This window comes from Lutjanus erythropterus, chromosome 1, assembly GCF_056507025.1.
Source record: "Lutjanus erythropterus isolate fLutEry1 chromosome 1, fLutEry1.hap2, whole genome shotgun sequence".
Lineage (NCBI taxonomy): Eukaryota > Metazoa > Chordata > Actinopteri > Lutjaniformes > Lutjanidae > Lutjanus > Lutjanus erythropterus.
The window spans coordinates 2232602-2292328 of record NC_139317.1 but is presented as its reverse complement, the minus strand read 5'-3'; the positions used below and the strand labels follow the sequence as shown (position 1 = coordinate 2292328).

At 37.2% G+C, this 59727-nt stretch overlaps 5 protein-coding genes across 5 annotated transcripts; all 5 read right to left on the bottom strand.

Moving 5' to 3' along the window:
- Window positions 1-2367: 2367 nt before the first annotated feature.
- Window positions 2368-32077, bottom strand: LOC146332458 (up-regulator of cell proliferation-like). The gene is made up of 4 exons (XM_084716243.1): window positions 31950-32077; window positions 19577-19638; window positions 10202-10264; window positions 2368-8273 (listed from the first exon to the last, which is right to left on the bottom strand). The coding sequence occupies exons 3-4, from the start codon at window positions 10224-10226 to the stop codon at window positions 3583-3585; spliced, it is 4716 nt and encodes a 1571-aa protein (XP_084572369.1). The 5' UTR covers window positions 10227-10264; window positions 19577-19638; window positions 31950-32077; the 3' UTR covers window positions 2368-3582.
- A 4588-nt stretch (window positions 32078-36665) lies between these two features.
- LOC146332456 (interferon-induced very large GTPase 1-like) lies at window positions 36666-41696 on the bottom strand. The gene has a single exon (XM_084716033.1). It carries the CDS (start codon window positions 38943-38945, stop codon window positions 37341-37343), a length of 1605 nt encoding a protein of 534 aa, XP_084572159.1. The 5' UTR covers window positions 38946-41696; the 3' UTR covers window positions 36666-37340.
- Window positions 38991-41675, bottom strand: LOC146332457 (up-regulator of cell proliferation-like). Its single transcript, XM_084716160.1, has one exon. It carries the CDS (start codon window positions 41673-41675, stop codon window positions 38994-38996), a length of 2682 nt encoding a protein of 893 aa, XP_084572286.1. The 3' UTR covers window positions 38991-38993.
- A 4930-nt stretch (window positions 41697-46626) lies between the features above and the next one.
- LOC146332455 (uncharacterized) lies at window positions 46627-50807 on the bottom strand. The gene is made up of 6 exons (XM_084724037.1): window positions 50686-50807; window positions 49421-49572; window positions 48136-48335; window positions 47696-47772; window positions 47358-47423; window positions 46627-46811 (listed from the first exon to the last, which is right to left on the bottom strand). Exons 3-6 carry the CDS (start codon window positions 48207-48209, stop codon window positions 46627-46629), a joined length of 402 nt encoding a protein of 133 aa, XP_084580163.1. The 5' UTR covers window positions 48210-48335; window positions 49421-49572; window positions 50686-50807.
- Window positions 50808-52318: 1511 nt separating this feature from the next.
- LOC146332454 (interferon-induced very large GTPase 1-like) lies at window positions 52319-58513 on the bottom strand. The gene has a single exon (XM_084715912.1). The coding sequence runs from the start codon at window positions 58401-58403 to the stop codon at window positions 53913-53915; it is 4491 nt and encodes a 1496-aa protein (XP_084572038.1). The 5' UTR covers window positions 58404-58513; the 3' UTR covers window positions 52319-53912.
- Window positions 58514-59727: the final 1214 nt, after the last annotated feature.

Below are 59727 nucleotides of genomic sequence, written 5' to 3'. Positions count from 1 at the left end.
ACTTATGATTTTAAAAGTAATTAGATTACATAGATAGATGCATATTTAAGAGGAGTAAAAGTACAGACTTGAAAATATATCAATATATAGTAACCAAAAAAACCCTGACTTGTTGCAGTAATTTGAGAATTGGTAAGTCATAACTTCTACCCCTACTGCGACTGCTCTTGTAAACAATTTGAGTCTCTGCCACTACCCTGTCTCTCTAAACAGTGATGTCACTGTGACGCTGAAACAGGCCCCGCCCACTGTGAGTAACAGATAAAAACCCAGAGGATTAGCTCTCATCGCCGCTCTGTTCTTTCTCCAAATATCCAGCATTTCACTCTGCAAGTTATGTGTATGTTTGTAGCTTTGTGTGTGTGTGTGTGTGTGTGTGTGTGTGTGTGTGTGTGTGTGTGTGTGTGTGCTCAGCTGTTTTTCCTCAGACCCGTTTAATTACAAAAGCAACCAAAGACAAGCAGAGACACACAAACACACAGACAGACAATACTGTGTTGAGATGTTGGCAAGCTGCAGATGTCAGTGTATAAGGATGCTGTTGCACTGGATGATGGCAGAATCTCACCTGCAAGAATTAAATTAACTGCACATCAAAGTTTCCTCCCAAAATTACTGCCATTAATTTATTTCACTCATGTTGAAACTGCAGTTGAGAACTGAATAAAATCCACTGGATGTAGAAGTTGGGAGTCAATCTAGTCATTAATTAAGAAAAAGTAACCAGAGCTACAACCAATGGACACTTTTATTATCTGCACATTATTTTCTCAGTTAATCAATTAATCCCTTGATTCACTGTGGTGCATGTACCACTGGTGGTATGAAATTGAAATGTAATTTAAAATAAGTTTGTCTTGCCTGTATTTTAAGTATCAGCCCCTAGTCATGATCATGCATGTGGCGTACATCATCCATGAATATTGGTAGTTATGAGCTAAACTGTGAGTGGAAAGATAGGAAGCAGAGGTAAAATATAGAGACTGAAATCAAACGGTTTAAAAACTGGAATCATTATAAGGAGACGTGCAGATCAGGAAGAGAATATCAGGAGCAGCCATGTTGAAAATGAAGTGAACGACTGTGAACCGAGTAAAATGGTTGTGGTTATTCAAGAAGAGCCAATGAAATGTCCACAGCACCAAATGGAAAACAGTGAGGACGTATGACTCGAGTTAACTCATATTTGGATTCATTTGGAGGTGGGACTTAAACCTGCCTCCTGATTGAACTGTCACAGCAGAATACACTAATGTATCTTGATTTTGGTCATAATGGTGGTACTTTGACAGCTCAAAATTTTCTTAGTTGGTACATGGTGTAAAAACTGAATCAGATTATTTAGATTCATTTAAAGTTCTTGACAGTGAAACTATTCAGATGCTACGTGACACGGCAACAACTAATTACTGAACCTTCAAGTAAATGTAAAGAAGATCCTCTTAGGAAATAAACACATTATCACTCTGCAGTCATGAATGATGTTGTTTCATCAGGTTATGGTACTTTGCCACTCAAATCAAACTTTATAAGAATATTTTTAAGAAGTCAGCTGTTTGTGTGAAGACACACAGTCAGTTAAAATCAGAACATATAGTATTGTTAAATCATGGTTAGTTTATGCAAATCTGTTGTATGTAACTTTTTGTTGAGTCATTGTGCTCATTTATTTCTGTATTTCAGTGTCCTTTGTCTGGAGAGCAATTTGTTCTTTGGCCTCAGTTCATTGTGGACTTCATGTGCTTTGAGTGCCTCCTTGTGTCTGTTTCCTCAAGTGGTAAGTGAGTGGTGTGTTTTGTGTCGTGTTTTCAACTTACAGCTGAAATACACATAATAGATGAATCACATCAAATTAAAGTAAATTATACTGAGTGGAAAGATGTAGAACAAATATGTGTTTTTCTGTATCTATTTTATACATAACCAGATGTCCCAAACAGAATTTCATTTACATTAGTGTACCTCTGTTTTAAATAGGCTAGTTTTTTTAAAAATCTTTTTAGTGTATTTTAATACATACTGGTTTTGCATTTGTTCATACTGACTCATTCTAAGTTGAAACAACATCTACAGATTTTTTTTTATTACTTTATGCATTAATTGTGCAGTTCAAATGATACATTTGAGAGCTTCAGAGTTTATTAGTAACATGTTAGTTTATGATAATCAGCTGTTTAGTTCTTGTAGCTCTTTGCTGTTATGATTATTAGATTTATTATTGTCTATACACATCATCTAATCATCTATCATTTTGTGAGATAACTTTTCAGCTTCAGTGTAACTTGTTTGACTCATCATCTGTGTGTTAAAACTCAGTGAGAAGTTCAACATGATCAACAGATGAAAGGATGTCACTCTGTTGTCGACTTGTTTTCACCAAATTTAATCATAAACAACAAAGTCAGTTACATCAACAGATACATTTCTTATTCACTGACTTTTATCTGATACACATGAAAAGATAAACATGTTTGACATGAACATGTTAGAAATAAAACTGTAAAAATATCAAAGAATATTGATGACTTGTTAGAAAAATCTGTTTCACATGGAGTCTGTGCTTCATCATCATCATCATCATCATCATCATCATCATCATTATCTTAATCACTAGTCATTATGAACAGAGCTGTGTGATTAATACTCAGAAAACAAAACAATAAGAAAATGGTCAAAAGTCAGTGGTAATAAAACTATTTCCAGCCTTTAACTTCTGTTACTTTGTTAAAACATCATCATCTGACTCAAAGAATAAAAACAAGGACGCCACAGTATTTGTGCATAAAACAACAAGTCATTGGAATCATCAATACATTTCAGATATTGCTGAATTATTTACCCTCAAAGTGCATATCAATAACTTTTTCAGGTTACATAGCAAGAAACATTGAGAAACAAAAATATAAAAATGTAAAAAGGGACCTGCGTTATAAAACATAATCTCATCACATGGTCTTTGTAGCACATGGCTTCACATCATCATCATTTTGTGTTCACTTGTCATCATGTTAGTTTTCTAAACTTATTAAAAAGTATAAAACAAGAAAAAATGTAAGTATTTAAAAGTAAAAAACAAAGAAAGTCATCATTGTATCAATATTTGTTCTCTGTCTGGTATCAAACACATAGATGTTTGTCTCTTACTTCTCTTTGTAAAACCTGGTTTTGAAAGCGAACGCCAGCTGTGAACTGATGAATGAACGATGCTGACATCCAAACCAAATCAAAACATGCCACAGTTTTCACTCTCAGTCTTTGGTTTAGTCCTTATTTGAGTTTAAACAACAAAGTCAGTTACATTCACAAAAAACATTTAAAAATGAAACATAAAACCTTGTATTCTATCATACAAAAATTATTTCATGTACACTTTCCAAAACTTTCCTTAAACTACAATGATTCCAGACCAGTTTTTGAAACCTTATTAATCTGTCTTTAATTTAACTGATTGTTCTGCTGAATACTCAAACATGTTTTGTCTATGTATCTTTTTATTTCTCTCCAAACTACACCTGAATATGAAAAACTCTTGCATTTTTAAACTTTGTTTTGCTTAAGAGTGCTGTCAGGATTGTACTTTGTTCACTTCATGTTGAAAGCATCTTTTAATCCTTTCAGTGCTTGTTCCTTTGTGATTCTCTTCCAGGCGTCTGGAACATCAGCTGGTTTGGCTTCGTATTGTTGAGCAAATCTGTCATTGTACTGAACCAGGACATACTTCCAGTAGTCAGATGCCTCTGTGGTGGGGTCAGGAGGAATCAGCCAGTCTGGATAGTACTTGGTGTACTCTTTGAAAGGATGGAACTGCCCTTCAGTGTCTGTGTTTCTGAATCTATGTTCACTCTGCACATCTGTTGTACACAGTGTTTCCACCAGCTTCTTAGTGTCATGATTCCTGTATCTACCAAGACCTTGTGGCCGATGAACAGCTGCATGATGTTTCTTGTGTTCTTTACCTCCAGCCTCACAAGGAACTTTACAAAATGGACACTGTTGTCCACAACCAAACACCCGCTTGAAAAGCACATCTTGTGGTTTGATTGAAAGTTTGTTCAGAGTCTCAGTGATGTTCTCAGAGTTTGAGAATTCCTCGTGAAGTTGTTTTTCAAAATCTTCTATTGAGGTCTTGAGGCTGTTAATGAATGGATGACATGTGCTTTGGATTTGAAACAGGGAGGTCTTTTCATCCTCCACTGAAATTGAGATGTCTTTGATCAAATATTTCCGCATGTTGCTGATGAGTTCTGTGATGCTTTCCTTGTTATCTGGCAGAGGGACACCATCTTTTCCCTTCGAGGCTCGTTCTGTTGCATCTGTTATTTTTTTCACAATGACCTGCAGATTCTTCTTCTTCAGTTTGCACAAAGATTTGTCCTCTGACATTTTTTGCTGGATTTGCTGAAAAATCCAATCCTTTACATATATTTCATACTTACAGATGTACTTGACAAAACTCTCAAAGTCTCCCTTTTCTAGCAACTCTTTCTGAATGTTGTACTGGAAAAAGGAGCGAGAACTGTACTCTGCTGAATGACTGCTTGTCAAAATTTCATCCACAATGTCTACTCCCAGAGATCTACTGATGTACTCTTCAACAGCAGGTTTGATACAACATCTGACAAAGTCATTTGCTTTGCGTTGGCAATCATCTCTCTTTTTATACAAATCAAGAAAGTCTTTCAGGTACTGAGTCTTGTACTTCTCCAGTTGATCTCGAGGATCATTGTCTGACATGAATTTTTGGTGCATTTTTAAGAATTCCCTTGAGGCAATGCCACAAATGTGAAGTTTCAGGTCAATCTCAAACTGTGTATTTGTTTTGTAGCGTTCGTAGCTCTGTTTTAGGGATTCATCTATTTTTCCCAGAACATCCCTTGTGAAGGAGTCATGGTAATCTCCATTTGTCTTTGTTTTATCAAGAATAAACTGTGTGGCACCGTCAACAACACTGTCTGCAAAGCTCTGTAAATCACTACTCAACCAATGTTGAAGCTTCTTCATTTTGGAGTCTGTATGGTGTCTGTTGGTCTTAAACTGACCCTGCCCCATTTCCTTCAACTTATCAATGTCCTGGAATTTCTCATTTACATTTCGGTTTGAAAAATCTTTTCTTAGTTGTTTGAGAATGCATGCAGGTATATCTCGTTGTTTTAGTCCAGGCAAATTTTCTGTGGCTTTGGCCCACATCTTTTCGAACTCTTGTGTCAGCTGTTCATCTGACAGTGTGGAGCCTTTGCAGTCATTCAGGAGCTTCATGACCCGCTTTTCAATCTCTTCTCTGGATTCTGCCTGTATGTCCTGAGCCTTTTTCAAACCTTTTTTTCTTTCAAGTTGACAATCCAGTGTAGTCCACACAGAATGTTTGATTTCGTTTGCAAGACTGTTGATATTGTTGAGAAAATCTGTTTTGTGTTTCTCTATCAGATTTACATGTCTGTCTTTCCTTTTGTAGTACTCCTGAACTTTTTTTTTCATTGTTCTTTGTTGGTCTTCTATTTTCTTGGCCACATCTGATTTTTTTGATTCAACCAAAGTGTCCCAGGTTTCCACCTCAGATTCATTGCCAGTATTTTGGATTTCCACCTCTGCTGCTGTCTGCCAGGAGTAAATCTCTTTTCTGAACTCCCATTCCCATTCACTGAACTCTTTACAAAGGTTGTCATAAGCATGAGCCACAAGAGTGTTTCTGAAACTGAAGATGAAGTTCTCATATTTTACTGTTTTCCACAGACTTTTGATCCATTCTAGAAACTCTGGGATCTGTGAAACACTTCTGTCAGTTTTCAGTGTCTCCAGAAGATTTTTCTTGAAATCTGCTACAGCTTCACTGTAACCTGTGTTCACTGGTGCCATTGGTGGGGTCCCATGCCAGAGTCCTGGGATGTTCCAGTTGTTTTTTTCTATATCATAGTCCAGTACATCTGTGAATGCCTTTATAGAGGGCTGCTTTTCCATTTCAGCTGCAATTTGAGTCATTTCATTGAGTTGGTCCAAAAGATGTTTTCTATCATTCATGGTCTTTGCATGAGCTGAGACTCCACCAACATTCTGATGCACAAAATGACAAACTGGCTTTTTACCGATTTCCTTCATCCTCAAGAATGCATGAACTGCAATTTGCAGGACGTCTTTCATTTCTGTTGAGTTTTCCCCTGAAATGTTGATAATAGTGACATCACTTAAACCAATGACAAAGGTTGCCAGCTGGTTGTCATGCTCATAACTGTCGTCTAGTTTTGCCAAAACAGGAGATTTTAGACCTTCTGTGTCAATGAGAAGTATAAAGTCAAAATTGAAGTCACTCTTTAAATCTTCTCCAACTTTGAGGAAGAGCATGAAAGCTCCTCTCGTGCATCTTCCACTGCTGACAGGAAACTGCACACCAAACATGGTGTTGAGGAGTGTTGACTTCCCGCTGCTTTGAACACCCAACACAGTCAGAACCAACAGTCTGCTCTTCTCTCCAACCTTCCTGTGAAGCTCCATTAGCACATCTGTCACCCATCTCTCTGGGATGTTGGAAGCATCTCCATCCAAGAGCTCTAAAGGATATCCATCCAACAGCATTTCAGCAGCCAAACCAGGGAGATGAGACATTTTATCAGTGGTTTTCTGTGACTGCGAGGAAAACTCATAGATCAGTCCCATCTCTCTCATGTAATGCTCTATTCCTAAAGAATTATCCAGCAAAGCCTGATCCAACTCTGCAATCTCTTTCACATCTTTCTCTTTTTTCTTGCTCTGCTCTGTCAGATTGTGACGCAGTGATGATAGTTTAGACCGCAAGTGTGCATTCAGTTTAAGTTTCATCCAGTGAAAGAAAAAATCTCTTTTCTCTTTGTCACTTTCATTTAAGTGTTCAATGAAACTCTTCATAGCTTTGGATTGTTTGTATTTGCTAAACTTCTTCTTAATATCTTGTTTTTCTGCCTGGAGCTGAGACTTATATTCTTCTGCTCCTTGATCACCAGTGTTTTTTAACCTACATTCTTCCATTTCTAACTGTGATAACCTTTTCCAGTCATCTCCTTGCAAAGGAAGTTGTTTTTTCTTGTAGTCTGGTATACTTTGTACTCCAATTCCTTTCACAATCTCCTCAACTGTCTTTTTTTGGGCATCACTTGTGTGTTCATCCACAGACAGACCAAGTTCAACAGCTTTGTAAAGCATATTATCCATGTCTGTTGACGTTTTTACTTCTGCCAGTGATTTTCTGATGGCTGCACAAAGTTTATCTGAAAACCCTGCAACATTTATCTTTGCTTCTTTGCTTTTCACATTGGTCTTTGGTAGATCTAATTCTTTCAGTGTTTTCTTGACAGAAATCATGTCCTCTGCAGCAGTTTCTGTCTTGCGGTTCACCACCAAGAAGAGTTTGGATTTCACATCTTGAAGAGAAGTCAGAATCTTGTGCTCATTTTCCTCAACTTTGTCCAGGAATACAAAGGTAGCAGTTGACACTTGATAAAGAAAAGTGAACTGTGTCAGTGACTCACAAATGTCTCCTCTCAGATTGGTGAAGGCCACTGGTTTTGGAAATATGTCAAGATTTTCTCTGCCACTGGGAAGGAACCAGCAAATCTCTACCAAACCATTGGACATTTCCCTTCTGTGTTCTCCTCCTCTCATGTCTCTGTGTATGAACATATTGTGGTTTTGCTGGCCAAGGCTGAGAATGTGATTCAAAATCTGGGACTTGGACAAACTACAGTTTTTCAGCCTCACAAAGGAAAAGAAAGGTGTATCTGCTTGGACAATGCTGTCCTCAACAAACCCTCTTGACTCAGACAAATCATGTGGACGCCATTCTTTGACGATGTCTCTCAGAGCCCACAGCATCAGGGTAGACTGACTGTTATGTCCATGGGGCAACAGTAGAGGGACAGAAAACTGGCACATTGACATCTTGAGGGCCATTTCCTGTTGCAAGAAGCTGTCAGCACAGAGGAAGAGTGCTACAATGAGGTCAAGAGGGTTAATCTTATCATCTACAGAGTCTGCAGAGTCTGTGGACTCTGGAGAGTCATTGTTCTGGTCAAACAGATCATTATTCTCCTCCTCATCATCAACATCAGTGTTTGATATTTGCATACAGTTCCTGCATTCTGTATTGATTTTAAATAGTTTTCTGAGAAAGCACCAGGGTATTTCCTTCACTGTTTGAACAGTTTCATCATATATGTTGTTTTTGTTGATCTCTCGGAGAGACTGAAGAGTGAGCTTGTTTGGATAAAATTCCTCCAGTCCAACTTTGGAGAGAAAGTTCAAAAGACCTAAAGGAGACAAAGGAGAAAAGAATATAAAAAAAACTTAAGTCCATTTAAAGATATCAAACTCCCTTTTTACGATGTATGTTGATGCCATATGTATTTAGTATTTAGGTGAACATTTCAAAAAAGTTAAGTATCAAGTAAGTATCAATATTATCATTAATTTTGAGTTTTATTTGGGTAACAGCTCAAAGATAAGCTTGAGAACTAGTCTGAGTTAGTCTCACTAGCTCAGACGTGTTATGTGTTCCATCACATAATGGAATCCTGACACGAGTTTAATCATGACACCGATTAAAGCCTAATGTAATACAAAAACTTCGTTTATTTTAATGAGCGAGTTAAAATTTACCTTGAATTGCAAAATTAAAAAAAAAATCTTCCTTTCCCTAGCTTCTCCTATTTCAGTTCCATCTCCTGACTGAAGGGCCAGTCTTTCAGTGATACTGTATCACCATTATCACATATGTATAGAAATATGGAAGATCATTGTGTGATGAACTTTGAGGATAAGAGTAAACATGAGAAGATGATCAGTGGAGCTGCACAGTTTGGAGGTACAGAGAGAACTATACAAAGGTACAAAGGTACTATTCAAAGGACAGGTCTGCTTAGACTTGTTGACCTCAGTGTTTTAGATCGTACCTTAAAGAAATACTACCATCTCCTAAGAGAACATTTTGCTTAATTTTGCACTTTGAAATAGAGTACTCACCTTCATGAATCATGTTCATATGCATTTTTCTGCATTAGCTGTTTGGTTTTGCTGACAGTATTTAGCACATATGCAGGAGATAGTGTGATATTTAAAGATTCACAGTTCTCATGTCTGAGATTTTGATTTACTATAAACAACTTTTTTCCTAACCTAATATGTGGTTTTAGATTTAGAAGAAAAAATCAAGTCAAAGAAAATCTTTTGCAGAATTGTTGATGAGAAAGAAAAGATGGATGAACCACCACGTTATCGTGGTGGAGGGGTTTGAGAACCTGAATGATCTTAGGAGCTATGTTGTCGGGGGCTTATTGCCCCTGGTAGGGTCTCCCAAGGCAAACAGGTCCTATGGGTCAGACTAAGAGCGGTTCCAATGCCCCCAATGAATGGTAAAAGATCAGGGTTGTTTACGTCGGATTGGCATTACCGGGGCCCCACCCTGGAGCCAGGCCTGGGGTTGGGGCTCGCAGGCGAGCGCCTGGCGGCCGGGTCTTTGTCCACAGGACCTGGTCGGGCCCAGCCCGGACGAGCAACGTGGGCCCGCCTTCCCGTAGGCCCATCACCCGCGGGAGAGTTCAGAAGGGGCTGATGCAGTGTGGATAATCATTTATTTCCCTGAAAAACTATTTTATGTATTTTATTTACGGTTACATGTACTTACTGTACATGTAACATGTATCACCATACATTTATTGTCAATATACACTGAAATTCATTCAGACTACACCAAACTGTCATGACAAATATACAGAACATATGACATTATCTGGATGTAGATCTCAGTTAGCAGCACACTGATTTTAGTTTAACAACAGGACAGTTGATATAAAATAATTCTTCAGCTGTTGTGTTTAAGTGGAGGGACTCTAACAACTACTGGAGGGCAGAAGGTGGCTTTCACTGTTTAAAACATATCAGAAGAGATACTGTTAGTAAGTCTGTACTTGTGCTTGTTGTGAGTAGTATGCCAGAGTATGCCAGAGGTTGGCCAATAATCTGCATAAAGTTGGATTTGATTATAGTTTAATTTTAAGTTTCACAGATAGGCTGCTGATCCAGGCTACACTGCAGTACAGCATGAGACTCTGAGTCTATGAAGAAGGTAAACGTGTTCTTCTATATGAAGAGTCAGTTATAAGCAGAGATCTATCATAACCTCCATGTAGTATTTGAAATACATTTTGACTGTAACAGTGTTATCTGTCAGGGTGTGTACCTGAGGCCTTTTCTTCTGGATCCATTATTTGTGGTCTGATGTTCCTCTCCACTCCTCATGGACCTAAAGGCAAAAATATCTGTTTTTATATGGCACCAATGAAAATAAAATCCATTCAAATGAACAGAAACTGTGTACTTCATTACTCTTCCATAAAGTGGATACAAAGATTACTAACAGATTACTAACGTTACCACACTCGCCCACAACACAGATTTAGCTATACAGTCATTACTGTGATAAATGTTTCAGCATGTTAAAGTAAATATATTTTACTGTGACATGCAGGTAGAAAATGACGCACTAGGGATCAATATTCTTCATGAACAGAAACACACCTTCAGATAAAACCTCAGCTACAGTCAAAACACACTGCTCATATTTCAAGCAGCACTAAATGCAACAAGGAGAAATGTGGGTCCAACCTGACCTTTGGGATTTTATTTGGTGGTTTTAAAGATTGTTGAGACAGAAGTACGACATTTATGTTAATCAGCTTTAGACTGAACATAACCTGCCCGGCAGCTGCAACTCTGCTGCAGCTGCTGAGTTTATTTCCTGTGATCTGTCACTGTCTGACTGAACAGCCTCATGGAAGACAGAGTCGGTTCACATTCAGAGCTGACTGGTGCGTGAGTTCAGCAGAAGGCTGCACTGCTCACATGTGATAGAGTTTTTTTTTTTTTTGCATTTTCTTATTATTTTCTTTTTTGCTTAATTGGCTCTGTTCATAATGACTAGTGCTAAAGATGATGATGATGATGATGAAGAAGAAGAAGAAGAAGAAGAAGAAGAAGAAGAAGAAGATGATGATGATGATGATGATGAAGTACAAACTCCATGTGAAACAGATTTTTCTAACAAGTCATCAATATTCTTTGATATTTTTACTGTTTTATTTCTAACATGTTCATGTCAAACATGTTTATCTTTTCATGTGTATCAGATAAAAGTCAGTGAATAAGAAATGTATCTGTTGATGTAACTGACTTTGTTGTTTTTTGATTAAATTTGGTGAAAACAGGTCGACAGCAGAGTGACATCCTTTCATCTGTTGATCATGTTGAACTTCTCACTGAGTTTTTACACACAGATGATGAGTCAAACAAGTTACAGTGAAGCTGAAAAGTTATCTCATAAACTGATAAAATGACTTCACTAGATGATTTGTGCAGGCTGTGTAATTACACATCTAATGTTCATATAACAAAAAAAAGAGATATGAAAATTGTAAACTGAGCTGGTTATCATGAACAAACCACTCATAAACCCACAAGCTCTGAAAGTTAGAGATTTGAATGTAAAAAGTAAAATATCAGATGCCTCCAGATGTATCCAGATGTTGTTTCAAATTGAGTATAAGTCAGTACGAACTATAAAGTTCCATGTTCCATGTTACAGGAGTCAATTTTAGGAATAGTTTTAAAAAGGAAATGAAAATAATTGATAGACTAAACAGATTTTAAAAATATTTATGAATTATCACCCACACCTTTCCAGTCAGTATAACTTGCTTTTGTTTAATTTAATTTAATTTAATTTAATTTAATTTAATTTAATTTAATTTAATTTAATATATCTACATGTATATGTGAGTTGTAAGTTGAAAATGGGTGACAAGGTTGATTGCCATGATAGAGGGGGACAAGTACATCTACAACAACCCTGCTGATGCAATGAAGGACTTGAGGACCAGGCTCCCTTCAGTTTTTGGTTTATGTGGACCAAATGAGGTATGGCTGCACAGTTACTGCCAAGCAGGGTGAACAGTACTGATATAATTTATTTTTGTATTTATTTCTGTATTTCTTAGTTTTTTATTTTATATTTTGTGATAAATTCATAAATTAATTCTGGATGCGGGTTACATGCAGGATCTTGTGTGTTCTATGGTATTTAAGTTATGGAAGTTAAATATTTAAGAAGATTGTTTCGCTTATTTGTTTATATTTCCTTGTCTCCCTCTTTTACAATTTTGGATGCACTGATCCAGCATTAAGTTTAAATATATAGTCTGTACATTGTGGATGGCTGTGCCTTTCAGTTTGCTCACGGACAGGGGATGGACATAGTTTCTATCTCTTTTTTGTTAATTATGTATCTGCCTTTTGGGATATTTTGTGTTTATCGGTATGTGTTTTATGTGTACGTTTATGTGTGGACTACACATTTTATTCTCATGCTCATAACTCATATTCTAGGATTGATTATTTACTTTTATCACAATCCATGGTGGAGAATGTGATTGATAGTAAAATTCATAATATTATTATTTCAGATCATGTCCCCATTTCAGTCCTCCTCCCTCTTTTAGTTAATAAACATAAATGTAAGCAATGGAGATTTAACAACTCTTTGCTTAAGGATGAACAGTTCATGTCTTTGATAAGAGAGAGAATAACAGAGTATATAAATGTTAATTTAAGATCTATGCCCTCAATACAAACAGTATGGTGATAAAGCAGGTAAAATGCTCTCATTTCTGTTAAAAAAAACTTGAAAATCGTCAGACGATACCATTTATATGTGACAGTACTGGATCAGCTATTTATGAGCAAACACAAATCAATAAGGCCTTTAGAGAAATTTATTCTAAACTCTATAAGTCTGAAGGCTCTAAAAGTGAGGAGGACATGGAAGCTTTCTTTAAAGACAAACCTTTACCAACTTTTAAATGGGAGGAGAGAGAACATTTGGAGGTGCCTGTTTGTGAGTCTGAGATAATTTCTGCTTTGAAAACTCTCCCAACAGAGAAGGCTCCAGGCAATGATGGCTACCCTATAGAATTTTATTAGTGTTTCCAATGTGATTTATCCTTTCTTATTTAATGACATAATAAGTAATCAGTCCATGCCACCAACTATGCACCAGAGCCACGATCTCTTTGTTGCATAAACCTGGTAAGGACCATTCTAAAATTTAATAATTTTCATCCTTTAAGCTTGTTAAATAATGATTACAACTTGTTTGCTAAAATCTTCACAATGCATTGATACATCTGGACCACGGTGGGTTCATTAAAGGCCGGCTGGTCTTTAATAATATGAGGAGACTCTTCCATGTCATGGCAAAAGTAGGCTGTCTTCAGCATCCAGTGATATCTGTATCGCTGGATACTGAGAAAGCTTTTGACAGAATGGAGTGGTATTATTTGTTTTATGTCTATCTAAATTTGGTTTTGGACTTCTTGTAATTCAGTGGGTGATGGCACTCTATAACAAACCAACTGCACCAATCGAAACTAATCGTATCATTTCTGAACCTTTTCACCTCTCGAGGTCTACTTGACAGGGCTGTCCCATCTCACCATCCCTCTTTATCCTCGCCCTCAAACCTTTGGCTCACACCATACCAGCACAGAAGAAAATTACTGGTGTCGACATTGGAGGCTGTGATTTTAAAGCTAATCTGTTTGCTGATGATGTTTTATTAACGTTATCCAAACCATCTCAGTCAATCCCACAGGTGATGAAGCTGACTGATGCATTTAGGAGTTTTTCTGTTTATAAGGTGAATTTTAATAAGAGTGAGGCCATTCCCCTAAAACACCTAACCTATCCTTCACATCTCGGTACTGCCCCTTTTAAATGGAAACCACAAGGCATGAAATATCTTGGGATAAACATCCAAACTTCTATAGATAATATTTTTTAACTTAAATGGACCACACCTCCTAAAGTCGATCAGGGAAGTTATTAAGGAATGGACAGTCCTTCCCATGTCATTATGGGGAAGAGCAGAAGTGATTCAAATTAATATTTTGCAGAGATTATTATTTCTGTTTTCAGCTATACCACTTAAATTCCTCTTTCATTGGTTTAAAGAAATATATATGATACTTGCAGGTTTCTTGTGGAGGGATAAGAAACCAAGAATCAGTCACACAAGATTGATTAGACCAAGAAAAAGTGGTGGATTAGCAATACTGGATGGCTTCTAATGTTAGATTTCCTTTGTCATGGACCTGCACTTACAAGAGTGATTTTGGCAGTTGGAAATGAATTGAAGAGAAGATTTTATTTGACTATGATAAATTCGTCTCTTTATCAGCGTTATGGTGTCACCCTAAAATTACCATGAAAATGGGTAATTCTTTAATACAATTTTCCTGTGAGATAGTTAAATCTGTTCAAAAACATTTAGACTTTGACAGGGTGTCTTTGCTATCATGCCCCATATGGAACAACCCCCTTCTAATTGCTGGAGGCAGACCACTGACAAACAATACATGGCAGCACTGTGCTATAAATGAATTGGGGCAGATTGTGAAGGATGGGGATATGGTACTCTTTAATGACTTGAAAAATATGTATAATTTAAGAGACACTGAATTATTTGTCATATTTACAGTTAAGATCAATCATAAGGTCATTCATCTCAAAGAATTCATCCACTCAGTAGAAAGCTTGATAATGAATTGGGATGGATTGCCTTAGGAAGGAGGGTAGTTTCAGCAGTGTGTTAGTTATTATGCCTTGCTTCTTCAGACAGCCTAGCTTCCATCAAACATCAGTGGGAGAGGGACTTGGGTGTATCCCTGACCACAGCTCAGTGGGAGTCTATCCTGAGAAATACAACAATGATATCCAAATGTGCACAATATAAAATCTTACAAACAAAAGTGGTGCATAGGGTGTATATTACACCATGCAGATTACAAAAAATGAATCACTCCCTCTCACATTTATGTTGGCATGGTTGTGGTGGGGCGGGATCACTTATACATCTGTTGTGGCACTGCTCCCCAGTGAGATGTTTTTGGGACAAGGTGATATTAAGTTTGTCATCTATTCTGGATGTGAAAATACCTCGGTGTCCATCAGTCTGCCTCTTAGGGACAAGGATCAACAATATACAGTCGAAGCATACACATTGCGTTATTGATCTAGCTTTTATGTCAGTTAAAAGGATCATTATGACAAATTGGAAATCACACAAATTAAATTGTTTTAATATAGATAATTGGTTAAAAGACTTCATGGACCAACATCTGTTATGTTCTGTTTGATTTTGTGTTTCTGTATATTGTCATTGTTGTGTTATTGTTTTACAGTGTGTATGTTATATATAGTATCTCAGTGTACTGTCTTCTGTTATGTCAGTTCAAAATTATAAATTAAAAAAATATATATATTTTCTTTTGAAATCAAAATATGAGTTTAGGCCTGCTAGCAAACAGACCAATACTACCAAATACTGCCGATACTGCTGATATTGCCAGTAGTCCCCCATCCCTAGTTAGAAAGTACAGGGAAGATTTGTTTATCTTCAGGGCCAAATTTGGCCTAGAGAAGCTGCAGCTTTTATTAACTGACACCTCTAACTTACACTGCACATTTACTGCTAAAACTGACCACTTTCTGTTAGCTGCAGACCCTAATTAAGACCCTAAGTAATCAGATGTCAGATGTTACTTTCCCCTGGTGTCATGAGTCTCCACCTCACAAACTCACTTTTTAAAGTAGTCACTGATCCTACAAGCCATATCTGCGAAGCATAATCCATCTATTGATGAATTTATCAATTAATCTAACTATTATATTTTTTTATTATTCACTTGTATAGCAATTAATTTACTGAAAATAAAAATCAAAAACTTGTCTCATTAATATTTCAATATTTTATTCAATCATAATCTTGAGACATAAACCACATAACAATAATAATAACAGTGGTATATTTCAAAGTTATTCTAATTTTTTACCCTATTTAATAGACTCCATGTCAGGTGCCTGATCAGAAAATACTGGACCTCAAATCAGAAGGAGCTGTGATGCATATTAATTTAATCACTAATCACTGCCAACCCTTTACTCAACTGAAAAACCAGTATTTTGACTTAAAACTTCAACTGGTTATGACATTAAGTTATTTTATCACTGGAGTCATATGCAGGTAAGATGATCACTGGCAGTGTATTTTTGCATCACTGTGGAGCAAAGAAAATAATTTGAGTCATTTTTTTCTGGCAACTGAAATGCATTACAGGCGGTCTGAAATGTTATTTTTATCAATTTCTGTGTCCTTCATGGCTGATAAAATGAACAGAAAGCACATAACAGCCAAATAACTCCGGCAGCAGTGCAGACATCATTTTTAACATGGGGGTGGTGAAAAAACTTCTAGAAAGTCTAATCCTCATCTGAAATCCTTATATAGTTTATTTGGGTGCTGACACAAAGTAAACAGGACGATGCTGCAGCTGTAGGAGGAGGACAGGTCGCTCTGTGCTTCACTTCCAGCTCTCATGTTGAGCAGTTTGTCCTGCTGTGATAAATCATGTTCAGTTTGTGGCACTAAAAAGCCAAACTGTTGCATTTCTATCAAAACTACTCTCACATTTTAGATGATCGCGGTGAGTCTTGTTCTCTGCAGCTTGTTTTCTGGATGAATCCATGCTTTGTTGCTTGTTTCTTGCTTAAAACACCACTTGGAACATGCATTTCAGCATGTCTGTATACAAGTCAATGACGTATAAGGATTTTCAACAAGCCAAATTTAAAATACAAAATTAAATTAAGGTGCATGCAGCGCTGTACGGGCCCTCACACCTGTGACCACATCACTAGACGTGGACGGGTAGATGAGGTGCTGAACTGTCACGCGTCTTGGACACAGGAGGAAGGAATTCAGTGACACTTCCTGCCAAGCCATTTGGCCATGGCCACTGATAAAACTCATATCATATTCAGGCCAGGACTATTTATGAACATGTTTCAGGCTGATTTGAACATATACAGTGAAGTTAAAGCAGCTTCCTGTGTTTTAATGTAACATCAACCTTCGCTGTGCTATCAGGGCAATACAATTTAATGATACATCACAACTTCACAGTATAGTATTACCAAGGTCTTAAGGCCTTTCAGACCAGATTTGAGTTAGATACAGTCAATGTGCTTGGAGCAGCACTTTAAAGTCTAAAACGTCATTTCCTGTCTCCAGTAGGTGGTGCTGTGACTATCATGGAATATTGTCATGTTGTAATGTGTGTCAAAATGTAATGAGCTGTTTGTTGATATTTCATATAATGGACGTTTGTTTATATATTATGATGGAAATGTAATTACAAATACTTTGATATTTTGTACAGAACTACAAAACACTTTGGAAATGATGTCCAATGTGCAGAAAATAAATTTGGATAGCCTTAGAGAAATAATAAACACGGTTTCTAAACAGCATTCATGGCCAGACAGTCGCATCACGTGATATTTTGACACCTTAAATAATTTACAAACAACTTATAGATGTACTATATATATATGGTGTCTTTGTATGCACCTCAAGTGTTTTTTAATTGTGAAGAAAACTAGAAAGACTCAAAGACACAAGCACGAAAAAACAAAACAAAAAAATACAATATTTTGTCTTTTAAAAGTATATTCACTGATGTTCCCTTTAAGCCCACCTGCTCCTATTAAGCCCCTTTACTGTCTCTCAGTGGGGTTTTGTCCCTTTTGACATTTGAACCATTTTCCTCCCCAGTTTTAAACCTCACCTGATGATTCAGCTCTACTATTCAAATAATTAACACCCATATCTAAGTATCAGTGATACTTCATTCATGGTCTATTCATTAATGTTACTCCATAATGACCTGAATGGTTTAAGTGTTTGTTTTTACAGTGTTTTCAGACTACTACCCTGAATCTGATTATCATTTAAATTAGTTTTTGTTTAACTGTAAATTCTGAAATCTGCACACTACATAATGCTACAATGAAATTTTTATTACTGTACCATCATGCGGCATTTCAGCTGCAAACCCTTCATCAGACATGGCCAGCACCTAGTATTCATAAGGTTTGGATGATCATGCGTTTGCAAACTTGTTGTTGCTTTTGTTAACTGCAAATTCTGAACTTGGTTAATTTACTCTCCTTAGAACATCAGTTTATTGGTCTTCAGTAAAGTTCATAAAAACATATCATTGCTAAGAACGTAACTGCATAATTTCTTTGATTCACCAGCTTCCTGTCTACCTTGATCATCCCCAGGTGTGCACTCTTTCTCTCTGCCTCTTAGTTTTCCTTTAACAAATTGTGAAACAAGTCATGATCTGCATGAGGAAAAGGGATAAATTATGCATGTTTACCTTGGGTAGTGTCTGGACTTCTGTGTAGTTAAGGCAATTAAATATTATTTTCATATTATTTTTAGACTTCATAAGAACTACATTTTATCCTTCAAAATGTGATTTGCTCTTGTCTTTCTGTGTTCATTGTGGACATGGTCTGGATTCTGCCATTGCCAGAAATGCTGGTGCTGTTGTAACCACCCATGTCTGTCAGAGCCTGCCTACTGTTTCATTCACCTCACTTTCTTCTCCGTTTCCTTAAAGCTGACAGGAAACCTTCTCTAACAGCACGAATGATTTGTTTTTCACATGCTCTTCAAATGCAGCGCACTGTTAAAGGAGATAACAACATTGTTTGTGCATTGCTGTCTGTGTCAGCTGTGGTTTTTATACTGCACATGGAAACTTAAAGCATTTGATATAATGGAACAACAGGTTTCTATGATTATTCACCTTTGAGTTCGTACAAGTGCAAATATGTCAAGTTAATATGTTATCAGTAATCTAGTCTGGCTTGTATGCCGTCATTGTCATCTAGACTAGTGCTTCCCAACCTTTTCTCCTTGGAGTGCCCCCTGATTGTGTCTAAGGAAAGTTAGTTTGTGTTATTGTTTGACTTTGGTGTGACTTCGGTGTTTTAAGTTGCTGCAGATCAAGGTAGCAGTAGATCAGTGACTTCAGTGCCCTGCAAGGCAAAATGACTGTTTTTTGCAATGGAGTTTTGTGGCTGTGAAGAGAGCTTAGACAGTGGCTTCAGTTCACCATCAGTACAGACTGTCTAACAACAAAGAAAAGTAGGGGGGGTCTAAATATAGCATACACAAATTTGGGCCATGTTAAATCACTGTTTGTGTAGTAAGGAGTGATATAACATTGCTGAGTTGGCTCAGACTCAGAGAGCAGCTGCAGCAAGAGAACAGAAATTCTGTTGCACCCACGCGGCAACTGTCATGGATTTTCTATGAGTGGTTTGTGGAATTAATTGTGTAATTTTCATTATAAATCTCAGAGTACAACCACATCAAACCCAAGAAAGGAAACTGTAGAAAACGTAGATGATGATAGTTCAAATTTGGATTAAATCTGATTTCTAATACTTTTTATATGCTTACTATTATGTATATAAGACCCTAAGTTACAAGGTTAGAAGGCTGTAATGGATTTGGGTTTACAGAGGCTTTAAGATCAGGAAGGAAGCTGATCATATTTATAATGAGTGACAGATACAGTGTCCTGTATCCTGTACAGTGCGATTAATTCTTTTTTCTAGTATAGTAGTCATCTATGTATGAGTTTACCTGCAAGATCTTGTGCTCCTATATTCACTGTAGACATGGTCCAGACTTTTCCCTCAACTGCTCTGTGATTTAAAACATGAAGGAGAAAAAAATCTTTAGTTTCACAGAATCAAACATTGCATTCTTGGACATCCACTGCAGATCATTCGTAAACAATCAAATCGGTTCACCCAAAACACTGCACAGTATCCTTCATCTGTAATTGATGGGTTAAAAAGTCAGTCATGAAAGCCATCATCAAAGAAGCTCTGATACTATGATTCTCCATGGCAATGGGAAAATAAAAGGCAGAGCCTCCATTTTGAACAAGAGGAGCAGAAATATGAACATGTCTCAGTTTGAACCATGACATTTAAGATAAAACTTACATCCTTCATTTTTTTATTCATTGTTTACCTGACATGATTAAAGTGCTGGAATCAGTGTTACACTTGAAAGAGAAAAATATAGATAAAGAGATGAGACATATTTTACTGATGGACCTCTAGTTGTAAAATGTAATAATGATCAGGTCTACATTTAATTGCTCAACAACGTTCTATATTTCAAATTACATTCAGTCCAGTTTTAGTTTGGTTTTATAGTCCTAAAGTAGTTTCAACTGCATCACAATCATCTTCAATCAATAAGTCAATCAAACTTTATTTATATAGCACTTTTCATACAGACCACAACACAAAGTGCTTCACACAATAAAAATAAAAACAAAAAAACACACAGAGAGAAAGCAAAGAGATTGTAATGGTAAAGACTAAAATAAGAACAGCACTCAAAAAAAAAAAAAAAAGAGAACTGATCTTCACTCAAAAATATTTACATCATCTCCAAAATGATAGGATAACTATGATAGGAGTGTTTCATCAGTGCGACTGATCATAATATGAAAAATTATAGTTGATCAGTGTCTTATACAGATTAGTTTGATTTGAACAGTGATTTCTACTTAAATGCACAGTAAATGTTTCAGTGCAGGGAACTGAAGACTCTACTGAGCACACAGAGACAGAAAGACTTATTTAGAAACCAGTTGAAATGGCAAATAACAGAGTTAGATGAAGCATGGTGTAACATTAACAGCAGCAGCGCTGACATTACTTTTAATATAGGAGCAATGAAGAAACATTAATAAGATCAGTTAAAGACACTATTATGAACAGAAACACATTCCAAATGTTGATAATCCTGATATATACCAGAAATCCTCATTGTATGATTTTCAATACAGACACTCCTCTTTCTATTAAACTGATGCTGAGACGCTGTATTGTAGTGTGCAGTTTATGCCACCAGGGGTCAGTCTTTCACAGTGGCAGACAAACAGCTTTCATAAAAAGAAATGTGGTCTTGGGGATAAAGTTTCAGGACTAATTAGTTAAAAAGAAGAAAAATGCCTCTTTGCCTGTTTTGGATTATTTTGGATTTAGTCTGGATGGTATAAACTGACTGGTCAGAGTAGTATTTCTTCATGAGTGTGTAACTTTAGCTACCGTCACAGAGGGTGAGGGGCAGATTAATTACTGTCTACAGTAACAGAGTTACAGTGAATGCATATTGAGCAGAGGGAAAGGTGAACTGTGACGTTGTTCTTCTGGCAGAATATGAACACTGACTGTAAATTTATGGTTAATTTTGACTTTGTCCATGAATAAAGACTGAAGTGTAGCTCCTACTTGTGTGTGTGTGTTGTTTCCCAGCTGTGTGAACAGAGCCACTATGATGATCAGCTCCACCTACATTGTGGGAGTATTAAGTACAATCCAGTACAGTGTAGTTTAGCCATTTTACACAAGTTTTACACAAATACCATCATAATACCACATACTCCAGTAAAATGTCCGGAGGGTATGAAGGTATGAAAAAACGGATACCACCTAAGCAAGCGCCTGACTATATCTGTGTGTGTGTGTGTGTGTGTGTGTGTGTGTGTGTGTGTGTGTGTGTGTGTGTCATCTCTCTGATTCATGTCTATAGGTTCTGTTTGTACATGTGTGTGCATTTCAGGCCTGCATATGTATGTATGTACAAAAGTACAATAGGGTGTGAACGGCAATGTCCCCTAGAAGATTTATTCTAGGGGACATTGTTTGCTGCCCTCTTCTTCCCCTTTCTTCTTATGACATACAAGTTAAAAAAAAAAAAAAAAACGGTAATACCCCACGTATCAACCTGACCCTCAAAATCTGAAAAGTTCCATAGTGATACAAAGTTCAATATGGTTTGGTTCATCAATAATAAAAAAGGATATGTTGTTGTTGTTGTTGTTTTTGTTTTCACTGAGCAATTACATCATACACACATTCCATTTGTGCAGTCAAGACTTTTTTTTGATGACCATTACAGTTTTGCTTGTGACAGTGAAGTCATTATGAAATTAAATGATATAGAAGGCACAAAGGTAATGTTAATTAAGGTAATAAGAAACAAAGTGCAGATCATCGATACAAAAAAAAGAGGACAAATAAACAAAACATATTAAATAAACAACAACATTGATAACCATAATAACAAAACAGTGAGTTGACCAGGATCCCCTCACTCTTAAGTCTACCTATCCACACTCATATGGGGTGCCAAATGTAAAAATTTGATTACAGTTTTCAAACTGATATATTTTCAATATTTAGTTCATTTTCTTCACATTTAGCTCACTTTGCACACATTTGAGACATACTTTATTTAAAAATTTGGATTTATAGATATAGATTTAGCATTTAGATTTAGATTTAACATTTAGATATAGATTTAACATTTAGATATAGATTTATGTCTCAAATGTGTCTAAAGTGAGCTAAATGTGAAGAAAATGAACTAAATATTGAAAATATATCAGTTTGAAAACTGTAATCAAGTTTTTACATTTGGCACCCCATACACTCATGCCACTAATCTTTGCTTACTTCTTCCAAGTCCTTTCACCTCTCTCTGCCCACAGAGATCCTTAACTCTTCAACCACCTCAGTTGTTGTGTAGTGTGTACTGGAATATGAACTACTGCACTGGATTTGCAGCTGCAACATATAATATGAGGGGTTTCCAGGTTTTGTTGAATTATGCATGTTTCAGGACATCCTGTCCTTTTCAAATGAAGTATTAGTTAAGTCTCCTAGCCACATCTTAGAGGTAGGAACAGTTGCGCTCTTCCATAAAATTTATCACAAATAGGTGACACTTCTGATTATGAAGTTTCTCCTTCAAGTAGTAGAGCCTGTGTATTATTTGAACAAGTATGTATGTTCTCAAGGCTCTTTTCCCACAAGTCATCTAGAATTGTTTCGCCAAAGTCCTCTTCCCATTTGCACCTATAATTGTCAGAGGAGGAGCTTATTAATAGGAGATTATTATTACGGATGTGAGATATCAATTTACTTTCATTTGGTGACAGTTTCAAACAGTCATCTATTATCGATTTTGTTTTGGGTTCGTTAACTCTTAGTGTTTCTGTATGTAATCCCAAACTTGTAGATGGCGAAAAAAAAGTTATTGTTCTCCAGTCCATATTTCTTCTGAAGTTGTGTGAATGAAGCAAAAACACCTCCTACATATAATAGGGATGCGCGCAATTAGTCAACTATACGATTAAATGCCCCCACCCACTCTAGTCGGCACCAGAAATACTAGTCGTTTAAAATATTTAGCAATATTTCATTCATGCATGATGCCAGTAATCTGTTGCCTCTAAGTTTATGCAGCCGCACGCCACTAGTCGGGGCTGCGTCACTCCCAGACGGCAGCTCTTCTCGCCCAGTGCGTATGTCCCGATCGCCCTGGCAACCCTGGATGTTTATATCAGCAAAGTCGGACAGATGAATGTAGACTGTGACAGAATAAGGTAATATATATTCACTCGACTGGAGAAACATGACCACATTAAGAACATCCACAGACATCAACCTGCAAGCAGAGCTGCTGCTGCTGCTAGCACTGCTAACGTTAGCCACACTGTGTGTTAGGCTGGCAGCAACGTTAGCTCTGTGTCCTCTACCTGCAGACACTGTGACCCTCTTCGGTCTGAGAAGGTGAAGCATTTATTGAGTTGTTGTCATGTTTTGTACATTAATATGTAAGGCTTATATTGTATAGTGCGACATAGCACGTATTTCAGCGGCATTTAAAGTACAATTTGATTAACGTCTTCAAATGACTCTTATTACACAAGTATGTTTTTTTTGGACCGTGTTTAACATATGATTAAAATTTTACGTGCTTTTTGAGTGTTTTCTTAGTGTTAGAATTGTTGACTAGTCTAAATTGGGGTAAAGGTGGGGTTCTTGTTTATGAGCAGTGCAGGGGATAAAGAGTTAAGGTTGAAATTGGACTTGATTTGTTTCCAGATACGAATCATGTTGTGTATAACAGGGTTATTATTATATAACAACTTATTGGTCTTAGTTGGGGCTAGTACAATTGCGCCTATGGAGAAAGGGTAGCAGTCTATCTGCCCCATCTTTAGCCAATTAGATGGTGCTGATGTGTCCAACCAAAAAAAAAGCAAAAAGTTTGGAAGTGCTAATCCTCCCTCAAGCTTTGGTCTACAGAAATAACTTTTGCCTATTCCAGTGGCTTTTTTTCCCCACAGAAAGGGGACTATTAGAGAGTCCAAGAATTTGAAGAATGATATTTTGAATTAAATAAATTAGCTATGGGAGGAAAATCATCTTTATGGCATTAACGGGAGAGTGTCCCAGAATGATATTTAACCCGTGATCTTTCTATTAGAGGAGGAAAGTTTGCCTGAAAAAGAGAGGCGTAATGCTTGGTTATTTTAAACCCCAAGTAGGTTAAGTTTTCTAGAGGGGTTTTAAATAGAAATTCTCCAGGAATGCCAAGTTGTTAATGTGGACTGACATTAGGATGCTTTTGGTTGAACTGATTCGGTAACCTGAGATGGTTCGGAATAGACTGATTATGTCTAGGAGTGTTGGAATGGTTATTTGTGGCTGAGTTACATATAAAAGGATATCATTTGTTTATAATAAAATTTTGTTAATTGTCCCTTTAGTAGTGTATCCCTGTATCTGGGGATTTAGTCTAATACATTGTGTCACAGCTCCATTCTCCTAGTTTCCCTCCTGTCCCTCTGCCTCAGTAATTTTCCACTCTCCCTGCCTCTGCTCCACTCTACCTGTCAGCCACTCCCACCTCATCAGCTCAACTCCACTCACCTGCAAGCTGGCGTTAGTTAGCTGGACATGCTAATGTTTGCATTTTATGTTAGAGCAGATGAAGACAGAGTTTAATCCATTCACCACACATTTGCTCTCGTTTTTCACGTTTTTGAGAGACAAAAAAAGACGCCATTGTCCAGACTCATGAAACGCCCAGTATCACTCTTGTCAGAGCCTCCTGCACACCTTGTCAACATGTAAAGAATTAAAAAGCTTGCCAGCACTAGTTACAGTTACTAAGCTATGATTGGACAGTCACTGTCTGGAGGTGGGGCTTAGCTCAGGGTCAATTCAAAATACTTTTGCTTGGTATAAAGGAATGCTTTACTCATTTTTGCAGTCATGATTTCGTTATATTCATACTTCAGTGTTGCTATTTTTCTGTGTAAACCAGTAGAGGGGGAGTGTGCATTTTCTTTGTCAAGTGATTTAATTTGTTTTTCTAGTTCTATTAATTTATTGTTGTTTTCTTTTTTCTTGAAGCTTCAAATAATATTATACTGCCTCTTATATAAGCTTTAAAAGTTTCCCAGAGGGTAGAGGGAGAGACCCCACAGATGTCAGTCATTTCAAAATATAAGGAGATGTGAGCTTTTAAATATTCACAGAATTTATTTTCTATTCGTGAGTGTGGATTTAGCCTCCAAGAGGTGTGTGGTTTATCTATATGGTCAAAACAGTGAAAAAGTGAGGGGGCTGTGGTCTGAAATCACAATGCTGAGATATTTTGCATTTACTGTAAAAGGTGTAAGTCTATCATCAATATACAAGTAGTCTATTCTACTATAAGAGTTGTGGACAGGTGAGTGGAATGAAGCGTCCCTACCTGAGGGGTTCATTGTTTGTTGTTCATTGAACATAATGTCTAAGGCCAGTGACTTAAGGTGGGTCAGAACCGCCCCTCTCTTGACTGGATTATTTACCCCACGGACGCTTCATCTCCGTTCTACTCTCAATGTAGAGCCAATATCATTCTGAGTTGGAGTAATTAATTAGGCAAAACATTTTCCTCACCAGAATGTAGTGAAAAAAAATGTTGAAAGAAAATCTTAATGGGGACTGGCATCATTATCAGTACTTAAATACTGTGCACCCCTTTTTCCTCAAAGCCAAGATTTGCATTATATATATGACGTGAAGCATGTGCTTTGAGCATATTGCCATAAAAATGAACTTAGTTGAACTAGAGAACCAACATCATCAACAACTTTAATAATAACATAGCTGGATTCAGAGTTGGTAGTAACAGAATACATGGTATCACTCAATAACATTAAGTCAGTTTTACATTACAATTTAAAACTAATAGCTGAACAAGTATTGGACTCAAAATAAGATGCCCAACAAACATGATATAAAACCAACAAGTTATTAGTTTTATGGAAAGGGCAGCCTCTACCTTCTCATAATAAGGCACTGTTGTGTATATGTATCTTGGTAGGTAAAGGTTAGTGCTGTGCTGGCATTAGCTACAGGTGCTAACTAACCAGTGTCAGTACACAATCACCTTCCTGAAATCATTGGCCTCACATATCTGCAGTGATGTAAATGTCCTCCTGCCGCACCGTATTCGAATCTGATGTGGAAAAGTGTTCTGTGTACTTGTAGCCTTTTTGGGATCTATGAATGAGATCTGTGTGCTGTTGTGAGATATCAGGAGTCTGGCAGTATAGAGTAAGCCATGCCTGATACCAGGCTTGCTTCATAGCAGTTCCCTGGTGTGGCTGAATTTTGAACTCCATTTAGCCACAGCAGGCGGTTAGTCAGGAAAGATTTGCAGTATTGTTTCATTCTCAGTTATTGTAACTTACCTTTCTCTTTTCCCCCTTTTCTCTAATATTATTTGAGTTATGCACCTTATGCCAACATGTCTGCTTTCGCCTCATCTGTCACCGCATTACTTCAATTATCAACTGACTGGATACCTGTACTCTCTTTTAATCCCATTCATTCTTTTTATCATTCCCCATACTTTAGTAATATCTGTTTCCCTTCCTATGGAGCTGCAAAATTTCTTCCAAAAGACCTTCTTAGCACTTTTGTTTTCCTTACATTAACTTGTAACCTTTTATATTCAATAAGAGTCTAGAAATGATGAATTCTTTTAACACTTTAAATGCTTTATTTCGAGATTTTATTGCATTACCACATTCTTTCATACACCATGGCACAATTTTCCCTTTTATTCTTATGTCCTTTCCTTTGAATTGCTTGCTTTGCTGCCCCAGGATAGTTTCACAAACAAAGGATTAACTCGTCAACATCTTGACTAACATTAATGTACTGCATCACATATCTTCTTAAATTTTTCCCAAAAAACCCATCTATCCAATCCATCATTTCCATAGTCTTCTAAATTCAATCCTACTTCAGTTATTATCAGATAGTGGTCACTTCCTATTGTTGTGTCTCTTACAGTTTCCTAATTACAGTTACCTGCCACTGTTTCTGATACTAAAGTAAGATCGATAGCTGATTCTATGTTATTTCTTACATTGATTCTTGTACCATATCCGTTATTCAGGCATACTAGATTTTTGATTTCCATTATTTTTTCAATCATGCCTCCATTTCCATCATTATAGCTACTCCATAGTGTACTATGAGCATCAAAATCACCACAACAAATAACTTTCCCTTCTAGATGCACAGCTAATTTCTCCAGTAATTCTAATGATAGCTTCTTGCAGGGGTTGTAAAAATTTACTATTTCTACAGCACCATCTTTTGTCCACACTTCAATTACAATAATTTCACAGTCTTTCCTTTTCTCTGATTCCCTATACTGCATTCCTTGCTTCATAAATATTATGCAACCTCCCCCACTTCCCTCCGTTCTATCTCTGCATATGCTATTATAGCCTCTAATCACAAAATCCAATGTTGGCTTAAGCCACATCTCTTGAATACATATAATCTCTGATTTCGTGCAAAGACCATCAATAAATCCTTTAAATTCCTGTCCATTTCATATCAAACTCCTTGCATTCCACTGAAGGATAATCACTAGGTCCTATCCCCAGTGACCCCAGGTTTCCCATCTCCTTCAAGTCTTTTGTTGATCTGTTCCCATCATATGTCTTTCAAAGCCAAAACATTTTTCAGCTCCCTTCACAATAATTTTTATTTTCTCTGTCTTGTGTTTCACTTGATCTGTACATTTAATTACATAAGCAATGAACAAAATCTGTTTATTCACAGTCAGTTCTGTATTAGCTTGCTTTTTTTATTTGCACACATATAAAATACATTAATGAAGAAAAAAATGCTAGGGACCTCCCCTCATTTTAAGAAAAAACAAAGAAATAAACACCATAATACTAATCAAAACAGCAATCACATAATTTAAGAAAAACAATGACTACCAGAAGCACATACAACAAGCAAAGAAAAAGAGAAAAAAGATAAAAGAATGAGAAAAGAAAGAAACCCAGAAAATAGTCAATACACAAATGATCCAGTGACAACAAAACAAAACACAAAATGAAAGAAATACAAAAAAGCACTAAGATCAAAAGATCAAACTCAAAACATAACTAAGTATATGTAAGAAAAAAATTAAACATCATGAATTAAATGCATTGCCAATTTCCTTTTAAAAATCTCTAAAGTAGATTAGCTCTTAATAACATGTACTTTTGAATTCCATATCTGCACTGTCCATGTTTTGTTTTGTAAAAAGGAAGATGAAAATGATCAACCTGTCAAGTGTTGTATGAGTGAACTTGAGAATTAAATGTAAAGAAGTTATGAAAGGATAACGATAAAGAAAAAGGCAAAGACAAATATTTGTATATAAACACACATAACTAGTGAATATTTATATCATATACTGAAAGAATATTTAGTTTTCTGAACAGAGGAGTCGAGGTTAGAGGTTGCCAGAAAGTTGCCAGTCTTACAAATTGCTTTTGTAGCAAAAAAAAGTTTTTGTAGATTGGTGGGACATGTATTTGCCCAAACAATATTACCATAAATCAAATAGGGATAAATCATGGGATAATATAAAGTTACTAAACAAGTAGGATTTACAAAACATTGTAGTTTGCTGATGATGCCCAATGATTTGACAAATTTGTTATGAATAAAATTTATATGCTTTTTCCAATTTAACTTCTCATCAACGAAGATGCCTAAAGAACAAGTGACACAATCCTTTTCATATTTCCTGCCCCTTCCTGCAAATATTATAAAATTTGACTTTTTAATATTTAATGAGAGCTTGTTAAGTTGAGACCATCTTGTAATTCTCACCAATTGATCTTGTATTATTTACTAAAGTATGTAAGTCGGTATGTGATAGGAACAAAATAGGAAAAGAAAATTTACAAACTAATGAAAAGTTATTAATATAAACAAGAAACAATTACAGTCCCAAAATTGACTCTTGTGGTACTCCACGTTATATGAACTGAACTTGAGGCACCACCATATAATAACACATATTGCTCTCTTTCACTCATATAATTAGTGAGCCACTTTATTGTTTCACCTTGGAAACCATAGTGTTTTAATTTGGCCAACAAAATATCATGGTTAACAGTGTCAAATGCTTTGGAGAGATCTAAAAAAATACCTAGTGCAAATTTATTCTCATGCATTGCTTCTTTTATTTTGTCCACAAGTTGTAAAAGTGCCATAGAGGTAGTGTTTCCCTTTCTGAATCCATACTGATGTTCATATAAAATATTGTTCTCATTTGGATGATTTAATATTCCGGTGTAATTTAATTTTTCCAACATTTTTGAAAAGCAAGGCAAAAATGGATACAGGGCGGTAAATTGAAAAGTTAGTTGGATCACCAGTTTTAAATAAAGGTATAATTTTGGCTTTTTTTAAGGTCCTTAGGAACAACACCAGTTGCCATAGAAAGGCCTAAAATGTGAGTGAGAGGTTCCGATATAAAATTAGATACCTCTTTTACTAATGAACTCGTAATTTCATCATGACCAGCAGCAGTGTTTTTTTTACATTTTTAATCATATCTCTTACTTCATTTAATTGTGGTGGCTCAAATTGAAACATGCATCTATATTGTTGTTTTGAGAAATCTAAAGGACAACCCGAAGAGAATCTCCCACATTTGCAAAAAAATCTTCATTGATGAAGATCTTGGCGCCTTTAAGTTCTTTCTCTCTTTTGAGAATTACTTGTTCTTGTTTTTGAGTCTGAGCAGCTTCATCACTATTGATCTTGGCCTATTAGCTTGCTCTTCATATTTCCCCTTGCGGTGTACATATTCAACCTCAACTGCTTTGGAGTCGAGCTCCATTTTGTCAGCAAGCAGTTGTTTGACTTTAGATTCAGTGACCTGCCATGATTCATTCCTTTCTTCTGGAACTCCATCAGTGATGATGTTGTTCTTCTTTGACTGACTCTCTAGATACTCTGATTTTCCAGACAGTTTGTCAAAAGAGGCATGGACAGATGCAAACTCACTTGAAATGCTCTTAATTTGATAATCCGATGCAGCAAATCATCAAAAGTCCTGGTGGACATGCGAAAATACTGATGATGTTTCTCATCATCAATTTCTCATATCGGCAGAACAAGAGAAAAAAACTCCCCATTTTCATGACATTTTCGATTCAGTGGTCTCACATACCATCTACGATCATGTCGCTGTCGCTTTTTCTGCCTTAATCTCAGAATCAACCAAATGCCAATCTCTTCAACTGTCGCCATATTTACTGTTTACATTCCACAAACCCGGAACTCATTTTCTTCTTCTTTTGTTTTTACGGGCGGTTTATGGTCTGAGTTCGCTGTTGTGCCCTCTAGTGGTGTTTTGCAGTAACACGCGTAGACAAGCGGCCGTGTTTTTTTTTTTTTGTTTTTTTTTATGTTGAAGATTTTAATTATTCAACACATTTTGAAATGATTTTAATTAAGTTCCTTGCATGCAATTAGGCGTCCGTGAAATAAATCCCCAAACACATTAATATGGTGGAAAAGAACAAGGAGCAAGGAATGAGATTGGAGTTGCGTAACACTACTCTGTCCTCCTTTTCAGGCACAAAAATGGCCCTGAAGTATCTTTAATGAATCACACTTGAGAACACCATCAGGAAGAAGGTCTAGTGCATTTTTATAAATTTGGCCCCAAAAGTGGTTAAATGTCGATGAACTCATTGCTCCTCTCTCTGTGTTCAGGTGGGACTTCCTGAGACGGTTGCCAAGCGCTGTGTCCACCAGGTGGCCATCGCCCTGGACTACCTGCACTGTAAGAAGCTGGTCCACAGAGACATCAAACCTGAGAACATCCTTATTTTTGACAAAGAGTGCCGGAACCCACTACTCCTCCATGTCCGCCAACAGCTCGCCGTCCTCCACCGGCAGCTACGAGTGCGTCAACAGAGAAAACAACGAAAAGACAAGCGGCCGTGTTGAGAGCAGGTCGCTCCACTACGCAGTGGGTTGTCTACGCGAACGCATGATCAAGTATCTCCGCCTATAGGAAACACTGGCGGAGTCTGATTGTCACTGTCACTGTCAAACCAAGAGTTTAACAAGTGTTTTCCACTCTCTTGTGTGATCAAACCACCGACTGCAGGGAGTTTTACGCGCTATTTAAACCTGAAATACGGGACGATTCCGTATTACAGCGGACGGATGACGGACTCCAGTGGAGACACAGACCACAGACTGTATACACAGACTGACTCTACCTAAGTCCCGTGACGCGATTAATTGTGCGTTATTTATTTTTTTACGTGTTATTGTTTCCAGATTAATCTCATGCTTCAACGCGTTAACTTTGACAGCCCTAGTATTAATGAAGGTTAAGTTACTGGAGCTGTCATAAACACGTCTTATTCCTCCATTGCTCAACAGCGCCCCCCTCTGGGTTGGTATTTGTTGTCAAAGTGGTGAAGATTTTTTCTTCATTTGCCTGTGTTTTCTGAGGCTGCAAAGTATTGAACTCTCAGTCAATATATACAAATATATACATCTGCAAATTTAAAATCAGTTTGATTAAGTGTCAGCCTGTTCTTCATAGACAAATCATTGACATATTTCTTCTTCATGTCTGATTGGGCTGGTGTGTTACAAAACATTGTATACTGTCATGTTGACATTATAACAGCAGCAGGGTGAGGGTGAGCATGAATGAATACCAAATTCTAGTGTCTCTAATTACTGGTTACAATAATTGGCAAAGAAAAATATTATATTTTAGAGAGTCAATAGAAAACAATAGGCCTTACCAAAGTGTTGTTGAAGAAACCCTGGGTCGGAGGATTGAAAAAATCAAAAAGCAGAAAAAGGTTTCTGTCTTCCTGTCTAGTTAGTTTTATTCACCAAAGTTAAGCAAAGTACAAAATCTCACACAGAGTGAAAAACAACAAGGTTGGCACTGCTACTTATCCTTTTATACAGCTGGAGGTCAGGGTGTTTCTAAAACCCCTCCCAGACAAGACTATTGTATTCTATAAATGGTAATAAACCTGAATACAAAGCTTTCATTGGTTACACAGAACATGCATAAATGATGTACAGCTCAAGTCAAACAGCTTCTTATTGGCTATAAAGAGTGCGCATGCACAGATCAGATCTCTGTGGTTAGGTTTTAGTTTCAATCTTAGTCTCTTCAGGCGTGGCTTCCTCTGTCCTTGCTTGCTCAGTTAGGAACACACTGTTTCACTTTCAAAACCATCCACCTGCCCATCAGACTGCATTACCACTAGTTTAGTATAATTACAAAGTGAGAGAGGTCAGACTTCTTTAGAATGTGAACATCTACCAGCCACTGACAGATATGTTCAAATTGGGTTCATTCAAGAGTAAATTTTTATTTTGTCTTAAATCTACCAGCTACTTTATGTTAAACCAGCATTTGGCTGGTGCTCATTTCCTACTGTTGTGTGTGTGCTTGTGTAAATGTGTGCCAGTTTGTGATCTTTCCAGTCAGGATGCTTTCTGTTGCTTCTCTGTAAGTTATCAAAAAAATGGCACAGGAATTTTGCCATCTTAAGTTTCCTTAAGTAATGCAGCTTAAAACAAAACTATTTGTAGACTTTCTTGGTTTTGTATTTGTTGTAAAAGGGGTGAAGATATTTTCTTTTTCTCTTGTTTTGCTTGCTGTTAATGGACCAACATGTTTCTGTCACTGAATTGTTGTTGCCAACACCCTTCAGAGTGAAAGCAAAACCATCCACATATTCTGTTGCCAGAAAGGCTGCCAAAAGTGGAAACACCCATGTGGATCAGTGCCAGCCTCTTTTCTTGTAGGCAGTCTATTTCTCAGAAATCACTGAGTCATTTCTTGTTCAGTCCCTTGAAGCTAAGAGCTATTCTGACTTGTTTTCCACCTGCTCTTTAAAAGCACTGTCAGCACACTGTTAAAGGACAACATTGTTTGTGCATTAGTGTTATCTGTTGAGCAGTAGTACAGTGTAACCTAAGTCAGGACAATATAAAAATATTATATCTATCATGATATGAGACTAGATACCATAAAAGATTTTGGATGCTGTTATATTGTGATATGTCATGTGTGTTCCTGGTTTGAAAGGCTGCGCTACAACAAATGGATCAATTAATCTCATTGTGTTGGTGACCTGGTAGTGCAGTTGGTAGAGTGTTCACCCCATGTACCTGGGCTGGGAGTCCTCTGCAGCGGCGTGCAGGCATAAAAAGGTTTGCTATATCCTAAGCACTCCATCACTCCTGTCTTATTTTCTGGTTTCAGAAAAGGCAGAAATATTGCTCAAGCACTTGTAGACTTTCTTTTTTGATAAATTTCTTGAATAATATTCCTATTAAATATCTCTCAACCATTACATATCAACTCCATAGCCCTTCTAAATCAAAGCTGAATATGAATTACGGTTTAAAAATATGTGTTTTGATTGATTTTGATTTGAACTCTGAGCAACTTTAAAAAATAAAAAAAGCTTCTCAGCAAAAAATGCTGTTTATTAAAAAAGATTAATCACTGGTTGGCCCATGACAAGGATTAAAAGCCAAGAGTTTGACCTTTTTCAAAATATATTTTCCAGCATAATAAATTAACTCTTCTTATCAATAAACTAATTGAAGAAATAAAAGTGGAGGAGAATTCCCCTGACCTCCCTGTGGTCATAAGAAAAATTCTGTTTGAGGGTCCTCCTACCATTCACCATACAGTCACACCTGACACCCCAGTGCTCTCAATACAATCCTCCCTCTTTAAACCACTTTGAACAAAACAGAATAAGGTATAAACAAATATTTACTGACTTGAATATTTTTTATGGAATCTTAAGAGAATGTTACAGTAACACAAACATGAATAAGAAATTGAATAAAACATAACATGTAGAAAATAATAAGATATAGCACTGATCTGTTGCTCTGTTGCCTGGTAATTAGTCCAGTCCTCACAGTGTTGTACACTTAACTTTGTCTATAAAATATAAACATAAGCCTGTAGGCTGTGGCTGCAGCATTATGTCTTAAAATAGTAAAATAGAGCCTGTACAACTATGTGACTCCATCACGTTTCCTTCTATAACTTTCCAAATATAAAATACTATTTATACTACGGCTTGTCCGTGAATGTTCTCATTTGTCCAGGTCATTGTAATAACCTCGGCTTGGCTGAATACTTAATGGTTATTATTTAATGAGAGGCATCTCCATTGCCAGGTATAGTCAGCTAATCAACATTTAAAATTCAGCATTTTATGAACAAAAAGTAACCAGAGCTACAACCAATGGTCACTTTTATTATTATCTGTTTTTATTATTGATTAATCTGCACGTTATTTTCTCAGTTAATTAATTAATCCCTTGATTCACTGTGGTGCATGTACCACTGGTGGTATGGAATTGAAATGTAATTTAAAATAAGTTTGTCTTGCCTGTATTTTAAGTATCAGCCCCTAGTCATGATCATGCATGTGGCGTACATCATCCATGAATATTGGTAGTTATGAGCTAAACTGTGAGTGGAAAGATAGGAAGCAGAGGTAAAATATAGAGACTGAAATCAAACGGTTTAAAAACTGGAATCATTATAAGGAGACGTGCAGATCGGGAAGAGAATATCAGGAGCAGCCATGTTGAAAATGAAGTGAACGACTGTGAACCGAGTAAAATGGTTGTGGTTATTCATGAAGAGCCAATGAAATGTCCACAGCACTAAATGGAAAACAGTGAGGACGTATGACTTGAGTTACCTCATATTTGGATTCATTTGGAGGTGGGACTTAAACCTGCCTCCTGATTGAACTGTCACAGCAGAATACACTAATGTGTCTTGATTTTGGTCATAATGGTGGTACTTTGACAGCTCAAAGTCTTCTTAGTTGGTACATGGTGTAAAAACCTTGAGACACACTGTATGAATCAGATTATTTAGATTATAGTGAAACTATTCAGATGCTACGTGACACGGCAACAACTAACTAACTAACTGAACCTTCAAGTAAATGTAAAGAAGATCCTCTTAGGAAATAAACACATTATCACTCTGCAGTCATGAATGATGTTGTTTCATCAGGTTATGGTACTTTGCCACTCAAATCAAACTTTATAAGAATATTTTTAAGAAGCCAGCCTCTGTAGTGGTTTGACTAAACAGTGCTGACAAGCTGTTTGTGTAAAGACACACAGTCAGTCAAAATCAGAACATATAGTATTGTTAAATCATGGTTAGTTTATGCAAATCTGTTGTATGTAACTTTTTGTTGAGTCATTGTGCTCATTTATTTCTGTATTTCAGTGTCCTTTGTCTGGAGAGCAATTTGTTCTTTGGCCTCAGTTCATTGTGGACTTCATGTGCTTTGAGTGCCTCCTTGTGTCTGTTTCCTCAAGTGGTAAGTGAGTGGTGTGTTTTGTGTCGTGTTTTCAACTTACAGCTGAAATACACATAATAGATGAATCACATCAAATTAAAGTAAATTATACTGAGTGGAAAGATGTAGAACAAATATGTGTTTTTCTGTATCTATTTTATACATAACCAGATGTCCCAAACAGAATTTCATTTACATTAGTGTACCTCTGTTTTAAATAGGCTAGTTTTTTAAAAAATCTTTTTAGTGTATTTTAATACATATTGGTTTTGCATTTGTTCATACTGACTCATTCTAAGTTGAAACAACATCTACAGATTTTTTTTTATTACTTTATGCATTTATCGTGCAGTTCAAATGATACATTTGAGAGCTTCAGAGTTTATTAGTAACATGTTAGTTTATGATAATCAGCTCTGTTTAGTTCTTGTAGCTCTTTGCTGTTATGATTATTAGATTTATTATTGTCTATACACATCATCTAATCATCTATCATTTTGTGAGATAACTTTTCAGCTTCAGTGTAACTTGTTTGACTCATCATCTGTGTGTAAAAACTCAGTGAGAAGTTCAACATGATCAACAGATGAAAGGATGTCACTCTGTTGTCGACTTGTTTTCATCAAATTTAATCATAAACAACAAAGTCAGTTACATCAACAGATACATTTCTTATTCACTGACTTTTATCTGATACACATGAAAAGATAAACATGTTTGACATGAACATGTTAGAAATAAAACTGTAAAAATATCAAAGAATATTGATAACTGTTAGAAAAATCTGTTTCACATGGAGTCTGTGCTTCATCATCATCATCATCATCATCATCATTATCTTAATCACTAGTCATTATGAACAGAGCTGTGTGATTAATACTCAGAAAACAAAACAATAAGAAAATGGTCAAAAGTCAGTGGTAATAAAACTATTTCCAGCCTTTAACTTCTGTTACTTTGTTAAAACATCATCATCTGACTCAAAGAATAAAAACAAGGACGCCACAGTATTTGTGCATAAAACAACAAGTCATTGGAATCATCAATACATTTCAGATATTGCTGAATTATTTACCCTCAAAGTGCATATCAATAACTTTTTCAGGTTACATAGCAAGAAACATTGAGAAACAAAAATATAAAAATGTAAAAAGGGACCTGCGTTATAAAACATAATCTCATCACATGGTCTTTGTAGCACATGGCTTCACATCATCATCATTTTGTGTTCACTTGTCATCATGTTAGTTTTCTAAACTTATTAAAAAGTATAAAACAAGAAAAAATGTAAGTATTTAAAAGTAAAAAACAAAGAAAGTCATCATTGTATCAATATTTGTTCTCTGTCTGGTATCAAACACATAGATGTTTGTCTCTTACTTCTCTTTGTAAAACCTGGTTTTGAAAGCGAACGCCAGCTGTGAACTGATGAATGAACGATGCTGACATCCAAACCAAATCAAAACATGCCACAGTTTTCACTCTCAGTCTTTGGTTTAGTCCTTATTTGAGTTTAAACAACAAAGTCAGTTACATTCACAAAAAACATTTAAAAATGAAACATAAAACCTTGTATTCTGTCATACAAAAATTATTTCATGTACACTTTCCAAAACTTTCCTTAAACTACAATGATTCCAGACCAGTTTTTGAAACCTTATTAATCTGTCTTTAATTTAACTGATTGTTCTGCTGAATACTCAAACATGTTTAGCCTCTGTATCTTTTTATTTCTGTCCAAACTACATTTGAATATGAAAAACTCTTGCGTTTTTAAAAGTTGTTTTGCTTAAGAGTGCTGTCAGGATTGTAGTTTGTTCACTTGATGCCGAAAGCATCTTTTAATCCTTTCAGTGCTTGTTCCTTTGTGATTCTCCTCCAGGCGTCTGGAACATCAGCTGGTTTGGCTTCGTATTGTTGAGCAAATCTGTCATTGTACTGAACCAGGACATACTTCCAGTAGTCAGATGCCTCTATGGTCCGGTCAGGAGGAATCAGCCAGTCTGGATAGTACTTGGTGTACTCTTTGAAAGGATGCCACTCCCCTTTAGTGTCTGTGTTTCTGAATCTATGTTCACTCTGCACAGCTGTTGTACACAGTGTTTCCACCAGCTTCTGAGTGTCATTATTCCTGAATCTACCAAGACCTTGTGGCCGATGAACAGCTGCATGATGGTTCTTGTGTTCTTTACCTCCAGCCTCACAAGGAACTTTACAAAATGGACACTGTCGTCCACAACCAAACACCCGCTTGAAAAGCTCGTCCTGAGGTTTGATTGGAAGTTTGTTCAGAGTCTCAGTGATGTTCTCAGAGTTTGAGAATTCCTCGTGAAGTTGTTTTTCAAAATCTTCTATTGAGGTCTTGAGGCTGTTAATGAATGGATGACATGTGCTTTGGATTTGAAACAGGGAGGTCTTTTCATCCTCCACTGAAATTGAGATGTCTTTGATCAAATATTTGCGCATGTTGCTGATGAGTTCTGTGATGCTTTCCTTGTTATTTGGCAGAGGGACACCATCTTTTCCTTTTGAAGCTTGTTCTGTTGCTTCTGTTATTTTTTTAACAATGACCTGCAGATTCTTCTTCTTCAGTTTGCACAAAGTTTTGTCCTCTGACATTTTTTGCTGGATCTGCTGAAAAATCCAATCCTTTACATATATTTCATACTTACAGATGTACTTGACAAAACTCTCAAACACTCCCTTTTGCAGCAACTCTTTCTGAATGTTGTACTGGAAAAAGGAGCGAGAACTGTACTCTGCTGAATGACTGCTTGTCAAAACTTCATCCACAATGTCTACTCCCAGAGATCTACTGATGTACTCTTCAACAGCAGGTTTGATACAACATCTGACAAAGTCATTTGCTTTGCGTTGGCAATCATCTCTTTCTTTGTATAAATCAAGAAAGTCTGACAAGTACTGTTTCTTGTACTTCTCCAGTTGATTTCGAGGATCATTGTCTGACATGAATCTTTGGTGCATTTTTGTGAATTCCCTTGAGGCAATGCCACAAATGTGAAGTTTCAGGTCAATCTCAAACTGTGTATTTGTTTTGTAGCGTTCGTAGCTCTGTTTTAGGGATTCATCTATTTTTCCCAGGACATCCCTTATGAAGGAGTCATGGTAATCTCCATTTGTCTTTGTTTTATCAAGAATAAACTGTGTGGCACTGTCAACAACACTGTCTGCAAAGTTCTGTAAATCACTACTCAACCAATGCTGAAGCTGCTTTATTTTGGAGTCTGTATGGTGTCTGTTGGTCTTAAACTGACCCTGCCCCATTTCCTTCAACTTATCAATGTCATGGAATTTCTCATTTACATTTCGGTTTGAAAAATCTTTTCCTAGTTGGTTGAGAATGCATGCAGGTATATCTCGTTCTTTCAGGCGAGGGACACTTTTAGTGGCTTCAGTCCACATCTTTTCGAACTCTTGTGTCAGCTGTTTATCTGACAGTGGGGAGTCTTTTCAGTCACTCAGGAGCTTCATGACCCGCTTTTCAATTTCTTGTCTGGATTCTGCCTGTATGTCCTGAGCCTTTTTCAAACCTTTTTTTCGTTCAAGTTGACAATCCAGTGTAGTCCACACAGAATGTTTGATCTCTTTTGCAAGACTGTTGATACTGTTGAGAAAATCTATTTTGTGTTTCTCTATCAGATTTACATGTCTGTCTTTCCTTTTGTAGTACTCATGAACATTTCCTGTCATTATTGCTTGTTGGTCTTCTATTTTCTGGGCCACATCTGATTTTTTTGATTGAACCAATCTGTCCCAGGTTTCCACCTCAGATTCAGTGTCAGCATTTTGGATTTCCACCTCTGCTGCTGTCTGCCAGGAGTAAATCTCTTTTCTGAACTCCCATTCCCATTGGTTGAACTCTTTACAAAGGTTGTCATAGGCATGAGCCACAAGAGTGTTTCTGAAACTGAAGATGAAGTTCTCATATTTTACTGCTTTCCACATACTTTTCATCCATTCTAGAAACTCTGGGATCTGTGAAACACTTCTGTCAGTTTTCAGTGTCTCCAGAAGATTTTTCTTGAAATCTGCTACAGCTTCACTGTAACCTGTGTTCACTGGTGCCATTGGTGGGGTCCCATGCCAGAGTCCTGGGATGTTCCAGTTGTTTTTTTCTATGTCATAGTCCAGCACATCTGTGAATGCCTTTATAGAGGACTTCCTTTCCATTTCAGCTGCAATTTGAGTCATTTCATTGAGGTGGTCCAAGAGATGTTTTCTATCATTCATTGTCTTTGCATGAGCTGAGACTCCACCAACATTCTGATGCACAAAATGACAAACTGGATTTTTACCAATTTCCTTCATCCTCAAGAATGCATGAACTGCAATTTGCAGGACGTCTTTCATTTCTGTTGAGTTTTTCCCCAAAATGTTGATAATAGTGACATCACTTAAACCAATGACAAAGGTTGCCAGCTGGTTGTCATGCTCATAACTGTCTTCTAGTTTTGCCAAAACAGGAGATTTTAGACCTTCTGTGTCAATGAGAAGTATAAAGTCAAAATTTAATTCACTCTTTATGTCTTCTCCAACTTTGAGGAAGAGCATATAAGCTCCTCTTGTGCATCTTCCACTGCTGACAGGAAACTGCACACCAAACATGGTGTTGAGGAGAGTTGACTTCCCGGTACTTTGAACACCCAACACAGTCAGAACCAACAGTCTGCTCTTCTCTCCAACCTTCCTGTGAAGCTCCATTAGCACATCTGTCACCCATCTCTCTGGGATGTTGGAAGCATCTCCATCCAAGAGCTCTAAAGGATATCCATCCAACAGCATTTCAGCAGCCAAACCAGGGAGATGAGACATTTTATCAGTGGTTTTCTGTGACTGCAAGGAAAACTCATAGATCAGTCCCATCTCTCTCATGTAATGCTCTATTCCTAAAGAATTATCCAGCAAAGCCTGATCCAACTCTGCAATCTTCGTCACATCTTTCTCCTTTTTCTTGCTCTGCTCTTTCAGATTGTGACGCGGTGATGATAGTTTAGACCGCAAATGTGCATTCAGTTTAAGTTTCATCCAGTGGAAGAAAAAATCTCTTTTCTCTTTGTCACTTTCATTTAAGTGTTCAATGAAACTCTTCATAGCTTTGGATTGTTTGTATTTGCTAAGCTTCTTCTTAATATCTTGTTTTTCTGCCTGGAGCTGAGAATTATATTCTTCTGCTCCTTGACCACCAGTTTTTTTTAACCTACATTCTTTCATTTCTAACTGTGATAATGTTTTCCAGTCATCTCCTTGCAAAGGAAGTTGTTGTTTCTTGTAGGCTGGTACACTCCGCACCCTGATTCCTTTCACAATTTCCTCAGCTGTCTTTTTTTGGGCATGACTTGTGTGTTCATCCACAGTTAGACCAAGTTCAACAGCTTTTTTAAGCATATTTTCTATGTCTGTTGTAATTTTTACATCTGTTAATGATTTCTTGATGGCGCTGCAAAGTTTTTCTGAAAAGCTCGCAACATTTATCTTTTGGAATTTGCTTTTCACATTGGTCTTCGGTAGATCTAATTCTTTCAGTGTTTTCTTGACAGAAATCATGTCCTCTGCAGCAGTTTCTGCCTTGCGGTTCACAATCAAGAAGAGTTTGGTTTTCACATCTTGAAGAGAAGTTAGAATCTTGTGCTCATTTTCTTCAACTTTGTCCAGGAATACAAAGGTAGCAGTTGACACTTGATAAAGAAAAGTGAACTGTGTCAGTGAGTCACAAATGTCTCCTCTCAGATTGGCGAAGGCCACTGGTTTGGGAAATATGTCAAGATTTTCTCTGCCACAAGGGAGGAACCAGTAAACCTCTACCAAACCATTGGACATTTCCCTTCTGTGTTCTCCTCCTCTCATGTCTCTGTGTATGAACATATTGTGGTTTTGCTGGCCAAGGCTGAGAATGTGATTCAAAATCTGGGACTTGGACAAACTACAGTTTTTAAGCCTCACAAAGGAAAAGAAAGGTGTATCTGCTTGGACAATGCTGCCCTCAACAAACCCTCTTGACTCAGACAAATCATGTGGACACCACTCTTTGACGATGTCTCTCAGAGCCCACAGCATCAGGGTACACTGACTGTTATTTTCATCAGGCAACAGTAGAGGGACGGAAAACTGGCACAGTGACATCTTGAGGGCCATTTCCTGTTGCAAGAAGCTGTCAGCACAGAGGAAGAGTGCTACTATGAGGTCAAGAGGGTTAATCCTATCATCTACAGAGTCTGCAGAGTCAAGGTCCAGGTCAAACAGATCATTGATCTCCTCATAGTCTTCAACATCAGTGTTTGATATTTTAATACAGTTCCTGCATTCTGTATTGATTTTAAACAGTTTTCTGAGAAAACACCATGGTATTTCCTTCACTGTTTGAACAGTGTCATCAGATATGTTGTTTTTGTTGATCTCCAAGAGAGACCGAAGAGTGAGCTTGTTTGGATAAAATTTCTTCAGTCCAACTTTGGAGACAAAGTTCACAAGTTCTAAAGGAGACAAAGGAGAAGAAATAAAAACTTAACTTCATTAAAAGACACCAGACTCCCTTCTTAGCATGTATGTTCATGCCATATGTGTTTGGTACATTTCAAAATTTTCAAAAATTTTATGTATATTCTTCATTTATATTAAACTAATTTTGTTAGTTAGCTTGAACATCATCTTGGGATTAGGGATGTTAATCTCTGGGTACCTTATGATTCGATTCAGTTACAATTCAGAGGTCAACGATTCGATGATAAAATGATTCTCAATGCATCTTGATGCATCAAAATCTTAAACTTTTAAGCCATGAGATGCTGGTTGGATTTTATTTATCTGCAGCTGCTCACATTCAGCCATCGTGACTAAAAATCAAGAAGTAGCCCAGTTTAAGCATAAACATGATACATATGTTATATTTAGGGGGGACTGATTCATATATTAATATAGAAAGGGGGGCACAGCTTTCAGTCTCTTGCTCCAGTTTCCCTGAAATACAATATGAGAAATAACTGGCAATTAAATGGTCTGCAGCCTTTTTTATTCGGAAAACAGTTAACTGCATTAATTAATGAATTAATCAGTCTGAAAGAATCCTACAGTCTCCTGTCTGTATGACAGTAACAAAATGAGGGGGAGGCAGAGTGTTTCACTGTGTGCTGTTATTCACATTATGTCTCCAGCAGTGGAGAGCAGCCTCTCTGCTGCACTATGAGCTCTGAGGAAAAACCTCGCTGTCCAACATGCAGAGTTTTCACAGTGAAATAAATTGAGTAGAGAGTTATGTTCTTCACCACAGAGTTGGCGAAGCTGCTCTGGTTTGTTACAGCTGATCGCTGCTCTGCTCCGTGAACGACATTATGTCTCTGGGTGATGGTAAACAGTTTTCTCAATATACCTTCGCCTTGCAAACACAATTATTTAGACAGTAAATTAAAACATGATTGCAACGGCTGCCTTTAGAGAAGATAAACACATCTCTCCGTTACCTGCTGATAACTCTGGCATGTGTGCGCTGTAAACTGTCCGTGTGCTGTGCTGCCCTCACAGCTGAGTTCCGCCTTTTTGCTCCATAAACAACATTTTAATTGACATTTAGAAAATCGATTTTTTTGACTTTTATGAATCAATTCAGAATCTTCCACATCTGCAGTGCGATGCATCTAAGGATTTAATATTTCCCCCACAATCACAATCACAGGTTCACAATACAACAAGCTCAAAAACCGAACCGTATGTGCGTGTGTGTGTGTTTCGAAAGGACATCCTAGTATTCAGACCAAGGTTCAGAAACTTGGCGCCCGGACCTGTCTTAATATGTATATGTGTGTGTAACAATCATGCAATGACAATATCATTTTAATACTTTGATACATCCTGTCCTGCACTTTCCTAAAATTGAGAGTTTGCTTGTTTTACTCCTGTTTCTACTACAACATATCCCCCCTGTTCTCAAAACATGTGATTTGGAACGAATGTGCACTCATCTGTCTGTGCTTCCTCGGTGGCTCTGTCGTAGGAACTAATTTTCTGCTACACATAGGATTGTGGGTGATCATCGCCTGAAAAGCAGGCTTGAATACTGCAAAATCCGTCCATATGCAGTATGACATCAAATTATTTTTGGAGTACTGCATTTGACACCCTGTTTTGGAAGATACTATATCTTGGTATTGGATGGTTCTTGGAACACACAGCTAGATTCTCAAACTATGGTATTAGTACCACTGGTGGTCTTCTTCCCCCCTCTAGTGGTCCACTGTGGAATCTCCTAAAATTTAAAAATTAAATACATTAATGAATGATTCATTTAAAAAAATAGAATCAAAATACTAAAAAATTTCACATGGAAGTACATAAACTATGAGGTTACTGACAGTAAAAAACATTCTGGTGTGGATTTTGCCAGGCACCTGGGGACAGGAGAGACTGGGACTGATGCCGATGGTGAGGACCCGGAAACCTCAGAGAGCAGATGTCGAGCTGGTGAAGGAACAGCAGCCCATGAATCAAATGAGTATGAGGCAACCACACACAGTCCAGTCCATGTTCATGTAAGTGCTGTGCCAGCATTGTCTGTTGGGCTCTCTCATACATCTGCCTTTTCAGTAAGATGCATGCTAACAAACGTAGAGAGAGAAGACTATCACACTATTTTTATTCTCAGTAACTATGACTAAACTTCAGAAAATGGGGCGGGAGCTCAGGGAGAATGCTGGGGAAAACAGCATGTCATGGGATTGACTAGACCAGATTCTGGGAAAATGGAGATCCTTGTTAGTAAAAGTAGGGATCAGTGCATGTATCGTTCTTTTTGTGATTTTTTTGTTGACATGTTGCAGCGTACCCATACTGAGGAGGCAGTTCCTGAGGATGGTGAACAAGCAGATAATTGTGACATCAGGACTGCAAATGGCTCAGATTGTAAATATGATGTCACCACAACAAATGGCGACTTGCTTCATCCAAGAGGCAGAGGTACAGTTGGATATGACCACTTAACTGTGGCTCCCCAGGAGAATTCTTTGAACTTTTATGGAAGCTGGTTTGAACTGCTAAGGGACCTATGAAATCGAAGCATGACCAGTGGACTCGGTGCCGATGCGAAGCGTGGAAGAGGAGGAGTTTCTACTACAATAGGATATTTCACACCAGACCATTACATGAGTATCATTAGTACACTCCAGTATAGATCACTGTTAGAGTTTATGGTTACATGCATACAGTATTTTCACACTACATATCAATCCAGTGTTAGTAACATCATACTCCATAGCATATCTTATGTCAGATTGTTAGGGTAGTCACCAAATGTGATCATGTATTTTGAGGTGATAACTTGCTTGTTGATCAGTGGACTGAGTTCCCTGCATGTCTCCATGTGAGAAATGGATGATGGTTGCTAGTGGGAGGGGTCCATAGGAGAGTTTTCCTGTTAAATGATAATGGCAGCTGAGCAGGTTTTTCACTCATATGTTGTGAGCTGTGAGTCCACTGTCCACTAGTTACTGTCTGCTATTTACTGACCACTGACTACTGAACTTTGAGTAGTATGTTGGTATTCACTTATACATATGTGTACAATAGTAATATATGTACATGTGTTCATTATTTTCAGTAGGTACACATATTCATTGTTTTTTATTGATTATTCCATTACTAGTAACAGCAGTAGGGTCACACGTTTTGAGGACATCACCCTCAACAGGGGGGGAAATATGGAAACAGGAACAGAATAAGGAAGCCCCTAATTTTAGGAAAGTGTGGGACAGGATGTATCTCAATACTAGGATGTCCTTTAGAAACACTCACACACGCACATACGGTTTGGTTGTTGCCCAGTTTGGACATGTTTTGGCCACTCAGTGAGATATAAAAATCTCTGAAGACAAAGTAGAATTCGAGCTTGTTGTATTGTGAACCTGTGATTGTGAAGTCTGTAAAAAAGCTCCTGAAAGCTGCAGACGAGTGTCTGTCTTTCTTAAATTTCTCTCCAACAAATGTCATTGCAGTGAAAACTCTCCACAGTGAGATATGTCACAATGGTCTGTATTTTCTGCCCCATAGTGCAGTGGTCATTGGTACTTTCTGACTGATGCAGTTGTCATTTTCTCACCCAGCACCGGTGAGAAAATGCAGAAGTAGTAAATGGTTAGGCACATTTCTGGTCTGAAGCCAATGGCCAAAGACAACAATACATTGTTCAGACAGTATGATGACAATGTAAAAAACACTGCAGTTAATTGACAGATAAAAATAAAAAATAATATCCTGATTAATAGTGGATGATTAAAGGCTTTTTATATATCAAATCTATTGTGCATTTTATCATCAGCTGCTTTGGTGCACTTATATCAAATACAGCTGTGTTCTACTTTGGCAATAAAGTGTGAGGCAACATTCATAAATTCTCCAAGATCAAGTTCAAGCAAAGTAATGTATGTTTGAAATGAAAGCTAATTTAGCTTCAGTTACAGAAGTAAATAGGACTGGATATGAAACCTCAGCAGCCACTGTTTGAGCACTGGTACTGGACAGACCGTTTAGAAAACATGTCTGCTGGTAGATACGGGATGAAACCGTCTCCAACAAGTGCTGCATAAACTTCTGTTGGTTTACTTGGGGATCGTCAATAAATTACCATTTGAATGACACAAAATTAATGTTATTTGCAAAACCTTTGTCCTGACTTGCCCATTTTAGTGAAAATTATGATTAAAAATTAAACAAAATGTCTCATGTAGCACACCTGTTTCGATTCCTCATCTTAACCTTTAACTTTTTAACACAAATATCTGAATTGAAAATAATCGTATTTTTTTTAATAGCTTCCATGTCATGTGACCCAGTGACTCCAAATCAATATGGAATTGTATTACTACATTGGACAAATGAGACAAAGCTTTTTTTAAACTGGATTTTAGTACTTATTTTTTATATATTTATTGAAAATTTAGGATTTTATTTCAGTAACAGACTGAGTGTCTTTTTGTCTTTTTCTTAGTTTCTTAGTCTGCTCTCAAGTTGCTCAGCAGAGAAGTGAAAAATCCAGAGAAAACCCTGCCTCCATGATTTTATTTTATTCATTTTTTTTACATTTTCTTTTATGTTTTTTTTTTTAAATATGGTTTATGATATATATCTGTATGGACACTGTAGGAGTGAGACTGACAGGCAGAGCAGGAGCAGAGTTTTTAACAAAAAGAAAAAAGTTTGTGTTGAAACCTTTCATTGAGTCTGTATCATCTTCATCCCGCAGATTCGGGGTTGATTGAGGTCCCTCCTTCTCATCAGAGCTCAATCCTAAACCATCAAGGACAAATATAATTAAACATAAAATATAAAATGTTAAGACAGTATTAAGAAATCATTTATTTTTAAAGTATGACTTGTGTAGTGTATTCCATCACATAATGGAATCCTGATAAGCTGACACAAGTTGTAATCGTGTCCCCAGTTAAACCCAAATGAAATGCACAAACTTAAACCTGATTTATTTTATTGAGTTAGAATTTACCTTGAATTGCAAAATTAAAAATATCTTTCCTCTCTTAGTTTCTCTTACTTCAGTTCCATTTTCTGAGAGATGGGCCAGTGTTTCAGTGATACTGTATCACCATTATCACATTATGTGTAGAAACATGGAAAACCATTGTATCATGATTTGGCTTTGAGGTTGGGGATAAACATGAGAACAGGGTCAGCTCGAGCCATTTTGGTGTCCTTGGTGTGATCAGGTTTTGGTGCAATCATATATCAAAGAATGAATACATGACTAAATTTCATTTATTTATTTATTTTTTATCTTTGTTAGTCATGTGGGTGTGTTGGTGTGTGATGTTACTTTACCTGCAGGCTGTGTCTCACTGGAAGCAGCTGGAGTGCTTGATATGTTGCTGGATGTTTGACCTGCAGCTGTATTCAAACATACACAACATCCACACTGTTACATCAATGCATTAAGTGCTTTATGTCATTCTACTGCATGTGAAGTAGCACTGTACTAATAAACTTTATTTAATTTGATATCTACATGTAATTAGTAAAAATGTCTTTCTGTAACATTTCATAACAACAAGTACAACAAAACAATAATAACAACGTAATAATAATAATAATAATGATATAGCAGTGTGTCATGAGTTACACAGAGATCACAGATAATTGGCTAAACTTAGCTGCTTCACCTGCTTCACAGAGTGATGTAGATGGAAGATCAGATGTCTCTCCTCCAGCAGTTTCTGGCTCCTGCAGAGCCTGAGTCCTGGACAGTCACAGAGTACATATCAGTCCACATTACAAGTAAGAACATGTAGCTACAGAGTAGGACAAACAACTGCTGCAACCTGTTGCACCAGCTGTGTGGAAGTTCAAACTTACAAATACATATTTTTTTATAAAATAAAAGCAGTGAAGCACAGACAGAACAACATAACTGTTAGTATCAGATAAATAATCAGCCTACATGTGACGCCAGGACAGGTGTAAATCATAAAATGTACTGATACTGGTCAGTGAAAGCAGCTATCGTAGCCTCATTATCTAGCTTAAGTGCTGCTAACATACAACTACAAATGAAACATTTACACACAAAACAGCATTTTAATGTTTACATTGGACAGTTTACCTCTGTTGTGTGCTTGTCTTCCTCCTCTTTTCTCGGGTTTCTTTCTCTCGCACTGGACGCCTGGATCGTTTCATTATGAACTAAATGTAAAAATAGTTCTCTCACTCTTGTCTTGTGTCCATCAGTCAGTCAGTCTGGTTGTTTGTGATGCGTCTTTATGCATCATTCCTCAGTGTGCACATGTCAGGGCAGATGAAAAACTGTGAGGAATAGGGATGCAAAGTATATTTATGTATTTATTTGTTTGTTCATTTGTTTCCTCAAGGATTTTTTTTTTTTGCTTTCATTTGATAGGGACAGCTGAAAGCATGACAGGAAAGCAGGCAGAGAGCAAAGGGATAACATGCAGCAAATGGCCCGCAGATGGGAGTTGGACCGGCGGAAGCTGCAAAGGACTGATAGCCTCAGTACATGGGGCACCAATTTTTATTTTTGAATGTTTTTTTTAAGGGTGACCAGCGCCCTCCACAGGGTTGCAGGTGATCGCCTATGTGGCCTATGCCTTCAGTCGGCCCTGTGAGAGAAGGTACACAGTAGAACTGCACAGTATGGTGGTACAGCTAGAACTTTACAAAGGTTTCTAACTGGACAGTGGCTTATTGAGCCCAGTATTTTAGCTTGTACTTTAAAGAAATACTACCATCTCATTGAATTTTGTGCTTGGTAATACAGTATACGTATGATGTAACCACCCTAAATTTGGCGTCTTATCTGAATGGTACCATATGGATGGAGTAATAGAGTAATATGCAGGTTAAGAGGAGGACGCACACTGAAGAATGGTGCTTTATCTGTAGATTGGACCTGGTGTGGTTTTAAAATGTTGGACATGGATCTCCAGACAGTTGTTACCAGAGGTGGAAGTACAATCAAAACATTTCTATAAGTATATGGAATAGTTGAGAAAGTGCTTCAGCAGCTTTCAGCATTTTCACCTTTATGATGTGCGTTCATATGCTTTTTTTTTTTTAAATTAACCAAATGATAGAACTTTTTGTCAGTATACACTGAAAGATATTTTGCAGTCTTGGGCAGCTCCATTCAAGTGATAAATTCCATATACAAACCACATTGAACCGTCATAATAAATATGCAGTACATTATCGCAATATATCCTCTGGATTTAGATCTCAGTTAGCAGAACAACGATTCTTAAAACTGCATACTTCATTAGTCTTACATAAAGTTGATATAAAGATAACTAACCGTAACGTGATTCCTATGAAAGCTTCACAACAACACATTTTAGAGCAAAGTGATGTAAACATATGAAGATTTGACTTACCTGACAACATGCTACAGGCGGCTAAAGCATCACCTGAATTGCCTCTTTAGATCTGGTGACAGGTGATATCCTTGCAAGCATGAACTCATAAAACATGTTTACAACTTGCAGTACTTCCTCGACGTAATTCCCCACTGATTCCAGGACTTTACCTGTAGGGAAATACCAGGGTAGAGATGTGGCATGACATGTTGTAATTACCTCAAATTGGCTTCTTTATGTAGTTCTTACAAATTGCTATCCACTATAAATGCATACGGATTCAGTCACAGTTTTATCCTCACCTCCATCTACTGCTGTCATAATGAATTGTAAACCCAACATTATGTCTAACTATCAGGAAAAAACACTGTCCCATTTTTATGAAGCTGTTTGAAAGACTATGACTAAATATGATGTCACAAAACAATGGGCCACATGCAAGAACATTTTCGTCTACTTATCTTAAATTTCTCTTACTTTTTTCTTACGAAGGCCTCGTATGAACACGCCACATCAGATTCAACAAATGCTTGTAACTTCAGAAAAATGTGTAAATTATCCACCTGTGCCTATTTTAATGCACGTGCATAAGAATAAATTAGTATAATTAACACCCCAATAACAACACATGGCTGCACTTCCTGCCTCATATGTCAGGAAGTGTTCACTCATGAAAATAGTATCAAAGAGAAAAAAGAAGTACTTTTTGAGTTTGGAGTTTGACATCCTGCTTTCTAAGATCCATAAAGGACAATCTGTCATTTTAACAACAACTTAAAAAGCAAAAGCAAAAGAAAGCAAAGAAACAGGAAGTTAATGCTGTAATGTCGTGTCACTGGAGGGTCACTGACACCGAATGACTCCATATGAAAATGACTTCAGAGAAAAAGAAAAACGACTAAACTAGCCACACGCTCTCCAGATGTTAACACACTAGCCACATGCCCTCCAGATGTTAACACACTAGCCACATGCCCTCCAGATGTTCACACACTAGCCACACGCTCTCCAGATGTTAACACACTAGCCACACGCTCTCCAGATGTTAACACACTAGCCACATGCCCTCCAGATGTTAACACACTAGCCACATGCCCTCCAGATGTTCACACACTAGCCACACGCTCTCCAGATGTTAACACACTAGCCACACGCTCTCCAGATGTTAACACACTAGCCACATGTCGCCGAGCGACCGACCCCGTGGCTAAGCTAGCGGTAGCAAACAACAGTGGCTCTGATAAAGTCTGGCACAGTCTGGGCTTCTAGCCCCGCCGTCTTACCGGCTGCCTCTCTGTTGTTGTTGCCGTCTTCAGTTGCACAGGACCAGTGTAAGTTTCAACAAGCCGCACCACTTCCTCGTTCAAGTGGCGCCTTCACCGCCACTGTACCTTTTCCTTTCCGCCACGTAGCTGTGCGCCGCTTCTATCGGTCCGGCCGCGCACGGGGGGACCGTCCAGATGTTCCTCCTCGGATATTTACTTGCCGTGCATTTGGAGATGGACTCTTGCTGTTTATTTTCCTCCATTGTTTGACAGCTCAGTTGTTTAATTGATGTTGCTTATGGTTTGACTTGACAACCAAACATAGCAGTATAGCACATACAGTCCCTACAGTTTACATATTTTAGAGAAATGTTCAAACTTTTTCTCAGGCTTAACACCTGATCACTGACTTTATAATTAAGCACCTGACTGTCTGATTAGCTGATAAGTGTGGTATTTTGAAAGACAGTACTTTGAAAGGGCAACAATAGTCACATGTTAGATTTGCGTGTCTAATGTAGAGAAGTGTGTTTAGTCAGTTACAAAACACTAGCTGCAGTATTTTGCAAAAAAAAAAGTGTGAGGCTGCTAATGTGTTTACAGTCATGTAGATCTGGGCTGAGGTTTTGCTCCTTGAGTGTCAGGTTTCACTAACTTTGTGGCCTTTAGTCATTGTGAAACTTGTGTTTTGAGCGCCCTCCTGTGGCTGTTTTCTCAAGTGACAAGCAAGTGGTGTGTTTGTGTTAGTGCAGATTTCAAGTTCCATACAGTATGTTTCCTTTTTCTTTGAAATTGTAATGTATTTCAGTTTTTTTTCAACTTAAAACCCAAATATGACCCTATATATCCCAAAAATGAAAGCTAGTTATACTGACTAAAAAGAAGAGATCAGTTTAGTTTTAAATGAGAATGCATGTATATACATATATATATATATATATATATATATATATATATATATATATATATATATATATATATATATATATATTTATATATATTATACATATGCTAGTCACAATTCATATACAGACTGTTCATACATATGTTTATGTATGTATTAATAATATTATTTAGAAATATCTTTTTAATCCAGAGAGACTAAGAGTATAATTGACACGTGCATGAGATATGAAACCTGAAAAATCTTTGGCAGTTTGACCCCATTGAGGTGAAACAATAAGCACATATATAAATGGGGGTGATGAATCTGTAGTGAAGTGAACCCCCCAGGGTCCAGACACTGGTGATGAGGTGCAAAGCAGAGACTGGTGAGGTGACGTGGCTCCGGACTCCTGCTGCCTGGACCTGAAGTGTTACACATCTTTGTTTTGCAAATGTTCTAATCTTTGTTTTTTAGAAACATGGAAATTCATAGCTCACACTGACTCACTGTAATTTGAAACAACATCTGGATACCGTCTGGTTTGTTCATGATAATCAGCTCTGTTTAGAATTCCCATATCTCTTTTCTATAATATGAACATAGATTTGTAATTACACAGCCTGCACACATCATCTAATGAAGTCATATCCATCATCTGTCTGAAAAACTCACTCAGAGATTCAACATGATCAACAGATGAAAGGATGTCACTCTGCTGCTTCACTGACTTTTATCTGATACACATGAAAAGATAAACATGTTTGACATAAAACTGTAAAAATATTAAAGAATATTGATGACTTGTTAGAAAAATCTATTTCACATGGCCTTTGTACTTCATCATCATCATCATCATCATCATGTTTAACACTAGTCATTGTGGACAGAGCTGATTAATTGTCAAAAAAAACAAAACAGATAAAAGAAAACAAAACAATAAGAACATTAAAAGTCAGAGATAACGAGGTAATTCCAGTTTCTGTGTTACTTTGTTAATCATCATCATCATCATCATCTGTCTAAAAGAATTAAAAACAACACGAATGCCACAGTATTTGTGTATGAAACAAAAAGTCATTGACATCAACATGAATATATTTCTACTAATGTTGATTTATTTACTCTGCAAACATGTTATTTTTTCATATTACATTTAGCAAGAAATACTGAGAAGTAAAAGTAAAAAACTGTAAATATTGATGTTTTACAAAACATAATCCCATCACATGATCTTTGTTCGACATACACCAACTTCATCATCAGTTTTGTACACACTTGCCATCATTATACTTTTATATTTAAAAAGAAAAAAATATATAAATATATAAGAAAGTAAAAAAAAAACAAAGGAAGTCAGTGTTGTATCAATATTTGTTCTCTGACTGGTATCATATACACATTAATGCATATCCTTTGCTTTTCTTTGTCAACCCTGGTTTTGCAAGTCACCAACTCTGAAACAATAAATGAATCATAATCCTTTTCCCACATGGTCTTTGTAGTAAATCCTCATAATCATTGTCATCATCATTATTGTGCACAGCAGTTATAACACATCTAGCCATAAACAATATTTAAAAACAATACAAATATAGAGTTGTAATCATCAAAAAACAAAAACAGAATAAAAATAGTTTTTCTTGTGAAGTAAATCATTGACATTTTCATGATCAACATCATAATTGTGCACATCAGTCATTACACATGTGGGAACTTGATAAGAGAAAAAAAATCATTACAAAAAATAAAAGTAAAACAAAGCATGATCTCTTTTTTTGAACATGTTATTTGTGGTGCATCATAATTTTCTCATCATACATACATCATCAATTATTGTGCGCACGAGTCATGATGCATGAGGAGCTACAGAAAATTAAGAAAGAGAAGAGAATTAAGAAAATTAAAAAATTAAGCATTTGTAATCTTAAAAAAATAAAATACTAAAAAGATGTGTGTAGAAAATGTTTGAAAGTCCAACACAATTATTTCCAGCTAACTTGTCAGCATGTTGCTGAACACATGTTCATGTTCATCACGTTCACCAAACCAAAGCATGTCACAGTTTTCACTGTCATATCATTGGTTCAGTCCTTATTTGAGTTTGAACCACAAAACAATTAAACCTTTTAAAAAACTGACTCACACTTGAGAATAATCCAAAGTTATTTTGGCAAAGATAAACCAGCAAAGTTGATCAATTTTGAAACATTATTGATCTGTCCGTAATTTGACTGATTGCCTTGCTGAATGTCCTAATGCGTTCAGTCTCCAAATCCTTCTGGTCTCCTCCAAAGTGTAGATTTTGTATATGAAAACTTTTGTGTTTTGTTTTAAGATGTTTGTTAAGAGTGTACATTGTTCACTTTATGTTGAAAGCATCTTTTAATCCTTTCAGTGCTTGTTCCTTTGTGATTCTCCTCCAGGCGTCTGGAACATCAGCTGGCTTGGCTTCGTATTGTTGAGCAAATCTGTCATTGCACTGAACCAGGACATACTTCCAGTAGTCAGATGCCTCTATGGTCCGGTCAGGAGGAATCAGCCAGTCTGGATAGTACTTGGTGTACTCCTTGTAAGGATGGAACTGCCCTTCAGTGTCTGTGTTTCTGAACCTACATTCACTGTGCACATCTGTTGTACACAGTGTTTCAGCCAGTGTATTGGTGTCTATATCCGTAACCATACCAAGACCTTGTGGCCGATGAAATGTTGCATGATGTTTCTTGTGTTCTTTGCCTCCAGCCTCACAAGGAACTTTACAAAATGGACACTGTCGTCCACAACCAAACACCCGCTTGAAAAGCTCGTCCTGAGGTTTGATTGGAAGTTTGTTCAGAGTCTCAGTGATGTTCTCAGAGTTTGAGAATTCCTCATGAAGTTGTTTTTCTAAATCTTCTATTGAGGTCTTGAGGCTGTTGATGAATGGATGAAATGTGCTTTGGATTTGAAACAGAGTGGTTTTTTCAGCCTCCTCTGAAATTGAGATGTCTTTGATCAAATATTTGCGCATGTTGCTGATGAGTTCTGTGATGCTTTCCTTGTTATCTGGCAGAGGAACACCATCTTCTCCTTTTGAAGCTTGTTCTGTTGCATCTGTTATTTTTTTAAGTATGTCCTGAAGATGTTTACTCTTCAGTTTGCACACAGTCTTGTACCTTGACATTTTATGCAGGATGTCCTGATATATCCAGTCTTTAACGTACAGTTCATACTCGCAAATATACCTCACAAAACTCTCTGAATCGTTCTTTTCCAGCAACTCTTTCTGAATGTTGTACTGGAAAAAGTAACAGGAACTGTACTCTGCTGAATGGCAATATTCATCAACAATGTCTACTCCCAGAGATCTCTGAATATACTCTTCAACAGCAGGTTTGATACAAAATCTGACAAAATCAGTTGCTTTGCGTTGGCAGTGATGTCTCAGTTTGTATAAATCCAGAAAGTCTGACAAGTACTGAGTCTTGTACTTCTCCAGTTGATCTCGAGGATCATTGTCTGACATGAATTTCTGGTGCATTTTTGTGAATTCCCTTGAGGCAATGCCACAAATGTGAAGTTTCAGGTCAATCTCAAACTGTGTATTTGTTTTGTAGCATTCATAACTCTGTTTTAGGGATTCATCTACTTTTTCCAGAAGATCCCTTGTGAAGGAGTCATGGTAATCATCATTTGTCTTTGTTTTCTCAAGCATAAACTGTGTGGCACCGTCAACAACACTGTCTGCAAAGATCTGTAAACCCCTGCTCCACAGATGTTGAAACTTCTTCATGTAGGAGTCTGTATGATCACTTCTGGTCTTAAACTGACCCTGCCCCATTTCCTTCAGCGCATCAAAGTTGTGCAATTTCTCATTTACATTACGGTTTGAAAAACTTTCTCTCAGTTGTTTGAGAATGCATGCAGGTATATCTCGTTCTTTCAGTCCAAGTACATTTTCAGTGGCTTCAGTCCACATCTTCTCAAACTCTTGTGTCAGCTGTTCATCTGAGAGTATGGAGTCTTTGCAGTCACTCAAGAGCTTCATAACCTGCTCTTCAATCTTGTCTCTGTATTTCCTCTGTATGTCTTGAGCCTTTTTAAGACCTATTCTTAGCTCAAGTTGACAATCCAGTGTAGTCCACACAGAATGTTTGATTTCGTTTGCAAGACTGTTGATACTGTTGAGAAAATCTGTTTTGTATTTCTCTATCAGATTTACACGTCTGTCTTTCCTTTTGTAGTACTCCTGAACTTTTTCTTTCATTATTGCTTGTTGGACTTCTATTTCCTTGGCCACATCTGATTTTTTTAATTCAACCAATCTGTCCCAGGTTTCCACCTGAGATTCACTGCCAGCATTTTGGATTTCCACCTCTGCTGCTGTCTGCCAGGTCAGAATCTCTTTTCTGAACTCCCATTCCCATTGGTTGAACTCTTTACAAAGGTTGTCATAGGCATGAGCCACAAGAGTGTTTCTGAAACTGAAGATGAAGTTCTCATATTTTACTGCTTTCCACATACTTTTCATCCATTCTAGAAACTCTGGGATCTGTGAAACACTTCTGTCAGTTTTCAGTGTCTCCAGAAGATTTTTCTTGAAATCTGCTACAGCTTCACTGTAACCTGTGTTCACTGGTGCCATTGGTGGAGTCCCATGCCAGAGTCCTGGGATGTTCCAGTTGTTTTTTTCTATGTCATAGTCCAGCACATCTGTGAATGCCTTTATAGAGGGCTGCTTTTCCATTTTAGCTGCAATTTGAGTCATTTCATTGAGTTGGTCCAAAAGACTTTTTCTCTCAGCCTTGGTCTTTGCGTGAGCTGAGACTCCACCAACATTCTGATGCACAAAATGACAAATGGGCTTTTTACCAATTTCCTTCATCCTCAAGAATGCATGAACTGCAATTTGCATGACGTCTTTCATTTCTTTTGAGTTTTCCCCAAAAATGTTGATGATGGTGACGTCACTTAACCCAATGACAAAGGTTGCCAGCTGGTTGTCATGCTCATAACTGTCTTCTAGTTTTGTCAAAACAGGAGATTTTAGACCGTCTGTGTCAATGAGAAGTATAAAGTCAAAATTGAAGTCACTCTTTAAATCTTCTCCAACTTTGAGGAAGAGCATGAAAGCTCCTCTTGTGCATCTTCCACTGCTGACAGGAAACTGCACACCAAACATGGTGTTGAGGAGTGTTGACTTCCCGGTACTTTGAACACCCAACACAGTCAGAACCAACAGTCTGCTCTTCTCTTCAACCTTCCTGTGAAGCTCCATTAGCACATCTGTCACCCATCTCTCTGGGATGTTGGAAGCATCTCCATCCAAGAGCTCTAAAGGATATCCATCCAACAGCATTTCAGCAGCCAAACCAGGGAGATGAGACATTTTATCAGTGGTTTTCTGTGACTGCAAGGAAAACTCATAGATCAGTCCCATCTCTCTCATGTAATGTTTGATTCCTACAGAGTCATCTTGCAAAGCCTGATCTGACTCTTTCTTCTTGCACTGATGTTTTAAATTGTTAGGCAACACAGTAAGTTTTTCCCGAGAATGGGTAATCAACATGAATTTTATCCAATTAATGAAAAAGTCTCTTCTCTCCTTGTCACTTGTGGATATGGTTTCAAGAAACGTCTTCATTCCTTCAGATAGTTTTTGTTTTCTTTGCTCCTCTCTAATCTTTTGTTTTTCTTGCTGTAGCTGAGCTTTATATTGTTCAAGGCCTGAGTCACCAGCTTCTTTCATTCTACATTCCTCTCTCTCTAACTTTGATAACTTCTTCCAGTTATCTCCTTGCAGAGGAAGTTGTTGTTTCTTGTAGTCTGGTATACTTTGCTCCTCAATGCCTCGCATGATCTCCTCAGCTGCTTTCTTTGTTTTGTCAGTTTTTCTTTCGTCCACAGACATACCAAGTTCAGTAGCTCTATCAAGCATATTTACAATGCTTATTTTGTATTTTACATCAGTTAATGATTTCTCAATGGCTTCACAAAGTTTACTCGAAAACTCTGCTACATTTACCTTTCTGTCCTTGATTTTCACACTGCTAGCTGGTAAATCCAGTTCTTTCATGTCGTCTGCAATATTCCCCTCCTTGCCATTCACAACCAAGAAGAGTTTGGATTTCACATCTTGAAGAGAAGTCAGAATCTTGTGCTCATTTTCTTCAACTTTGTCCAGGAATACAAAAATAGCAGTTGACACTTGATAAAGAAAAGTGAACTGTGTCAGTGACTCACAAATGTCTCCTCTCAGATTGGCGAAGGCAACTGGCTCTGGAAATATGTCAAGATTTTCTCTGCCACAAGGAAGGAACCAGCAAACCTCTACTAGTCCATTGGCAATTTGTTTTTCATGTGCTCCTCCTTCCATTTCTCTGTGTATAAAGATATCATGATTCAGCTGCCCAGTGCTGAGAATATGATTCAAAATCTGGGACTTGGATAAACTACAGTTTTTGAGCCTCACAAAGGAAAAGAAAGGTGTATCTGCTTGGACAATGCTGCCCTCAACAAACCCTCTTGACTCAGACAAATCATGTGGACACCACTCTTTGACGATGTCTCTCAGAGCCCACAGCATCAGGGTAGACTGACTGTTATGTCCATGGGGCAACAGTAGAGGGACAGAAAACTGGCACAGTGACATCTTGAGGGCCATTTCCTGTTGCAAGAAGCTGTCAGCACAGAGGAAGAGTGCTACTATGAGGTCGAGGGGGTTAACCTTATTATCATCTACAGAATCACCTGGAGCGTGGTCTCGGTCAAAGAGATCCTTGTTTTCCTCCTTGTCATCATTGTTTGATAATCGCTTGAAGTTCCTGCATTCTGTATTGATTTTAAATAGATTTCTGAGAAAACACCGTGGCATTTCTTCCACTGATTGAGCAGTTTCATCAGATATGTTGTCTTTATTGATCTCCAAAAGAGACCTAAGAGTGAGCTTGTTTGGATAAAATTTCTTCAGTCCAAGGTTTGAGAGAAATTTCAAAAGGCCTGAAAGAGATGCAGGAAGAGAAAGAAGGTTCAGGAAAAGAGACAGATGCTATGGAATTAAATAATTGATTGATGATGCTGAACAGCTGAAGGACACTGAGAAAACCGGAAAATATTTTCTTCATAAAATATGATCCAGTATTATCCAAATCAGTGAACAAAGTCATAAAGTTGCACTGTTGTACAGTGAGGCCCCAAGGCTAAAAAAAAAAGTCTTGCATTATTTCCTGTAAATCAGTATTTTAATAGACTCTTTATAGCCCATGTCTGGATTGCAACATTGGCAGCGGGTATTGGACCGCCTGTAAAGTGGAGTGATACATGTAGATACAGTGTGATGTTTTGGTTTCATCACGTTACTTTTAGAATTAGAGAATTAGGGGACAAATTTTTTCTGCTTGCTGTGTCTGATCATTGATATTGCAAGATGAAATTGAAGACTAACAAAAATACACAATAACATGTGACATGTGTCTTTTCAGTACTGGACCAGTGATGCTCCTCTGTCAGTCATCATATTGAACCCACCCCATCTTAGATAAAAGGCTGTTTTTGGTTCGACTGAATCAAAGACTGTGGAAACATGAGTTCAAGAGTTGTCTGGTTCCCAGGCTTCCCATAACCTGCATCTCTGCATCTGGCATTGCTACATGTCCAGAACATGATATTCACAGGTACAGGACAATCTAACGATATAATATAATTAATCCATTAATAACAACTTCACTTTGTCAATCAGGGCTTTACCTTCAGTCTGAGAGATGGAAGGTCCTCTGTTCTCTGGAGTCTCGCCAACATCACTGACATCCACTGACACTGAGAGAGGGAGAGACTGTTTTCAACTTGACTTATTACTTTAATTACTTTATTCAATCTCGTTTTTTACAATCAAGTGACAGTGAGGCCTACAATTAAAGTAGATTAATTTACTGATATTTCAGAATCCCCCAGCTATATAAGGGTCATTCTACCAAAGTGGTGCAAACTGCTGCCCCACAATCCTTCTATTGTATTTCTTGAAATTCAGAATAATATTTTAGATAACAGCAAGTTTGATCTTTATAAAATAATCATGGGTTACTTATAGGGAGGTTGTTGCTCTGAACCCTAACATCTAAATTTTAAGTCTTGCAAATATTTCCATTGTTTGTTTGTTTTTAAGATTTTATTGATTTTGTGAAGTTAAAATACAGTTAAAA

Excerpts from the sequence above, each read along its gene's own strand:
- LOC146332458 (XM_084716243.1), bottom strand. The coding sequence starts at position 10,226 with ATGGATCCAGAAGAAAAGGCCTCAG. Across the intron at positions 8,274-10,201 it reads TCCAGAAGAAAAGGCCTCAG|GTCTTTTGAACTTTCTCTCC; the intron begins GTACACACCCTG and ends TGTCTCCTTTAG.
- LOC146332456 (XM_084716033.1), bottom strand. The coding sequence starts at position 38,945 with ATGTGGACTGAAGCCACTAAAAGTGTCCCTCGCCTGAAAGAACGAGAT.
- LOC146332457 (XM_084716160.1), bottom strand. The coding sequence starts at position 41,675 with ATGGCCCTCAAGATGTCACTGTGCCAGTTTTCCGTCCCTCTACTGTTG.
- LOC146332455 (XM_084724037.1), bottom strand. The coding sequence starts at position 48,209 with ATGAAACGATCCAGGCGTCCAGTGCGAGAGAAAGAAACCCGAGAAAAG. Across the intron at positions 47,773-48,135 it reads AAGACAAGCACACAACAGAG|GACTCAGGCTCTGCAGGAGC; the intron begins GTAAACTGTCCA and ends GTGACTGTCCAG. Across the intron at positions 47,424-47,695 it reads TACATCACTCTGTGAAGCAG|CTGCAGGTCAAACATCCAGC; the intron begins GTGAAGCAGCTA and ends GTTTGAATACAG.
- LOC146332454 (XM_084715912.1), bottom strand. The coding sequence starts at position 58,403 with ATGCCACGGTGTTTTCTCAGAAATCTATTTAAAATCAATACAGAATGC.